The 72089-nt window shown below is 32.4% G+C and overlaps 5 protein-coding genes and 1 long non-coding RNA gene across 14 annotated transcripts; 3 read left to right on the forward strand and 3 right to left on the reverse strand.

The window, feature by feature from the left end:
• Window positions 1-359: 359 nt before the first annotated feature.
• LOC146913592 (uncharacterized) lies at window positions 360-3815 on the forward strand. Of its 2 annotated transcripts, XM_085716784.1 has the most exons (6): window positions 360-1420; window positions 1513-1731; window positions 1824-1916; window positions 1998-2102; window positions 3144-3461; window positions 3567-3815. In XM_085716784.1, the coding sequence occupies exons 1-6, from the start codon at window positions 1382-1384 to the stop codon at window positions 3645-3647; spliced, it is 855 nt and encodes a 284-aa protein (XP_085572910.1). In that variant the 5' UTR covers window positions 360-1381; the 3' UTR covers window positions 3648-3815. The 2 variants fall into 2 exon arrangements, with proteins under 2 accessions (XP_085572910.1, XP_085572911.1); XM_085716785.1 differs by lacking the exon at window positions 1998-2102.
• An 8630-nt stretch (window positions 3816-12445) lies between these two features.
• LOC146913593 (cationic amino acid transporter 2, vacuolar-like) lies at window positions 12446-21392 on the reverse strand. Of its 5 annotated transcripts, none has more exons than XM_085716789.1 (15): window positions 21116-21392; window positions 20541-20605; window positions 19133-19334; window positions 18721-18805; window positions 18496-18636; window positions 17209-17327; window positions 17015-17111; window positions 16343-16515; window positions 16095-16161; window positions 15705-15863; window positions 14269-14515; window positions 13893-13992; window positions 13668-13780; window positions 13456-13531; window positions 12446-12789 (listed from the first exon to the last, which is right to left on the reverse strand). In XM_085716789.1, the coding sequence occupies exons 3-15, from the start codon at window positions 19243-19245 to the stop codon at window positions 12645-12647; spliced, it is 1635 nt and encodes a 544-aa protein (XP_085572915.1). In that variant the 5' UTR covers window positions 19246-19334; window positions 20541-20605; window positions 21116-21392; the 3' UTR covers window positions 12446-12644. The 5 variants fall into 5 exon arrangements, with proteins under 5 accessions (XP_085572915.1, XP_085572914.1, XP_085572913.1 ...); XM_085716788.1 differs by having other exon boundaries at window positions 20338-20605; XM_085716787.1 differs by having other exon boundaries at window positions 20020-20605.
• Window positions 21393-24737: 3345 nt separating this feature from the next.
• LOC146913594 (cationic amino acid transporter 2, vacuolar-like) lies at window positions 24738-37094 on the reverse strand. Its single transcript, XM_085716794.1, has 14 exons — window positions 36818-37094; window positions 35928-36129; window positions 35549-35633; window positions 35324-35464; window positions 33580-33698; window positions 33386-33482; window positions 32657-32829; window positions 32510-32576; window positions 31598-31756; window positions 31133-31379; window positions 30546-30645; window positions 30006-30118; window positions 29774-29849; window positions 24738-25165 (listed from the first exon to the last, which is right to left on the reverse strand). Exons 1-14 carry the CDS (start codon window positions 36966-36968, stop codon window positions 25039-25041), a joined length of 1857 nt encoding a protein of 618 aa, XP_085572920.1. The 5' UTR covers window positions 36969-37094; the 3' UTR covers window positions 24738-25038.
• Window positions 37095-43978: 6884 nt separating this feature from the next.
• Window positions 43979-45979, forward strand: LOC146913595 (uncharacterized). 4 transcript variants are annotated; one of them, XR_015016375.1, is made up of 5 exons: window positions 43979-44585; window positions 44660-44703; window positions 44822-44859; window positions 44973-45044; window positions 45853-45979. It is a non-coding gene; the product is annotated as an uncharacterized LOC146913595 (long non-coding RNA). The 4 variants fall into 4 exon arrangements; XR_015016374.1 differs by having other exon boundaries at window positions 44665-44703; XR_015016372.1 differs by having other exon boundaries at window positions 43979-44703.
• Window positions 45980-46976: 997 nt separating this feature from the next.
• On the forward strand, window positions 46977-48660 carry LOC146913596 (uncharacterized). Its single transcript, XM_085720954.1, has 2 exons — window positions 46977-46980; window positions 47579-48660. The coding sequence occupies exons 1-2, from the start codon at window positions 46977-46979 to the stop codon at window positions 48658-48660; spliced, it is 1086 nt and encodes a 361-aa protein (XP_085577080.1).
• Window positions 48661-51313: 2653 nt separating this feature from the next.
• LOC146913597 (cationic amino acid transporter 2, vacuolar-like) lies at window positions 51314-56827 on the reverse strand. The gene is made up of 14 exons (XM_085716793.1): window positions 56457-56827; window positions 55867-56031; window positions 55641-55756; window positions 55188-55328; window positions 54965-55083; window positions 54783-54879; window positions 54104-54276; window positions 53894-53960; window positions 53631-53789; window positions 53311-53536; window positions 52891-52996; window positions 52666-52778; window positions 52431-52506; window positions 51314-51696 (listed from the first exon to the last, which is right to left on the reverse strand). Exons 1-14 carry the CDS (start codon window positions 56629-56631, stop codon window positions 51552-51554), a joined length of 1878 nt encoding a protein of 625 aa, XP_085572919.1. The 5' UTR covers window positions 56632-56827; the 3' UTR covers window positions 51314-51551.
• Window positions 56828-72089: the final 15262 nt, after the last annotated feature.

Raw genomic sequence — 72089 nt, forward strand, 5'->3', positions numbered from 1 at the left:
GATAGGTTGACACCCTTAAGTAACATAACATCCTTAAAGTGAGCATAAAAAATCTCTCTTACACTACAAGAAATTTGTCATATAGCAACGGTCACTTTTAACAACTGCAGAAAAAAGAGTTGATATAGATAAAATTTAGCAACTGATGTTTCAATACCCCGCTGCTATAGGTTAAGAATTAAGAATGAAAAAGCGCCAAAAAAAACAACTACCAAAAAAAACAACCCAAACAGAGAAGTATGAAAAACTGTTGAACAATTCACGGAAAGACGTGTTAACGAGTTACGGTTAGTTAAACTTATCAAAGCAAAGCAACATTGCACTGTTTTTAATTATCAGGGTCCTTGTTTTTGAAGACCACACCTTCATCTCGTGAGTCCCCCAATCCCCATAATTCAATTCACACCATTCTCTCTTTTTGCTCCCATCTTTCTACTCTTATCCTCTCTCACCCCAGCTTTCCCAACCTTAACATAACAAACTCAATTCAATTCAATTCTCCGTAACCGCTCTTCGATCCGTTTCACCGTTATTCAATAATCAATTCCAATTTTCCGCTGCTACATCGCTGGAAGAAGAAGAAGAAGATGACGAAGATGATGAAGATGCTCGCGATTCTCGTTTGAAGGCTCCATCGCTGCCTATCAGGAAGGTTCAATCCGAATCAGAACAACCGTTCACAGGCTCGTCGTTTAGGGTTTGATTACGGTTTAATTACCGAAGGAACAATCAAATCTTGTTGTTCTTCTGCTTCGGTTCGATTCAATCACAAACCCTAATTACTCTTGATATGACTTCTCCAAGTTTCTGATTTGGATTCGCCTGATTCTCACGCTAAACAGTTCTGAAGGAAGGTTTTTTGGTCGTTCGTGATTCAGAGTTTTGTAACGAAGAGGAAGCTTCAGTGAAGAATTACACAAGTGAATCTCATTGGTTCGATCGGTTCGATTTGTGTTCGATCCTAATCTTAGTATAATCTGCAAGTTTAGGGAAGAGAAAAAAGAAGAAAAAAAAATAGCTTGAATTTATTGTACTGTTTTTGATTTGTTCAGTTTCAATATCAGGGTTTTCTATTAGTTATTATTTTTATAATTTCAGAGGCCCTTTGTGTTTTGTTATTGCTTTGGTAAATCAATCATCTTTTATAGATTGAAAGAGATATATACCATGGCGGTGTATTATAAATTTAAAAGTGCAAGAGATTATGATTCAATTTCCATGGATGGTCCTTTCATCTCTGTTGGTACTTTGAAAGAAAAAATATTTGAATCAAAGCATTTAGGGAGAGGTACTGTTTTTGCATCACACGACAAAAAGGTATTTTATGTACATGATGAGAGAAGCAAGGACTGGTCTGTTGCTCTAGATGCAAAGGTGAGGGATGTCTATGAATAAGAATGACATGGTTTTGCAAATAGAGGTATTATATTAACAATATATTTAAATAATTATGTACCCAATTTTTTTTTATCACTAATGCTGTATTTACTTAACACATCTATATATGTGTAGAAATTCTTTGGGTTTGATCCTCCTATGAATGAGACTACAAGAGAATATCTGATACATGAGATGAATATGAAGTGGAAACAATGGAAGTGTTCTATAAAAGGAAAGACATTTGACGCAAGTAAAACGGAAGAAGAAGTTGCAAATGCTGTACTAGATTCTCGAGTTGACCGAAGTCAATATCGTGAATTGGTTCATCATTGGTTTTCTGAAGAGGCACAAGTAAGTCAAATTTAAAAGAGATATTATCATACTATAAAAATCTTCGAACTTGGTTCCTTCTTTCGACTAACATTATGTTGTATCAATTGTAGAAAGAAAGTAAAAAGAATAGTCAGAATCGTAAAAGATATGAAGATATTCATTGCATGGGTACAAAAAGTCTTCCAAAATTGATCAATGAGAAGGTTAGTTAATATTTGAACTTGTAATTGAATAAATTGTATTTATAAAACAAATTACTTATAATTTCATTTGGTTGGTATTAGAAAGAAAAAGCCAAAGGAGTGTCGCCCACACGCAAAGAGATTTACATTGATACACGTACTCGTAAAGATGGTTCAATTGTTAATGAACATGCTGCAAGATTTATAGTAAGACTTTCTTTCGTTCATACCTTTTTTGATTCTATAACTTATATTGAAACGATATGTTAAATCAATGAAATTGGATCCCCGGCTGTTGTATAAAATTGAATGTTTTATAAAATTGAATTATGACCGTAAGAATTGAAACTGGTTCAATTGTTCTGTTTTAATTGTTCCGAATTATGTTTTGATTGTGACATAAAATTGGACTTGCTTATTCAATTTTAATTGTTCTGTAACAATTGTTCTAGTTCAATTGCTCTGATTGAATTATGTTCTGAAGTTTGTTTTGCAAGTATAGTTCAGTTAGTTCCATTTGAATGAATTTTATGATGCCATTCAGGTGGGGAATTTTGTTATTTAGATTGGCCTCATTTCGGATTGTCTTGTCATGATGCTGTGTGTTTTTATTGTTGGTAAAATTGAACTAGTTGTTACAAATAACTGATATATTCGAATGAGCGGTCCCCTTTTCGAATGACCATCCACAACCATTACTTTGATCCTGCTTATTCTGTTTTAATTGTTCTGGTTCAGTTGTTCTAATTTAATTATGTTCTGAATTTTGTTTTAAATTAATGAACTCTGTTTTGAATTCTGTTCTGAATTATGTTCAATTGTTCTATTTTAATGAACATTTCTGTTTGATTATGACATAAAAGTGACCCTTTTCAATTGTTTTGATTGTCATATTAATGAATTCTATTTTAAAATGTATTCTTATAATCTATATACTACCTCCGTCCCAAATTATAGGACCCTTTTGAGAATTTTTTTTGTCTCTTTTTATAAGACCCTTTTGGTATTTCCAAGTACATTAATTAATTCTTTACCAACATACCCCTATTTATTTATATCTTTTTCTTCAATCAACATTAAATATTACGTGAAAACATAAACTATCTCTCTCTCTTTTAAAGGATAAAATTGTAAAAACAATACTAATTACTAACATATTTATTACACTTATCAATTTTCTTAATATGCGTTATTTTTTCAAAAGGGTCCTATAATTAGGGACGGAGGTAGTATCTTATAATTTTTCAGGAAGAACTAAACAAATATAATAATGAGGCAGAAACTTCTCAATCGACAGGGACACAAAGTCATATGCCCTGGAAGAATGACATTTATTCCCGAGTAAAAGGAGCTGAAAAGAGGGGACATGTGCGTTGTATAGGCAATATTCCCAAACCTAAGAAATCAAAAGCTTCTTTGTCTGAAAATCAAGAATTGAGGGATGAACTTAAGAAAATGCGAGAAAGTCAAGAGAGGACAAATGTGTTTATGGCAAATATGATGTCAGTGATACAAAATCGATTATCTCAAGAAGATTTGAATGATATTTTACAAGCTGCAAAACAGGTATATTATATAATTGATATTTTACTTTTCGAGTTCAGATTTTGAATATTATGATAACATGAATTAAGTAGAGTTTGTAACATATTTTATTTTTATTTTTAATAGGCCAGAGATGGTGCTAGTGCTCCAAACCATATAAATTCTTCAAGTCGATCCAGTGACGAAGACGGAAGAGAGGAAGATTAGAAATTGTTTTTATCTTGGATATGTTTAGGCTCATCTAGTGTTTTTTTGATGTAGTATCTATTTTTGTGTTGGTTATTATATAAAATTGACATTATTTTGTTATTTTGATATGTTTGTAAGACTTACTACTTTGATCATGTAATTAATTTTTTTTTATGTTACCTTAAATTTTGTTTAGTGCAATAAAAAAGTATTGCCGAATATATTATTTTTTTTGGTCAGGAATTATTGTGAAAATTTTATTATTATTAAAAAATATTTATCTTAGGGTGAATTTTATTAAAAAAAAGAGAGAGAACCTATAGCAACGGACAGTTTGGTCCTATACCAACGGATATGGTGGTTGACTAAAGCTCTTTAATAGGTGTAAAATGTCGTTGCTATAGCTCCGAAATCTATAGCATCAAGCTAATTTTCCGTTGGTATAAGCTATTGGGACGGCATTCTTGCCGTTGGTATAAGCATAGTATCCTAGACGGTAGCAGGTGGGCGTTGGTATAGGTTTTATGACCTATAGCAACGGCTTTTGAGACCTTTACCAACGGTTTCTGTCGTTGCTAAATGGCAAGTTTCTTGTAGTGTTAATTTCTTAGGAAACTATTTGTAAACCGAAAGGAGAAAGTGTACTAGGGTTTAGGAGTATAGAGTTTGAATGAAGCTTAAATGTGTAAGTTAGTTTGGCAAATGGTGGCCAATCCTGAGAAATTGTGGGTTCAAGCCATGAAAACCAAGGGTGTGTTTGGGAAGAGGGTTTAGGAGGGGAAGGGAGGGGAGGGCTTACATTCCTTTTTTAATTTAAAGACATTATAAAATGATTTTTAAAAAATTGAATTAACAACATGATAAATGATCATATAATACTTCAAAAACACTTAATTTATCCTAAAAAGACATTTTACATTGTTCGTAATTTAAAAAATAAAAGTGAGCCATCCCCTCCCTTCCCCTCCTAAACCCTCTTCCCAAACACACTCCAAGTATAAATGTGGGTGTGTTTTCTATGAGTGTGTTAATTCAACATCTTCTCCTATTTAGAGAGCTGTCGTAAAGGCTTGATTGAAAGTTAAACCAAATATATCTTGTATAATTAAAGACAAAACACCACAAAATTTTGAAAAGATATTTAGAGGGTGTTTGTTTCAAAGTTTACAAATATAATCATGGGAATAATTTTTCTGGGAGGATGAAATTTTTTTTTTTTTTTTTTGACAAAAGAGGATGAAAATTTTATTACTAGGTTTAATGAGAAAACTTGTTTGGTTAGTATTTAAAGTATTCCTGGAAATGACCGATAAAACGATATTTATGGATATTAATTAATGATTTTATTCCCACCTTCATGGAAACTTTATTCCTCCCAATTTCTTTAGGAACAAAGCATTCCCAACAACTTTTTATTTCCAAGAATAAAATTTTAAAAATTTGAAACAAACATACAAATATACTTTCCTATATCATATTCTGAGGACCAAATATGACTTGAAACAAACGCTCCATCCATGGGTATGTCAATCTTGAAGACCAAATTGGTCCTCTTGTCTCTCCTAATGAAATTAATTATCCTGTAGGTTTTATGGCTATACTATGGGATGAAATTGGGATAGAATTTTGAGACATATTCCTGTACGTATATGCATATAGTGTGTGTATTCAAGTTAACCATGTCCATATCATATGAGGGTGACAATAATCCAAATAAAACTAAAACATCTTATAGCACACAAATAATAATCTTCCAAGCTGGAAATGTGTTCCTTTACTCCAACTCTTAATTGTTGTGCATAGTGTGAATTCAACTAAATCATATCATAAGCTAAATTTATCTCACACATGCATATTTCTCTAAATCCATGTTTCAGAAAATAAAACTAAAATATCTTTTTTCCCAAAAAAAAAAACTAAAATATCTTAAATTACACAAACAATATCATATGCAATCCGATAGAACAAAGTCTTGTCATATCATATGAGGGCGCGACAGTCTAAAGTTAAATGAACATAATTTCAGTTCACAAATTTGCTCAAAAAATAATTCAGTTCACAATTAAAATGTAGAATCATAGATAATACTAAAAAAAAACTTTATAGGAACTAAAATTAAATGAATGGTCTTGTTTAGCTCTCGTCATCTAAGTTTATAGATTTGATTAGAGGGCTATCCTCCTTGCCCTTTTTTTCTAATAAAAAGACTATTTCCTAACCTAAATCCCTTTTTACTTGAGGATTCTACTCATTTGCTTTTTTATGATACTTACCATGAGTTTCTATTGACAAAACTTAGATGATAATATATTCCTTTTTTTTTCCCTTCTTCTTTCAAAGCTGATAGTATTGAGTAACCAACAAAAGAAGAAAAGGAAACATAACAACTTTATGTAAGGAAAATGAGACTTGAGCATTTAGATGCTAGCTAGGAAATAAGAGAAAATGACCAACCAAGCCTTAACCATAGGGGAAAAATGACCAACCAAACTCTCACAAGGAGCCTAATTACATGATAACCAAGACACTTCCTCTCTTTCTCTATAAATACTTCCACATTCCTCCCATTTTCCATGTTAGACACTTAGAAAAAATTTAGAAAGAAATTTGTGGTGAGTTTTTTTTCCTTTCTCCTTCTACCTTGGCCAAGTTGGTGTGTGTGTGGGGGTTAAGAACTTCAATTTCTTCTATCCATCTTATCTCTTTGTTAACTAATGCTATTTAATAGTAGTTGTTTTTCTCTTTTTGTTAAGTTTAAGTTCTATATTTATGTTCAAGCATTTATTTTGTTCAAGTTCTATATTTTGATTCATTAAAAAGTTCTATATTTCTTGACCAAAAAAAAAAAGTTCTATATTTGTGTTCAAAATTTTATTTAAGTTTGTTGTTCAAGTTCTATATGTTCAAGCATTTAGTTTTGGTCAAGTTTTATGTCGTTTAGTTTTTTTTTTTTTTGAAAAAAATAAAGTTTCTAGGCTTTATAATGTTTACATTAATGGTTATATTGTTTATGTTCAAGTTATGTAAAAGTTTCTAGCCTCTTGTTATGTATAAGAACTATACAGAGGATAAGGCCATATACCAAAGTTCCTAACTCATAAAGTCTCAATTTTACGCTTAAAAATTGAAGCTTTGTGTTTTAAGTTCAAAAGTTGGTTATAAATTTTACGAGATTGGGCCCCTTCTCAAAGATTTGATGGAAATTTTATGCTCAAGTTTTTAGGTATGGTAGTCCAAAATTTGTATATGCTTAAAGATTAATGTTGGGGCCAAATGCAATCTTTACTTTAAAAAATAGTAGATAGTAGATGTTTAAAATCTTTATTTGTATTCAAGCACTTTATTTATATCCAACCAATTTATTTATTTTCAAGTTATATATTTATATTCAAGCATTTTAATCGCGTTCAAAATTTATATTTATGTTCAAGTACATAATTTATGTTCAAGTTTTATATTTATTAATTAATTGCATTTTTTATGCTTCTATTTTCTTCATTTTGCATAATTGGTCTCTCTAATTTGAAATATCACAGTTTTGGTCCATTCATTATATTTTTTAACTAAAAAAATGATGAGGTGATATGTTTAAAATGACATGGTATATGGTTTATGAGTTTGCAAAAACTGAAATTAAGTCATGTTCATTTTCAAAGTTATGAAAGAATTAAGTTCACGTTCTATGATCAAAAGGTTAAGCCTTATGTTAAAGTTTCAATTTATATATTACATTCGTATTTAATACTATGCATGCTTTCGTTTTTGAATTTTTGTGTATTTTTGTAGTGGAAAAGAAAAAAGGGCACAAAGCAGAACATGTTTGAGTTGATTCTTCCAGTGCTTAGTTAGCATGTACAACATGTTTTTCTTATAGCATGCCTCAGGCACACAATGAAGATAAAGTTTTTGATTCAATAGTTCTGCATTAATATGGATTTTGTTTGTGAAAATTAATATGCATCTAATTATTTGAAATGTGACATATAACAATTATTTTTCTTAACGTGTGCTTATAATTAGAAATGAATTGAGTATACGAAAATGCATTTTTCAATCAATCTCTAATTAATAATTCATGTCTCACCACATTAAGTAATTAATGTAAGAATATGAAACAATAATATTAAACGTGAATATATATTTTTTAATTAAAGACGTTGAAAGAATATTCTAGAATTGAAAATTTATTTGACAAAAAAAAAAAATTGAAAAGTTATTGTGTGGGCATATCTGTCATCTGGCCCGTGAAGAGAAAAGTTATTTTACCAAATTTTCTTTGCTTCACATAATTATTCTTGTTGTCCTTTAACTTAATTTTAGATAATAATTTTGTATATTTTTTTTTCTTGTCATTTTTTTTATCAATTTGTATACGGATTTTCAAGATTTAAATCTATGAGTTTGTCATTATCTATGACTTTATTTCAAAATAAGCTCCTAATGTTTAAATCTATATCCTTAACTCATGTTTTTATACAAATTTTAAATTCAATGTTTGATAATTTATATGTAAACCGACTAAAAGAACAAACATGACGTAGAAAAATGTAAATGACAAAATCGTTATCTAAAATTAAATTAAAGGATGATTAATGTATTTTTGTCAAATTTACTTTTAGTGATCTACTTTTAGTTAAATAATACAAACCATAGTAAACTTTTGAGAGTTTCTAGCAGCAAAAATCCAACGGAGCACCTCGATTCAACGATACAATTTTGTTCAAACAGAAAATATATATCATTGATCCATTTTCAATCATTTCCAATATCTCACCGCCTTTCTATTTTTTCAAAGTTTTACCTTTTTCCTTAATTTGTTTACATCTAAAAAATTTATCTTGTTGATTGAAAATTATAATTACAACCACTTTTCAATCATTTTTAGTATTTAGGGTTTAGTGGTGTGTATGAATGCTAAGAATTGTTCATACATTTGCTGAATAAGTCGTAAATTCTTGTTCTTTTAAAGTGCTTGATTATATTGTTTGAATTTTATTTTGTTTGGATGATTTTTTTTATTACTTCATAAAACCCAATCGCCTATGGTATTCAATCGGGATAATACTTTAGGTGATTAGATTTTCCAAAGTATTAAAAAGAATTATGTAGATAAAATACAATTCAAATAAAAAAAATAAGTGTTGGAGAAGAATAAGAACATGAGACTCATTAGGTAATTATTGAACAAATTCATAGGTTTCAATACCACTAAAACCCAAAAGACAGAAAGGCTGTGTAACGTAGTTGTACCTATGATAGATTTTCAATCCATCATTGTTGTTAATGGTGCACCGCGATTTTGGCGAACTTTAAAGCACAAATGTGGTTTTACAACCTTAAACAATTGGAAAAATTCTAGTGCCGAAAAACCTTAATCAATTGAACAATTCTAGTTTTACATGACATTTCTTAATTGTTTTATTGAAAAAATTTTCAAATTCAACATTTTACTCTCTCAAATGTATAACATTTTCTTCTTATTATTTATATTATATAATAAATATTTTAGGGTAGAGGCTGTCATTCAAATATTTTTACAAAAATAAAATGTTTGTACAAGTAACTTGAAAAATTGGATTGGGGAGGTGTATGGTAAGCATGATAAGAAAGTGTAGTTCTTTAGATCAATTTGCATATGGATTTTCAAGATTCAAATCTTTGACTTTATTCTAAAATAAGCACTTATGTTTAAATCTATATCGTTCACTCATGTTTTCATTTTCTCCATACCAAAAAATAATATCATTGATGGGTCCATTTTCAACCATTTCTAATATCTCACAACCTTTCTATTTTTTTTTTCAAAGTTGATCTTTTTCCTTATTTTGCTTCCATCTCGAAATTTCATCTCATATCCCTACACAACTCTCTGAGCTTGTTGTTGAGATTAACAAATCACTCACCCAACAATGCATCATTGACAACTGCGATGGATTGAACATTCTCATGGCAATCACTTTTCAATACTTTTTAGTATTTAGGGTTTAGTAGATTATGAAAGCTAAAAATCGTTCATACATTTCCTGAATAATCGTGTGTTCTTGTTCTTCTCAAGTGCTCGATTATATTGTTTGAATTTTACTTTGTCTGCATGATTTTTTTTATTACTTTTTAAAATCCAATCGCCTACCGTATTAAAATGAGTTAATACTTCAGGAGATTAGATTTTCCAAAGGATTAAACAAAATTATGCACATAAAATACAATTTCAATCAAGCGTTGGAGAAGAATAAGAACACGACTTATTGTGTAATTTTTGAACAGTTCATAGCTTTCAATACCCACTAAAGCCCCAAAAACCGTTCTAAATTGGTTGTACTTTTGATAGATTTCAAATGAAAAGATAGTAAAATATTTTTCATTATATACTCTTTTCGACTTGGCCAAAATTTGGGACATGGACTATAATAACAGTTCATAGAACTCCTTATTGGTACAAATACAAACGCTCTATCAATGTCTGAATTTCCACATGCATAACTCTATCGATGACACTTTCAAAAGCCTCTTAATATCAAAGTAAAATCTTGACGGAAAATCAGAGCCAAACAAACACCGATTTCCCCTTTCAAAGCCGCTGCACAAAACAGGGAACCAAACAGAACACCTGCTGCCCTTAAAACGCCAGCCGGCACCACTCCAGTAGACCCCTAACCCTATACACCAAACAGCAGAAAAAGTAAACTACACTATCTCATGCTCTTCTAGAACTATAACCAAAGAACTTGACAAAATAAATCGCCGTGAAATCCATCTAACCAACCATAAACTACATTGAATCAACATGACATCAAAAGACACCAGACCGGTCAGACATTAATCCACAAAAATGTGACTTGCATCACCGGTCAGAACGCAAAACTAAACTGTCCCAGAATTTTGATGAACCCAAATAATAACAGGCAACAAAATGATGCAAAACAATATTAGGTTTCACAATACAAATTTCCTCAAAACATTGCAAATAGAAAAATATAAGGGTAGCTTCTATTTTCAACAGTAGCAAGCTAGACATAACAGACAAGGACATCAAAATAGAAATGTGCATAATGTGAATTCAAATTAATCATATCATACGAGGGTGACAAATCCCAAGTTGAATGAAGCTAAATTCAGCTCACACATGCATATTTATCAAAATTCATATTCTATCAAATAAAAGTACAACATCTTCTATCACACAAACAACAATCTTCCGAACTAGCATATTGACCTATTTCAAGATAGAAATGTGTTCCTTGACTCAAACTCTTAATTGTTGTGCATAGTGTGAATTCATCTAAATTTATCTCACGCGCTAAATTTATCTCACACATGCATATTTCTCTAAATCCATACTACAGAAAATAAAACCTAACTATCTTATATGACTAGCAATATCATATGCATTCCCATAGAACAAAGTCTTGTAATATCATATGAGGGCGACAATGATTCAAGTTAAATGAAGCTAAATTCAACCCACACATGCATATTTCTCACATTCCATCAAAGAATACCCAAGTTAATTCTTAAATCTCCTAGGTATTTATGTAAAAAATCAATCTTCCAAAAACTAAATGAGAATCTTGATGAATCTCCATTAACAAGGTAGCAGAATCACAATCACCCGTATCAAACCTCAAGATAAAACTGATAGTATTTTCCCGTGATACGCTCCCTAGCTTCGTCATATCTTGCATGTTCCCTTTCACCATCCGCCACCAGTTTCTCAAACTCCTCCGGCTTCTTAAACCAATTCAGCCCTTCTTCATTTCCTCCACCTCCTCCGGCTTCATCTGCAGCTTCATCATTTCCTGCATCCCCTCGAACCAATTTGGCATTTTACAGAGCCTATCAAGAAAATCTCGATGATATCAACGTTCATCAGCAATCTCTTGTCCAACCATTTCCAACCATTTCCAACCATTTCCCTGAAAACCCATAGACCTTGCAACCACCAATATGAGAAGCCACCCGTTCCAAAAGGGTGTCGACGATTTTCTCCATGGTGTAGGCGTGAAAGATGCTGAGCAGGTTATAGAGGTAACAGAAAGCCATATTACAATGAAATGGATAAAATGGTTATGAGAAAGTCGTACTGACTTGATGCTGAGCACCAAATTCTTTTCCCAGGGGCCCTACTGACTTGTCGCTTCTATTGTTGTTTGCTACATATGTCGCCTGCTAGCTTTGGAGGGACGTTGAAGTAAGTCTAATTGTTTGTTTTTAATGATTGAAATGTTTAATTGAATTATTATATTTTTAACGATTCAAATGTTATAGTAAAATGTTGATTTTATTTATTGAATTTTTAACAGTTCAAATGTTATATTGAAATGTGATAACCAGAGTGCCATCAACATGGATTCTAATCTTGTTTTCCATGAGAGAACCAAACATTTGGAGATAGATCGACACATTGTGAGGGAAAATCTTGAAGCAAAATTCCTCAAGTTGTTATCAGTTTCATCTAAAGATTAAGTTGAGATTTCTTCGCTAGAGCTTTACTTCCACAATCATTCAACAATTTGATATCCAAGTTGGAGATGATAGACATCTACCAACCTCCAACTTGTGAGGGGATATTACACCATGTGGAAACTAAGACAAAGGAGAAAGCTTAGTTGTATTACTTGCAGTACAAGTTATAGTCTTGTATATAAATACTAATTACACTCATCATTCACATTTAATAAGAATTACAATCATTTCTCTCATTTCATATCACTAATTCTCTCATTTAATAAGTTTTTTTTATTTCTTCTACCTTTCTCTCATTTCATATTCCAATCATTTCTCTCATTTCATAAATAAAAGATGCACTCTACAAAATATTTCATTCAAAAAATCAATATGGTGTAAGTTTTAAATCTTCAATGATTCGCATGATCAATTTCTTCTTCTATAAGAAACCAAAAAAGCTATGAGAATATAAACCATAAATATTGAAGTGGCAATATTTTCTTTGGCTCTTGGGATACAAATAAGTCCCACATGGTGTGATATTTTCCCTAATAAGATAGGTTTGTATAATTAAGCAAGAAGGCTTGTGGTATTATCAACTTGAGCATCCTTCACATGAACTGCATCTTTTAGAGAGCTATGGGTTCGACCATAGAATACATAAATAATAACTCCTAATGCTAGCCATACAGATACTCGCAACCAAGTGGCAGCCCTTCAAAAATATACAACGCATAAATGTTAGAATTAGATAATAAAGATGCACAATTTTATCCCCGTGAGTATAATTGATAGGGACACCGCATAATATATGTAGAGGTCGATGTTTGAACCCCGAATTTTCCACCTTAACAATAAATATCTAGTCTTATACTACTTGACAAAAGAAAAGATGCGAAATTTTTTTGTAAACATAAAGTTGCGCAAAACAAACAAATATATTTATCAAAGTAATACTAAAGCAAACAAAATATATGGAACAATCCTTCAAAAAAAAATATATGGAACAAATTATATGTTAACATATTTTTCCAGAAAAACTAAACCCTACTAAGTAATTGTAATACGAGAGAGAATTGTTTAAGTTTCATAAGTTGATCTATTTGATAAAACTGACATGTAATGTGAGAAATGTCCTCTTCAAAAAAATGTGAGAAATGTCTAGGGTTTGTTTAATTTATTTTTTTTTGAAAAATTTAGCGGCGAAATTCACACACTAAACTATTTAGGTGTTTAAATCAATGTCATTATTTTTAAAATCTAAACTAGTGAAAATTTCCTTAGAGGAGTAAGTTAATGATATATACTAGGCCTATGCCGGTTGATATTTGAGATTAATTAAAATAATGGGTTTCTTTTGTTATTGAACGAGAATACTTACCCACGACTGATAAGTAAATAGGAATTGATAAGAATGCAAGTTATAGGCAGCAGAGGCACAAGTGGACATTTGAAACCTGAAAACAAATTAATCAGAGTTATTTTTATTTCAATATCCATGGAATAATGATTTTTTATTTTGTGGCAATTCCAATCTTACAAATATCATGATAGCAATGTGTATATTATACCATAAAAAAATTTAAACCATACCTCCAGTGTTTCCAAAGTTGTGTCTTGCATCATCTTGATCTATACATGTTAGGAAGACAAAGCCAGACAAAAGAACAATGCCACCAACTCCACATAATGTAAATCTAACATAACTGATAATAACAAAACATAAAATGTGATTTTAGTGATTTTTTTTAGAAATATTTAAATAGCATGCAACATTATAATAAAGTGTATAATGTAGATGCTAGCCTCTAAACTAACCTGAGAAGATATGTAGAAGAAGCTGCAAATGTAAGGACAAATACACCTAAACATATGGATGCTATTACACAGCCAACAATTTTTTTCCTCTTACCATTATCTGCATCAATAAACAACAAATAGGAGTGATGAGAAAAATAACATGCATGTTTCAAATCGTAAAAGGAAAGGCCAAGAAGAAACTATATATTATAGTAGTAAATTGGTATAACTTAAGTGACATTGATACTATTTTAAAATTTGAGTTTGACCTAACTCAACCCTATAAAACCGGCATGAAGGTGACGAATGTCTCCACCACACTTTCAAACCATATCACATTCAATGCGAGACTCTTAAAAACACTGAATAAATCAAAATGACAATCATAACTTACATTTGTCTATTGCAAGATATTTAGCAATAAGGGGATAATCAGTTGACACATCTTCTTTAACAATTAATGGTTTCCGGTTTGCATCATTCTTATTTGTCTCCAAATGGCTCGAACCATACTCCATTGACTCAGAATCAATTGGTTCTTGTCGAGAATGGGGCAATGGAACTTCAATTGGTGGTATATATCTGACTATCAACACAGTTATTGCTGATATTGTGAATGCAATAAGAGTGCCTACACTAACCTGTAGAAGACAAGCAAAATAAACATTAGGGGTTTGTTTGATTTGCTAAACTGCGAGTACTAGATAGAACAACACAAGAATGAACAGCACGACACAAGACAAAATTTTACGCTTATTTTACGAGAGTAAAGTAAGCGTAGCGGAGATGAGGATGTTGCGTTGGATGAGTGGTAAGACTAGACATGATAGGATTAGGAATGACATCATTAGAGAGAGAGTGGGGGTAGCACCTATAGTAGAAAAGTTGGTAGAAAATAGGCTTAGATGGTTTGGACATGTAGAGAGAAGACCAGTAGACGCCGTGGTAAGAAGAGTAGATCAAATGGAGGAGAGTCAGGTTAAAAGAGGTAGAGGAAGACCTAAGAAAACCATTAGAGAAACCATTAGAAAAGATTTAGAGGTCAATGAGTTGGATCCAAATATGGTCTTTGATAGAACATTATGGCGGCATTTGATCCATGTAGCCGACCCCACTTAGTGGGATAAGGCTTGGTTGTTGTTGTTGAATAGAATAATTTTTGGCGTTCTATGATTATTTGTGGACAGAAGATTATTTTAGTATTTTATACAACTTATACGTGGAACAAAAAATTGTGTTGCGGTTTAGTGAGTAACAAAAACTTCAAATTTGTCATGTCCCTTGCCTCCCAGTTTATCCTGTCTCTGAAACAGTTTTACAAATCAAACATTGTACAACTGAAGTTTTCTTGTTATGTCCTTCATTTTTTAGCAGATCAAATGCGCCCTAGTACTATAAATTAACATTTTTAAAACCGGACCATACTGTCCGAAAAAACCAGTTGAAACGGGAATCGGCTAGTTCGCATGTGCATTTGATTTCAGTTATATACTATAGTCTGGTTGAACTGCAGCTAACTCAACTGATTTGTTTTATATGTTTTTTACATTTTTAATTACTTATTTGTTATTAGGTTTAGTTGTGGTTATCTCACTGGATCGATCTCCAGTCTGGTTTATAAAACATTGCAATGATTAGAGATTAGTAACATCCTTTTACATTTGCCAACCACAAATGTTACCAGATAAGTTATGGTAAACATTTTGAAACGTTTTGTTTCAAAATCATATGTTGTTTCTTGTTCTTGGGAACATTTTGAAGTTCATAATCTTGGCAAACAAAATAAAGAGATCCTAATAATTGAAAATATAGATTAATTATTAGACCTACCAAGCCAGCAAGTTGAGAGACATCCATCAAAAATGCCAAGGCTGCAGGAACAAGGCCAGTGACTATGGTACTCTTAACAGGAACATGGCTGTGCTTATTTATGTCAGAAAAAAATGGTGGCAATAGTCCATCCCTTGCCATAGCCATCAAAATTCTTGGCTGAGAAGCATTAAACAAAACATATCAATAAATTAAGTGAAAAATATAAGACATCAAAGAGAAAGGAGGATGTTATTTAACTGAAAATAGACTTTAGAATAAGCTTTAAACACAAATTGGTGCATGTAAGTTATTTACAACTTTGAAATGTATCAGAAGTATTATTTTCCTCATGGCATAAACATGAAATTTAAACTGCAAGTCAATTTAGAAGGGTTCGGATTAATCTACCTGGGGCAACATTGTTCCAAGCAATGATGAGCATAGTGCTGTAAGAGCCCCAGCATTTATAATGTATCTGTAATCACAATCATGAAAAATGACTTAGAAAATTGATGAATTATAACCCTATAGAAAATGGAATTTTAGGAGTATTTATACACAAAATGGACCAATTTAATACACTAAGAAGAAATTCAAATCAATGTGCCTAAGCTTTATGAACTGTCACAATAGAGTTGCAAATTTATGAAACTTACGCTGCCCATTGCATTCCATTGACGGCAAAAGCAGATGATATGGGGGTGTTAGGATTGATATCATAGTAAGGTACTAAACCAACAACAACAATTGATACTATCATATACAATCCACAACATAGAGACAATGAAGCTGCAATTCCAATTGGCAAATCTCTTTGAGGATTTTTCACCTGTTAGATCAAAGTAAAACACTATTAGAAAGTTTGGACACTCTCAAGGTAAAAAAAAAAAGAAGGTATGCAAGTGCATTGGCGACCACGCTGTCAAGGTTTTGATGTGTCTGAGGCCACATCATCTGTATCAGTGTTTTCAGAATCAGTCCGATTGATTGAACTGGAAACTAGTCATTATGTCGGTTGGTTCAACCAATTGGTTCTCAGTTTCTAAGAATCAAGTCGAACTGGGTTGAACCGTGTTTGGTTCAACTAGTTAGTTTTTTTTCTTCATTTTCAAAACAGCTTTTGTAATACTTATTTACTTATTAGTCATCCGATTCAACAGTGTTTCAACCGATTCAACCATGACTCGGAGTTTTCACCAATTGAACAACCCCAGTCTGGTTTTGAAAACATTGAAGCATGATGCGAGTGGTGATAACAAATTTTTGCATCAGTCGCATTTGACCTAAAAGGGTAAGTGGCATGAAGCATGATACATCATGATCTATACCTCTTCAGCAGTGCTGGCAATTGCTTCAAAACCTAAGTATGCAAAAAAGGCTGTTGCAGAACTAGCAACCATTCCATTTACCCCAAATGGAAAATACCTATAATTAAAACAAGATACAAATATTATTCGATAACTTGAAGAGACCAAAAATAGATGTAGTAAGGATGTGTTGAAGAAATATACATGTAGATTACCCTTTAGGGAGTTCATATCCAATCCATCCAGTTTTGAATCCCAAATAACCACCAGCTACTATGACAAACATCAAAGCACATATATTCATTGATGTCACTATACTTTGTATCACTGCACTCTGCATACAAGTTATCCATTTATAAAAAAGATACATTACACATTAATAATAAGGGTGACGACGACAACAACAATAATAATCCAGTACACCGAAAAGTACTGCATTGTTTGGAAATTGAGGATAAGAATAATTTATAACACACTCTTCTCAACTCATTGAGACGTATTTAACTAAGGACAGAACTGTGAGGGTTTACACAAAACTCAACGAACAATAAGGTCAGAACATTGACGAAGACTTGAGGTTGGTCCATTGACGCTAGAAGGAAAGGCCTAAATCTTGCACGAGATTATAGACCTTTAGCCCTTAAGCCTCGACTGGGAGTCAAGGCTAAAGTCTTGCATTGCTTGAAAATCAAGAATATAGGTAATTTATAAACACCCATTGTCCTCAACTAACCGAGACATCTTCTAACTAAGGACAGAACTGTGAAGGTTTATACAATACTCAAGACAGACAATGCTTCCAACAAGTTTAGAAACTCTAAATCGTACAGTTTAGAAAGCTAAGTTAGGTTGAAAATAGGTTTAACGAAGGACAAAACCGTGTCTCTTAGAAAAGACTCAAAACAAACAATACATTAGAAAAACGGTGCAACAGACACGAGCTTAGAATATTAACTCCTGGAAGGAGATTCTAAGTCAAACACGAGGCTTGAAAGGCCCTTTAGTTCCTTAGCTTCGGCTGAAGAACTACTGGTCTGATACAGAAAGAAGTTTCACACATTGCTTGAGAACCAAGGTTAAGAGTGGTTTATAAACAATACCTCAAAAAATGTGGTGCAACATACTTGAGGTCAGAACAATGAAGCTAGAAGGACGACCTAAGCCACACACGATGGCTTACCGAACCTTTAGTCCCTTAGCCTTGACTTGGGGCTATTGTTAGGTACACCAAAAAGTCTCGTATTGTTTGAGAATCAGAGTTAAGAGTGGTTTATAAACACCCACTCTCCTCAACCTACTGGGAACTTTTAACTAAAGACAAAGTTGTGAATGTTTACACAAGATACAAGACTGACAATACATTTGAAAAGTGGTGTAACGAACTATGAAGCACGGATACGAACACGAACATTGAAATTCCACCAACGAAAATTAAAATTAAACTCTAGCTCATAGAGTTTAGAAAGCTAAGCTAAGTTGAAAATCATACAGAAAAAAGTTACCTCTTTGATCCCGGTACATAGGATCCAAGTAATAATGAATACCACAATTGCTGCAAGTGGGTCTACAACAATATCAATCCCAGGAATATGTTGATATGATAAAAATCCTGGCAAGTTGTCCATACCTCCAATAAGTGCAGCCTAATCACAAAAATTAACCTTTTAATTATACATAATTCATTTTTAAAAACATTTTATAATGTCCTTAATTTAAAAGCACTATACCAAATTGGGGGTTATGCCACGAGCAACAACAGCTCCACCAATCACAACTTCCAGAGTTAAGGACCAGCCAATCAACCAAGCAACCCTGCAAACATAGTGCACAATTTATCAACTCTCAATTGACAATAAATATCAGTATATTTATGTAAAAGACCATGAAAATCGTGTAGACTTAGGATCTGTTTAAATAAACAACTTGTTAATTTGCAGCTTATAGCACAAGCGCATATCATGACAAACACTTGTGTATAAGTTTGCATTATGTAAAATGCCATGAAAATTGTATAGACTCAGACCTAAACTTCCACCAGATACAAATAAAAACATTAAGCTATAATAAGCTATGTAGTATACACAAGCACTTTTGATGCAAGAAACCATAAGAATCTAAAGAAGGTGAATCTATAAATACCCTTCACCAAGACATATGTAAGCATAATGATAAGCACTTCCAGCAGAAGGAAAACGACTGGCCAACTCAGCATAACAAAGAGCTGAAAGAGCTGCTGCTATTCCAGCTACCATAAATGAGAGTGGTAAAGATGGTCCAGCATGTTCCCTAGCTTCAGTTCCAACTAGAACATATACACCAGCACCAATTGTTGCACCAACACCTGAACCAATATTAAATAAATACAATCTTATCAACATAGTTATAACCAAATATAATATAATACAAAGCATAGAATTCAAATTTTCTAGTCAAAGGGTCACTTCAATTTTCTTGGGGGGTCTGGAAAACCAAAATTCAAATAAGAAAGCAACCCTCCCCTGGAGGGACCAATAGCTGAGATAAAACTGAGATAGAAAATATAAGTTATAAGCTACTTGAATTAGCTTATAAAAAAAATACTATAAGCTTGTAAAAACAAGCTATAAACTCGTGAGAAAATGATTGTTACCAAACGAGTATTTTTTAGACAAATGAGCTTATACGACATAAGCTACAAACTCAAATACGTGGTTTGTCAATCTCCCATTTAATTTCTCCCTCGACTCTACAAGCAGGACCACATCATTTCAAATAATCAATCTATCTTCGTTCTGCCTCATGTGTTTCATAAATACATCTAAAACTATGATAAAATGTTATGGGCTTAAGGTTGATCCTTGGGAAAATTGTCGGTGACTTCGTCATACGTCCTCACACTAGTTGAAGCCGCCTCATACATATCATTGATAGGCCGAATATAAGCAATCAAACTCTTTTACTCTATAAGACTTTCCACAAAATGTCTCTAAACACCCTATCACACGACTTCTCCAAATCAATAAAAAAACTAAGTGCAAGTTTTGTACCCGTCAGATATCACCTCATCATACGTCTACGTAATTAGATCGCTTTCACAGTCCACCTTCCAAACATAAATCCAAATTGGTTATGAGTAAATAAAACCGCTTCCACAGTCCACCTTCCAAACATAAATCCAAATTGGTTATGAGTAAATAAAATGAATTATTGTAAATTTGGCATGGCAAGTTGCAATTGCGAATTTGCAACACCTCGTGGATTCCGCAATCTAGTGACAAGTACTAATAACGTCAAATCACATCTCCAACTCAACTCCCATCAAAAACACAACACAGTAGGTAACACAAACAAAATCAGAACACAACCTCACTTCCAGCATCAACAACCCTCTCCTTCCCCCTCCACCGCTTCCCCACTCTCCGCGCCTCAACCTCCCACCTAACAATCCTCGACAACAGCGCCACACCACCACCACCACCACCCTCAGATCCAAACACAATCGAAGTTGACGCCGTCACTGAAACAGAGCTCAAAGAAAACGGTTTCCGCAGCACAAGAAGAAACATACTCGTCTGCACTATTGGTCCCTCCACATGCAGCTTCAAACAACGGCTCCATATTGATATTTTTACACTGACAATGTTGAACAATTGTTCGTTAGCTTTTACTGACTTTCCGATCACCATAGTTAGTGGTGGGCAAAAAAACCAAAAAAACCAAACTGAACTGAACAAATTTTTTTTTGAACCATTACTAACAATTCTGAAACTGAAATGAAAGCCTTCAGTTCAGTTCAAAACAATTCAATTCAATTTGAAACGGTTCAGTTCGTAACTAAAATTTGATTTCTTTTGTTTTTTTTTTTTTATATTTTTTTAAAAGATACCAATAGTAACCATAACATTTCGATTTAAAACAGTTCAGTTCGAAATACAAACAATTCGATTCGGTTCGGTTTTCATCCCGAACCGAACCATGCCAACCCCTGAGTCCATAGTCCCCTTCCCTTGGAAACCAAAGAGTTAACACTAGAAAAATTAACAAAACAAGGGTGTGAAAAGTGAAAATGAAAGTTGAAACTGAAATTGATCAGATCCATTCCACACCATGATTGAAATTTCAAGAGATAGGAAATTGAATTACCAATTGCCATGAGATCAGGAACTGTTAACTCCTTTGCAAGTTGCACTCCATGTGAATTCTTGTTATTCCCAACATTAGAATCAACCTTCTTCCTTCTTGTTAAAAAACTCCATGAACATGATGAACCTTCTTCTCCATAATTACTACCAACAAACTCCATATTTTCAATTTGATTTGTTTTTCCTGTCCAAAATAGTCACATTTCGTTATTTCATAGCGATTAAGAAAACATTATAATTTTTTCAAAAGAAAAAATTATAAAGGAAAGAATGAGAACAATAATAATATTTCCGAATTAGTTATTTTAACTATCATGCATTTTTGCTCCAAAAAAAAACAAAAAGTACTATTAAAATGCACTCACGTTGGCTCTTCTGCAGGCATGTGCCCCCCAGTAATTTTTTTAGTTTCTTGTATCAATCAATCCTATATAATACTACATCATAGATCTCCACCACCAACGCATGTACATGTAGGCTCTGTTTGGTAAAAATAGCGGATAGCTAATAAGCTAGCTGATGACTGATAAGTTAGTTGAAGTGTTTGGTAAAATTAGGAGTTTAACTAGCTGATAAATGTAAAATGACATAAAAGGGTATTATTAATTCAAAATATAAAGTTTATATAACTTGATATTTAAATATTCAGGAATTCTTAATTCAATTTTGTTTTTTAAAAAGTAATTGAAATTTATAAATTTAATATATCTTTTATATTGTAAATTAAATTTTATTCACTAAAAAATTTATTTAAGTATAACGAGGTATATATACTTTTTTGTCAACGGAGGTATATATATTTTTTGTCAACGACATAAGCCAAGAGAGATAAATGGAGGTATTTTGTAAAAAAAAAAAAAAGAAGAAGATAAACGGAGATATATATTGTCAGCAACATAAGGCAAAAGATAAATGGAGGTATATATATTGTCAGCAACATAAGGCAAGTGAGATAAATAATAACGAGGGATGTATTTGTCAAAAAAAAACGAGGGATGTATATTTATTAGGGAAAAAAACGAGGGATGTATATTAGGGAATTATAGGTTTAAATTAAATTATAATAAAAGGGTAAAAATGGATTTTAGATAAAACAATAGGGGTAAAAGTGGAAGAAAATATGAGAAGCTATAAGCTATAAGCTCAAACGCTACTTGGAATAGCTTCTGAAAAATAGCTTATAAGCTCGTGAAATAAGCTATAAGCTCATTGTCAAAAAGTGTTACCAAACAGAGCTTTTGCAAATGAGCTTATAGGCCAGAAGCTAAGAGCTAAAAGCTCTTTTTTGGTGTTTACCAAACAGACCCATAGTATTATAAATATGTTGATAGAATATGATAACTAGATGACGTATTATATATAATTCATGCATCTCCCCGTGTGTTTTCTTACTCTTTGTTTCTTTCAAGCTTAAGTCCATTTTTGACCTCTTAACTTTTAAAAAGTTGTGATTATAACCCTTTAATTAAAAAATAAAAAAACTTTCTTCCATCTGTAAAGAAATATGCTCTTTTGACTCTATAACTTAAGACAAATATGCTCTTTTGACCCTCTATCTTTAGGGAAATAAGCTCTTTTGACCCTTTATCTTTACAAAAAGTTGCGATTATGACCCCCTATTTTTGGACATGTGGCATCTTCTCAGCAGCTTTGTACGTTTTGTAAATTTAAGGGGTAAAATTGTTATTTTTTTGTTAGGGGACGAAAATCGCAACTTTTTAAAAGTTTAGGGGTCACAAATGCCAGCCTTTCTTTTATTTAGCTTCATGTTTCGAAAACAGTACTTCAATAATGTTATATACCTAGATTTGATTTATTTATTATTTGAAACTGTTCTGGACCAGCCAAAGCATTTAGGCCCAATTACTTAGGCCCGATACAAACAAAGACCAAACTCCGCATTTGACAACATTACTCGCAACACACCTCCCCGCGAAGGGGGTGCTCAGAGCAAAGAAGACTTGTTCAAACGAACAGTAACAATCACCATTATGGCTCCCGCGAATCTCTCTTCGACGGTTACACTTCCTACGAATTCTTAACTTTTAAAGGGGACTCTTCACAATCCCCAAGGTTAGAATCTACTCTCTTTCTCTCTAAACCCCCATTATGATCTCATGTTGACTTGAGCATCAGAGTGTCTACAGGTACACACACCCCGTTGTTCCAGTTATCAACTGACACATTTCACCACCGTACAAAACTGCACTGGTGGTCACCTTATGATCAAGTATGATCAATGGCGTCGTCTGTGGGAAATACAAATCATCCCCATTTTTTACATACAAAAAACCAAAGCTTTCCAAACTCTAAAACACCATGACTAATAACGGTGCTAGTTCACGTATTCAGAGCGAAGTCGACTACGTCTACCGCAACAGACATACCTCTACACCGTCTCCTGCAGGGAGCCCCATAAGGGAAAACTCTCAACAAATTCCCCAACAGGTGATCCCTCTGCAGGACCAGCACATCCTTGCTCCTCCTCAACCGGACGAAGTGACTGACAACTCCACTCCAGTAGATGCAATGCTAAACAACCTGCTCTGCGCGATTCAACGACAAACGTCTATAATCGAGAAGCAGAACCGCAGTCTCTCACACATAGAGAAATAACGCCCCAGGAAGCAACAATTATCTTTTATGTACGACTTCCCTCTCCACCCAGGCATTTTGCTAGCGTGAGATCTCCATCACGAACCCGAAGGTCTTCTCACATGAGATCCCCTCAACCATCTTCTTCAAGAAGGACCCCATCAAGATGCAGGCGCTCTTGGTCCTCATTTGATTCCGAAGTCGATCGTGTCGCTCATAACGATCGTACAACTTACGGTCCCTTCACTCGACGTATCTGGGATGCTCACATCCCTCGTGGGTTGGAGAAACCACCACAAATGGACTCCTATGATGGGACAACAAATCCAGGCGAGCACATAGAGAACATTGAGGCCGCCCTCACCTACAGAGAGGTACAGGGCACAGTCAAAAGCTTGAGAGAGAGGCACAAATGGAGGAAAAGAGAAGAGGGAGAATGAAAAATGATAGTTGTGGTCGGTGTACTGTGCCCCTTCATGATTGAACGGTTCCTATTCATTTTTTAGGTTGCTTATGGTGCAAGATATGATAAGCTTGCACACGCTAGCCTAACCCTATTTTAATATAGTTTGAAGAACCCACATATTATCTCAGTTACCGTAAAAAATAAACTCACATTTTATTACAGCTTTTCTGAACTCAAAATCAACGGGAAAATGTAACACAACATCTTAGTATGAATATTGTCTTGAAAAAGAAGAAGACAAATATGTATCTATTTATTGAATTTAATTATGGCTTTGCTCCTGATTGCAGCTGTGAATATAAACTTAAATAAAATTCACAATTTTTTTATGGGTCATGGTAACTTGTGCCCTTAAAGCACATGTAAAAAATTCCATTAATAGCAAATATTTACCATGTTATGAAAATTTAATTTCTAACTTCTTGAGAAATAAATAGACACAATTCTCAATGTATGATTTCTATTTTGGGTATCCTTAACATGTGCCCTAAGGGTATAAGTTAGCATTTCCTTTTTTTTTTTTTAATAATTGATTGACACCAATTAAATTAATTCTTCTATATGAATTTCTCATCCCTTTAAAATAAAAGATGCACTCTACGAAATATTCCATTCAAAAGTCACTATGGTGTAAGTTTTTAAATCTTCAATGATTCAAATGATCAATTTCTTCTTCTGTAAGAAAAAAAAAACTATGACAATGACCTATAAACCATAAATAATATTTTGCATTTCCTGTTTAATGGTTATATATACCACTATTGAAGTGGCAATATTTTCTTTGGCTTGGGGCACAAGTAAGACCCATATGGTGTGATATTTGCCTTAATGAGATAGACTTGTATAATTAAGCATCCTTCACATTATGGTTCGACTTGAGCATCCTTCACATGAACTGCGTCTTTTAGAGAGCTATGGGTTCGACCATAGAATACATAAATAATAACTCCTAATGCTAGCCATGCAGATACCCGCAACCAAGTAGCACCCCTTCAAAAATATATAACACAAATGTTAGAATTAGATAATAAATATGCACAATTTTATCTCCATGAGCATAACTCATTTTGTAGGGACACTGCATATTATCTGCAGAGGTCGGGGTTCGAATCCCCGATTTTTCACTTATTCACCGTTAGACTACTTGACAAAAAAAAAGATGAGCAATTTTTTGAAAACTAAAGTTGCGCAATTAATTAGGAACAACCAAGACATTTGTCAAAGTAATGTTGGATTAATTATTTAATTAATCAATTATGGATTGACAATAATCAATTATTATAATTCGGTGTCATAATATAAATTATGGTCTATTGTGTTAAGCACTAATTATAATGATGAATTAAAATTTGTAAGCCTCTTTGTTGTTTATCTGTTAACTATTATCAAAACAACTTATTAAGAATGGAGGCAATTTTTGAAATATGTATCATCCTTACATCTGAATTCTTATATAAATCATATTGATTTATAATTAGAGTCTCACATATGCTTATTTATAATTGCTTATTCTCTATTGATGAATATTTTTGAGATGACTATATTATAAGATATTCTCGTTAAGTCATCAAAATTCAGTGGCTCTAAGTATAAGGATGAATGTCACACTCTGCGAGGTAAGTTGTTATTTAATTATTTTATCCTCTTGTGACTTATTGCTTATTATTGCACATATGAAGAAATTTAGTTCTTCTTCTCTTTTGTTGTGCAATTATGATATCCTATATAGAAGTGAAATCCTTTTTCAGAATATTCTAAATAGAACTCTGTTGTTATATACTATTTTCTTACTATAATGCTCCATTTTGTATTTGTGTTTTTTTTTTCTAATTTATAGTGGGAGCATTGAAAAATTTTATTCTAAGAGTTCTTTTCTGGATAAATTAGAAAACTATTTGACACACTTCTATTCCAAATAACAATTTTTGTTATTATACTACTTCATATAAAAGAAAATTATAAAGTCATATTTATGATGTGCTAATTTAAAATTTTGTTAAGCACATTTTTCTATCGTTTGAATATGACCGAAGTTGAGTAAATTAAGTACAATTGTTTATGCATGATATTATTATATCATATTCTCTTAAGCATAAAAATTATTTATTTGTATAATTGTAATCTCACCTATCGTGGGTACAATTATGCGAATTTTGTTAAATAGATTAGCATTATATTGGTAACAGTCATACCCTATCGGTGTGTTGTTATTAATATAATTGTTATTATTCAATGTACCTAAAATGTTTATACTTATGTCAATTATAATTAGAATACTCTATCAATGTTTAAATTTTGTAAGACATAAGAATGGTACATTGTGATGATATAGTTCTTACTTATTATCGTTAAGATCCTTGAATGAGATTAATATAAGTAAGTTACTTTGTTAAAAGACATGTAGAAAATTGTATAAATTTTGCAATCCAATATTATTACATTTTGAATTAAATTTCTACCTAAATGTGTTTTTATATATATATATATATATATATATATATATATATATATATATATATATATCGGATTGCTACTATCCCTTTGTTATGTGAGTGACGGACATACCCTATCGGTGTGACGTTACTTAACATATCATTTTGTGATAGAGAAATAGTTGAATATTTTATTTAAAATACCTTTCAAAACTTTTTAATTCAACTATCATTGTCTATTCTCTATCAAGTGGGAGAATCATTGCTATGTATTGTGTAACGTGATGGACATACCCTATCGGCATGACATTACTTAACATAATCATCCTTTTGTGGGTAAGATAGTTTAACTATCATTCTCCACCAAGTGGAGAAAATATCATTCTTCAACAAGTGAGAAAAATTCTACATGTCAATTAACTATATCTCATAAACAAATATATTTATTTGTTTTCATATTTTTAGATATGAAATTTTTGTAGAGACTTATATTGAGGATATTAGTTATGCTATTGCTATTCTTTAATACTTATGGAAGCTTATGACTATTTTCTCTTATATCCTCAATAATAATAAAATATAAGTCTTGTGTATTTCCGCTGCTTGTAACCTAATTGTTTCTCAAATTTGTGTAAGTATAATTGTAGCATTTGAGTTTTGAGTGAGTTATTAAAATTGTGAACATAGTCTTATATCCTATTTTTAAAGACTCATCTCACTCATATGATGATAAATTTTTTATATAATCATCATACTCTGTCATATAACGGTTACTATGTTTATAAAATTCTGTGGAATTTTAATTGTGAAAAGGAGATCTTGTGTTATGAAATTCTTAAATGAAAATTTACGTTCTCCTTAATTCTAAATGCAGAATATGTGGTTAACTACGAAACTCAATTCTTGATAATATCTGCCATTGATAAAATATGTATTTATGGGGGTTTCATATTATTCTTGAGTTACCACTTGTGTTAATAATTCTGCTATGCTCATGTGCAAAATATGTGGTTGAGTTCATGAAACTCTATTGGCTAAAATTATATAACCACTTATGTTGATAATCTTGCACTAGTAATTGAGTATCCCACTGTTGAATATTACATTATTATAATATTTTGTATCAGTGATCACTAATGAGAATCCCACTTACTCTTGTTTATATATATGTGGGATCAGTGGGAGTGTGTACACAATATTATATATTATGAGCTCAAATGAGAAATCTCACTCTTGTTTATATATATATGTGAGATCAAGAGAGATGTGTACACAATATTATTGTCGTTATCGCCATATAGTCTTGTGCACACTATAAAATATGGCATAGCTTAAGAGACTTTAGACTTTAGTCTCATTCTATTATATTGAGATATATGTTAAAATTCTATCGATCTCAATGAGCATCATAATTGGATGCTTAAGTCAATTTTGTTGGAATATGCACGATAACTTCTTGGCATGCAAATATATATTGTGCTTCTGTTTTACCAACATTCCACATTTTATGAGGTCATAAATAGTAAGTACAATGTATAATATCAATACTCCTATCGAGTATGATATTGTGTTCTTGTGGTACTTATAATTTGAGATAATCATACATGTTCTTTTGTTATTGACATTCTAGTGGCCACATTAATCCACATTTTTTTCTTTAAACTAAGTGTCTATGTTAATCCAATTTGGGGATTATTGAATTTCCTATTTTGCTTTTATGGATTTTCATAGTCACGTTTTTTTATAAAACTTGGATTAATTGAATGTCGTAGAACATTTATTGATTTTGACTATATGTAATTACACTCTATTAATAGGTTATCCCTATAAGTAATTACTTTTTGTGTACCTATGTGGATATATGACTTCTGTAATATTGAAAACTCATTGGCAGAACCACTAACCACAGACTTATATATATATGAGTATTGTAACTCATAATGATTTGATTAAGTCTATGTTATTTTGGGTTAGTGGGAGTTTGTTACAGCATTTTTTTAAAATGCTTGGGCTATTCTTTAGTGACATATTCTTTTTTAATTCAAACGTGTCACTATAGATTCATCATTTGTTAGAAAAGTGCGTCTTTGATCTGTATGATTTGTTTTCCCTATCGGATTCAATTTCTGCAGCATTAAAGCTTACCTCTCTTTTGAATGATTAGTGCTTTGACCATACATGTAATTTTAAATTTTAAATTCTTTATGACAAGTGAATTTTTTATTCTTTCAGTAATTGAGTATTGTCATCCAAGTGGGAGATTGTTGGATTAATTATTTAATTAATCAATTATGGATTGACAATAATCAATTATTATAATTCGGTGTCATAATATAAATTATGGTCTATTGTGTTAAGCACTAATTATATGATGAATTTGAGTGATTGGGCTTTTGTAACTAAATGGACCGTGATGGGTTGGACCATTTAGATAAGCCCAATGAGAGGTCCCTGCCCTCAGCCGTTTAGCTATTTAAACGTCATCCCATTAGACGGTTAATTATTCTGAATATTGGTGAAAACCTAGAGCTAGACGGAATGAGGGTAGTTACCCCTCTCATCGTTGTCGGCGTTGTCTACAGTTATCCTTCATCAACCTAATTCAAAGGTACACAGTCTCTTGTTCCTTTTTTTTGTTATTGATGATATGCTATAATTTGTATCTAGTGATCTATGGCTAAAAATCTAAAACTTTCATCAAGTAATACTAAAGAAAAAAAATATATGGAACAAATGATATGTTAAGATATTTTTTCAGAAAACTAAACCATACAAAGTAATTGTACTATGAGGGAGAATTGTCCAAGTTTCATAAATTGGTCTATTAGGGCTATTTAATACATGTGAGAAATATCCAGTTTTTTTTTTTTTTTTTGGTTGAAAAATTTTGCGGCAAAATTCGCACACTAAACTATTGAGGTGTTTAAATTAATCTCATTATTTTTAAAATCTAAACTAGTGGAAATTTCTTTAGAGGAGTAAGTTAATGATACTAGGTCTATGCCACTTGATATTTCTAGAGATTAATTAGGGTTTCTTTTGGGATTGAGTATGCTCCTCCTCTGTGTCTCATGTTCTATTCTCTCCGATGCCAATTTAGGTGTGCTAGTTTAGCTTCTTAAAAAAAAAATTAGGGTTTCTTTTGTTATTGAACAAGGTTACTTACCCACGACTGATGAGTAAATAGGAATTGATAAGAATGCAAGTTATAGGCAGCAGAGGCACCAGTGGACATTTGAAACCTGAAAATAAATTAATTAGAGTTATTTTTATTTCAATACCAATGGATTAATGATTTTTTATTTTGTAGCAATTCAATTCCAATACTACAAATATCATGATGTAGAAATTCAAAACAATGTGTGTATTAATTATACCATAAAAAATGTAAACCATACCTCCAGAGTGTCCAAAGTTGTGTCTTGCATCATCTTGATCTATACATGTTAGGAAGACATAGCCAGACAAAAGAATAATGCCACCAACTCCACATAATGTAAATCTAACAGAACTGATAATAACATACATAAAATGGAAGGAAAAAAATTAGAACTTAAAAAATGTACTAAAATGGCATGCAACATTATTAAGTATAAAAATATGATGTAGTTGCTAGTTGCTACCCTCTAAAATCTAACCTCTCTCATAAATAGTGCATCTTAAATCAATTGATAAAGTAGTAACGTGAGTAGCTCGATAACAGGTGGTTCAACAAATCTTAGATAGACTTTGAAACTATATCAAAATTTGGATTGAGCTTAACTCAACCCTAAAAAAACCGACGTCTAAATCAAGTGATACCTCTCACAGTCCCACTTATAAACACATTTTTAGATCATATGTCATCTAATGCAGGACTCTCAACTGATCATTTATATTCATAAATTATGAATATAATGTTCATGGAACTATAAAAATGAAATAAACTAACAACTAACCTGAGTAGATTTGTAGATGAAACGGCAAATGTAAAAACAAATACCCCTAAGCATATGAATGCTATTACACAGCCAACAATTTTTTTCCTCTTACCATTATCTGCATCAATAAACAACAAATAGGAGTGATGAGAAAAATAACATGCATGTTTCAAACTATAAATTATAGTAGTAAATTGGTGTAACCTAATAATTGACATTGATTGCATATCTTGGTCAACACTCTTAAAAAATGAGTCGGCTTAAATTAACTTTACAAAACCAACTTGTAAAGTCTAAGATGTCTCCCACTTATATAAATACATATTCAAGCCATATCCATCTAATGTGGGATTCTTAACAATCCCCCTCACGTCCAGAACTAGGCATCTGAAGCAGGATTGAAGTGGCTCGATTGCGGGCGTTCAAACAAATATTGGACAGACACTGATACTATCTTAAAATTTGAGTTAGGCCTAGCTTAATCCTCTAAAACCGGCTTGAAGGTGAGGAATGTTCCCACTTATAAACACGCTTTCAAACCATATTACATTCAATGCGAGACTCTTAAAAACGCTGAATAGATAAAAATGAAAATCTTAACTCACATTTTTCTATTGCAAGATATTTAGCAATAAGGGGATAATCAATTGACACATCTTCTTTAACAATTAAGGGTTTCCGGTATGTATCATTCTCATTTGTTTCCAAATGGCTCCAACCACACTCCATTGACTCAGAATCAATTGGTTCTTGTCGAGAATGGGGCCATGGAACCTCAACTGGTGGTATATATCTGACTATCAACACAATTACTGCTGATATTGTGAATGCAATAAGAGTGCCTACACTAACCTGTAGAAGAAGCAAAATAAACATTAGTACTATAAATCAACATTTTTAAAACCGGACCATACTGTCCGAAAAAAACAGTTGAAACCGGAATCGGCCAGTTCGCCTAGAGTTGGATTGAGTTGTTTCTTGTTCTTGGCAACATTTTGAAATTCATAATCTTGGCAAACAAAACAAAGGGATCCTAATAATTGAAAATATAGATTAATTATTAGACCTACCAAGCCAGCAAGTTGAGAGACATCCATGAAAAATGCCAAGGTTGCAGGAACAAGGCCAGTGACTATGGTACTCTTAACAGGAACATGGCTGTGCTTATTTATGTCAGAAAAAAATGGTGGTAGAAGTCCATCCCTTGCCATAGCCATCAAAAGTCTTGGCTGAAAAGCATTATAAACAAAACAAATCAATAAGTTAATTGAAAAATATAAGACATCAAAGAGAAAGGAGGATGTTATTTCAGCTTTAATAGAAGACAATTATAATTAGGTTATAATTAGGCTGATTCTTATATTTTTTTTATAGAAGACATGTCTATGACGTGTCAGCTTAGTGGTAAAAGTTTGACCATATAATCTCAAATCACATAGTTCAAATCTCCTCGGGAAATGCTCTTTTTTACGAAAATGTGAGCGACGAAACGCAAGAATGAATGTGGCCATTGATTTAAACAATATGTGCGGCATGATTTCCACTAATGACAAATATAACCGTTTTCCCCTAAAAAAAATATAACCGTTTTGTTTTTTTACTTGGTGTAAGCTGAGAATGATATATGAACATTCACGAGCTTGAGGGAGAGTGCTGTAAATAATGTATATTCGTAGTAATGATTGAATCCGGCCTACTAATCAGACTCATTAGATTTATGTTGTGTTTGGTTTAACATCAACCAATCCGTTCTCGCGTCCCAAGACAGAATTCACCGTGAAACTGAGAAGCTACAAATTCACGTGACAGCTGAATGCACGTTTGTGCTGTGAATTTTGTTTTTCCAAAAATAGTAGGCTTTTTAAATAAATTAGTGCATGCAAGTTATTTACAACTTTAAAATGTATCAGAAGTATTATTTTCCTCATTGTATCAGAGTTAATGTATGAACTGAGGACATAGAAGGGTTGTGATTAATCTACCTGGGGCAACACTGTTCCAAGCATTGATGAGCATAGTGCTGTAAGAGCTCCAGCATTTATAATATATCTGCAATCACAATCAAGAAAAATCAATGTGCCTAAGCTTTATGAACAATCATAATAGAGTTGCAAGTTTATAAAACTTACGCAGCCCATTGCATTCCGTTGTCAGCAAATGCAGAGGATATAGGGGTGTTAGGATTGATATCATAGTAAGGTACTAAACCAACAACAACAATGGATACTATCATATACAATCCACAGCATAGAGACAGTGAAGCAGCAATTCCTAGTGGCAAATCTCTTTGAGGATTTTTCACCTGTTAAATCAAAGTAAAACACTATTAGAAAGTTTGAACTTACTCTCAAGGTTTCAAAAGAAGTGTCTACAACTACGATCGCCATTGCGATGTCAAGGTTTCTAATATGTCCACGATCACTTTGCGGGCACATCATTTGTATCAGTATTTTACAAAATTTGACCAGTTGATTCAATCGGTTGGTTTTTTTCCTTCAAATTGAATCTACTGGTTGGTTCTCATTCTTGTGGAATCAAATTGAATAAGATGATTCAATTTGTCTGTTTCTTTCTTCAAATAATATTTTTTTAATAGTTATTTATTTATTAGTCATTTGGTGCAACTGTAGTTCAAATCGAATCAATTGAACCAAGACGCAGAGGTCTCACTCATTCGATCTTCTGTCCGGTTTTAAAATAATGATTTGTATTTAACTGCACTATCAAGGATTGCAAAGCGACCACAAAGTGATGATAGAAATTTGAAATTATTTCAAATTTTTGCATCAATTGTATTCACCGAAATTTGCCCTAGAAGCTAAACTACATAAAGCAAGATTTATTATCATGGTCTATACCTCTTCAGCAGTGCTGGCAATTGCTTCAAAACCAATGTATGCAAAAAAGGCTGTTGCAGAACTAGCAACCATTCCATTTGCCCCAAATGGAAAATACCTATAATTAAAACAAGAGATAAATATTATTCAATAACTTGAAGAGACGAAAAATAGATGTAGTAGGGATGTGTTGAAGAAATATATATGTAGATTACCCTTTAGGGAGTTCATATCCAATCCATCCAGTTTTGAATCCCAAATAACCACCAGCTACTATGACAAACATCAAAGCACATATATTCATTGATGTCACTATACTTTGTATCATTGCACTCTGCATACAAGTTATAACAATTCACATTAAAATGAACTAAGAAAATATATTTGGATATTTGAATGGATTGGTCATATTGCATATAAAAAAAAAGGTGCATTGCATTACACAACAACAACAACTTGGTACACTGAAAAGTCTGCATTGTTTGAAAATTGAGGTTAAGGATAGTATATAAACACTAGCTCTTCTCAACTGATTGAGATGTCTTTTAACCAAGGACAAAAAACGACCAATACTTCAGAAAAGGGATGTTCCAGACTTAGGTTAGAACATTGATGCAGACTTGAGGTCGGAACATTGACGGTAGAAGGAAGGCCTAAATCACACATGAGAGATGGCAAACCCTTGAGGCCCTAAGCCTCGAAGGGAGCACTATTGTTCATGTACATCAAAAAGTCTAGCATTACTTGGGATCTAGGACTTGATAATTTATAAACACACTCTCTCATCAACTAACCAAGAATTCTTTTAACTAAGGAAAACTCTGAGAGTGTGTTTGGATGAGGTAATTTGGAAATTTTAAAGAATTTAAAATTCTAGGCAATTTACCTCAAAGTATTTGAATTCCCTCATAACATTACATTTCCTCAACATTACATTACATTCCCCCATCCAAACAATGGAATTCACCTCAAAGTATTTGAATTCCCTCATAACATTACATTTCCTCAACATTACATTACATTCCCCCATCCAAACAATGGAATTCACCTCAAAGTATTTGAATTCCCTCATAACATTACATTCCCTCAAAACATTCCCCCATCCAAACACACTCTGAGGGTTTACACAATACTCAAGATAGACAATACTTCCAAAAATTGGTGCAGCAGACTTGAGGTTCAAGAAAAAACTCACCAACCAAAAATAAGCAAAAAGCTCAAGCTCATTCAATTCGAAAAGCTTGGTTAGGTTGAAAATCATTTTAACTAAAGGCAAAACTGTGAGTATCTTACAAAAGACTCAACGAACAATACATCAAAAAATCGGTGCAGCAGACTTGAGGTCGGAATATTGACTCCTAGAAGGAGACTCTCTAAGTCATACCCATGGGTTGAAAGGACCTTTAGCCCCACAATGAAGTCTCACTTTGCTTGAAAATCGAGGTTAAGGGTAGTTTATAAACACTCACTCTCCTCATAAAACGGTGGTGCTTTTTAAATAAGCAAAAAACTGTAAGGATTTACACAAGACCTAAAACGGGCAATAACTCGGAAAAGTGGTGCAGCCGACTTGAGGTCAAAACAGTGATGCTAAAGGACGACTGCAACCATGCACGATTGATGACTGACCCTTTAGTCCCTTAGCCTTGACCGTGGGATACTGTTAGATACACCAAAAAGTCCTACATTGTTTGGAAATTAAGGTTAAGAGTAGTTTATAAACACTCATTCTCCTCAACCCACTGAGAGGTCTTTTAACTAAGGACAAAACAGTGAGGGTTTACACAAGACGCAAGACTAGCAATACCATCGAAAAGAGGTGCAGCGGACTAAGACCATAAGAAATAAATTGTACTAACCAGAAATAAAAAGAAACTCTAGCTCATACATTTTAGAAAGCTAAGCTAAGTTGAAAATCATATATCATATAGAAATAAGAAAACATTTAAAAAAGGTTACCTCTTTGATCCCTGTACACAGGATCCAAGTAACAATGAATACCATAATTGCTGCAAGTGGGTCTACAACAATATCAACCCCAGGAATGTGTTGATATGATAAAAATCCTGGCAAGTTGTCCACACCTCCAATAAGTGCAGCCTAATCACAAAAAATAACCTTTTAACTCTACTTAATTCATTTTTAAAAACATTTTATAATGTCCTTAATTTAAAAACACTATACCAAATTAGGGGTTATGCCACGAGCAACAACAGCTCCACCAATCACAGTTTCCAGAGTTAAGGACCAGCCAATCAACCAAGCAACCCTGCAAACATAGTGCGCAATTTATCAACTCTCAGGTGACAATAAATATCACTATTATTTATGTAAAAGGCCATGAAAATCATGTAGACTTAGGGTCTGTTTGGATAAACAACTTATTTGCAGTTTATAGCACAAGCCCTTATCCTGATAAACACTGGTGTATAAGTTTGCATTATGTAAAAGGCCATGAAAGTTGTATAGTCTTAGACTTAATAAGCTATGCAGTATACACAAGCACTTCAACCTTTTAATGCAAGAAACCCTAAGAATGTAAAGAAGGTGAATAAATAAATACCCTTCACCAAGACATATGTAAGCATAATGATAAGCGCTTCCGGCAGAAGGAAAACGACTGGCCAACTCAGAATAACAGAGAGCTGAAAGAGCTGCTGCTATTCCAGCTACCATGAATGAAAGTGGTAAAGCTGGTCCAGCATGTTCCCTAGCTACAGTTCCAACCAAAACATACAAACCAGCACCTATTGTTGCACCAACACCTGAATCAAAATTCAAATTAGCCATAAAATTTAATAATTAAATAAATAATTAACATCTTATCAAATAGTTTATAACAAAATATAAAACAAAACATCAAATTAAGTTCAAGTCAAAGAGTTTCTTCACACTTTTTTCATGGAGTCTGGAAAATCAATTTTCAAACAAGAAAATAAGCACGTGACCTTGGAGTGTGCACCTCTCAAGGTCTCAGGTTTGAATCCTTATTGTGCCAATTTTTGTGGATCAGTTCATACAATGTTTTCTTTTAGATTTTAAAGGTGAATCCGTGAAAAAAACTTGTCATATTTTTTATTTTGATTCTCGAAATTCAAAACAAATATTTAAACCTGACTTTAAGAGTCCCACAAAGACATTTAGATGTATTTTAATATTTAAACTAATGTTCCTTCAAAAGACCTTTAGTGTTCCTTAAAAAATATTTAAAAAAAAAAATGAAGTTTTAAGTGTTTTTTTGTTGAAGAAAAACTAAACCTAACTAAACCCTAGCAACTCTCTCTTTTTAAAACAAAAACAGTCTGAATTATGAAAAGTGAAAACAAAAGTTTGAACTGAAAATGATCAAATCCTGTAAACACTCTAACCCAGATGAAAACCATGATTGAAAATTATCAAAACAACACAATTTCAAGAGATAGGAAAAAGAAAGAAGAAGAAAATTTGAATTACCAATTGCCATGAGATGAGGAACAGTTAACTCCTTAGCAAGTTGCACTCCATGAGAGTTATTACCAACATTAGAATCAACCTTCTTCCTTCTTAAAAAACTCCATGAACATGAAGAACCTTGTTCTCCATAATTACTACCAACAAACTCCATAAGAAAATCTCCTTTTTCTCTCCTTTTCTTTTCTTATTGAACAAGCTATATATAAAACTGTTTAGGTGCAAGAAATAGTTACAGACTTCAGAGTGAGGTGAATAATAGGGAGACAGAGAAATCATGCAGATTTGAGTAAGAGAGCGAAGGGGGGGATAAATATTCCTTTTCAAATTTATTTGTTTTTTTTTTTTTTGAAGAAACAAATTTATTTGTTATTCCTGTCCATAATAATAGTCAAATTCGGTTATTTCATACAGATTAAGAAAACAATATAAAGGAAAGAGTTAGAAAAATAATTTAACAAATTTTGTCAAAAAATAAATAAAAATAAAAATAAAATTATCCAATTAGTTATTTTAAATATTGATGTATTTTTTCTTTGTCAACAAAAAAACTATATTGATTTATTTCTACTATATAAAATGAAGAATAATAAATTGAGATTGAAAGTAGAATTGGCAAAACATCATTGTTGCATTGAAAACTAAATCTTTTTGTTACAATTGTGACAATTATTATAGGATAGATGGAGTATTTTAGTCAAAATAGCAATTTTAACCTTGCAAAAGTTTAACCCTCTTAATTTTGACCGGATCAATGTTGATATGGACATTTTTTTAAACACGCTATGTGCCCAGCTTGAGTTTTAATTAACATTAAAATTTTAAAATAAAAAGACTTAATCATTATAGGTTACATTTAAACTTACCTAATTTTAATTTGGATTCCAACTTGAAATTGTTTGGGCTCTAATTTTAGTGAATATGAGAAAGAACCTAATACCCAAGTCTTTTATTTTTTAAAATTTAATCTTAATTAAAAACCAAGTTGGCACATAGTGTAAAAAAAAAAATGTCCACATCAGCGGGTTAAAATTAAGGGGGTGAAACCTTTGCAAAAAAAGGCTAATGTTAAGAGGATTAAATTGCTCTTTCCAAAACCAAAAAAAAATGGTTTAAATTGCTATTTTAAAAATATAAGAGCCAGATATCATCGGATTGTATAAAGTATAAAATTTAGGAGGTCTAAAGTGCAATTCAGTCTTATATTTATTAAATTTTTCAAATAAAAACTGTATCGAGTATTCAGTCAAACAATCAATTTCATTGAATCAACTTTTAGAGATTGAATTGTAAAAATATTAAAGACATAATTAATTATAAAATTAATTTAAGAGAAAAATAATGAATGTTATTTTTTATTTTGACAAAAGAATGAATGAATTTGAATTTGAATTTATCCTCATAAGACTTGCAATGAAAACATTTATTTATTTTTTATTAAAAAAACTATTTTCCATAATATAATTGATTTAGGCTATATTTAAGAATAAATTTAATTTTTCTTTCAAAAAAAAAAGAATAAATTTAATCTTCTATTTAAAAACAAGAAAATACCTTTTTTTAGGGGAGAAGAATGCCTTTTATTTTGACAAGAGCTATATTTAGGTATAATTAGGTTTTGTTTGACAAGGCCAAGAAACTAGCTTATAGGTTATAAGCCCGTACCTAGCTAAAAAAGACCTGTTTGACAATTGTCTTTTCATCACGAGCTTCTAGCTTATTTCATTAGCTTATACCCTATTTTTCAGACGTTGTCTTAAATAGCTAAATTATCCACTAAAAAATACAGTTGTGAAAAATATATTATTTTCCTCACGAGCTTCTAGGTTATTTCATTAGCTTATACTTTGTTTCTCAGACGCTGTCTTCAATGATATAATATGTTAGGATTAGCTTATTATGGATTTGAGATACATATAGGTAGAGATGTGATAGTTAATGAATCATGGATTTGAGATTAGCATATTTGTGATTACAAATTTGAATTCACACATCTTCAATGACTCTGATCAAGGTGAAGATTCAGATGACAACATTGAAGATACAAATGAAGTCAATGAGAATGCTAATGAATCTCGACCAGAGCTAAGACCGCAAAAAACTAGACAAGTTCCTAGCAGGCTTGAAAATTGTAAGATGCTTCCTAACAGTGCAATAAACGATAATGGAGAAATCTTTCATTTTGCATTACTAGTTGATGTTGAACCACTCAACTATAAAGAAGCACTGGAGACTAGTGTGAGGAAGAAATCTATGATAGATGATGTTAATGCAATAAAAAATAATCACATCTGGGTAATGGTTGAATTACTAGAGAAGAAGGAAATTATTGATGCGAAATAGATTTCCAAGGCCAAATTGAATCCAAATGGCACACTTTTAAATCAGAAAGCAATGTTAGTAGCTAAAGGACTCCTACAGAGATAAGTCATTGACTAAAATGTGGTGTGTTAGCACGAGTAGCTAGAATAGAAACTGTCAAACTAGTAGTTACATTAGTTAGTAGCAGGAAGTGGTCAATGTTCTATTTAGATGTAAAATGTGCATTTCTAAATGGACCATTAGAGGAAACTGTTTTTGTCACTCAACCTTCGGGGTTTGAGGTAAAAGGGAAGGAGCATATGGTGTACAAGTTGCATAAGGCAATATATGGTTTGAAGCAATCTCCTAGAGCATTGAACAAGATAATATATCAAATTTTGATTCATCTTGGCTTTGAAAGATGCAAAGTTGAATATGGCATGTTTGTCCTAAACCTACGCGACATTGATATAACTATAAAAGAGTCTCACATCAGATAAGATATGGCATGAACATGTGTTTATAAGTAGGGGTAATCCTCACCTCACAAGCTGATTTTATGGGGTTGTGTTAGTCCCAACCAAAATTTCTAAGAATAATAATGATAAGCTTGTAAATCGATGATCTTCTGATTACAAAAAGCAATACCAATGGGACTAGGAAATTCAAATACACCATGAATCTGAATTTGAGATTACTGACCTACGAATACTATCTTATTTTTATGGAATGGAGTTCACAACTAAATTAAGAAGGGATAGTTATGCACCAACCGCAATACATATGTTCTACTAGAAGGATTTGACATGAGTGGCTGAAACACAGTCACAAGTCCATTTGAGACAAATGCAAAGCTTGATGAGTGTAGCACATAAGAGAAGGTTGAGGCTACTATGTTCAAGAAAATTGTTGGAACCATGAATCATCATAGGAAGTGGCATCTTACTGCATCTAAGATAGGATTATCAAATACATAAAAGGAACCATGAATCTAGGCTTGCTATTTCCTACTGATAATAAAGAAGAAAAAGCTGAGCTTGTAGAGTATTCTGATTCATATTAGTGTGGAGATAGAAGTGTTAGAAGAAGTACTTCTCTATATGGTCTCAAATTTAATAATGTTGCAATCTTATGGTCCACCAAAAAGAAACATGTCACAACTGAATTGTGAAGTTGAAAAACCCCTTAAGTTGACAATTGATAATCGATCAACTATCAATCTTGCAAAGAACTATATTACTCATGGTATAATCAATCTAATAGAAACTATATTCCACATCAATCAGAGAGAAAGTGATGAAAGGCATGTTGGAAGTCATCTACTGTCCCACTGAATGTCAACTAACTGATGTGTTTACTAAGGCATTGAAGATAGAAAAATTTGTTTACTTAAGGGACAAATTAGGTCTCATAAGCTTGTTTGGTTATGTATTAAACGGGGTGTATTATAATAACTAATCTATAATCATAGGATAGTTAGTTAAATAACCGTTTTTGGAATTCGATGAATTAGTTGTAATGCTTCTTTTCCATCAATCAATGAATAACTGGATTACAACCAACTCCTTCTGCACTCTAACCTCTTATTCCTCCTTTCATTCATTCAATTCTTTCACTTTTCATTCATTCATATGCTTGCTTACAATGCAAGAAATCTATGTTCCGCTAATAGTTCCTTCATTGTAAGACCCTTAATCTTTTAGTCATTATGTGTTAGTATAATTGTTTGTTACATGTTTATTGTACTGTCATATACTTTGATTTTAAGATAATTACAATTATTTTCCATATATATTTGAAGACACGTGCCTTCTAGTATGACAAACATTTGGGGAAAAGGACAATTTGGTCCTTTACTCTTTCCTAACCTCTAAGGGCTAAGGCGAGTCCCAACAACAACAAAAATTAAGCAATAGGTGAATACTTGATAAGGTTTAGGTTGATAAACAAATATTATATTTTGTTAACTTCCAACAAAAAGATTTTGTTAACTGCCTACAAAAACTAATTTGTTCTCACTATATTGTTTCTTGCGGCTGTTTTGGTTATTAGTTTTCATTGATACTTGTTCCACACATTTAAGTTTATTGATATGAATTTTAAGCTCGAATTCACAATGTTATTGTTTGCGACTGTTTTTGTTATTGGTTGTCATCGATACTTACGTTCACACATTTATGTTTATTGTTGATATGAACTTTGAGTTCAAATTCACATGATATGATATGTCCAAAATTTATCTTGCTTGTTTGTTTTATGAATGGACAAGTGTGTTAATTCCCTATACAAAGTATTTGCATACTATTTTCTATTTCCTAAATTTAGAAAATTCAAATACAGTTAAAACTCTATAAATTAATAATGTCAGGACCGGAGAAATTTATTAATTTAGAGAGTTATTAATTTATCGATAAATTAATAATTATTAATTTAAAGAGTTTTTAAGTAATTATACTCTACATACCAAACAAAAAGGCAAATTAGTCTATGCCTCTTAGAATTACGTTGCAGCGAACCTTGGAACTCAACGTAAATTAGTAACTACTGTGTTCATATGCATTGAAAATCAATAATGACTTTTGAAGTGCAGTAAATGTAAACAAGAGGAACAAATATGTTCAATGTATTCTTAATATTTTTTTTTTTTCAGTTTCTATGAATTATTAATTTATGATTTTCTTGGGACCGAAAATTATAAAGGGATCTCCCGAAAAATTATTATCTTATTATTTTATCGAGTTTTTCAATTTTTTACATTGGCCCAAGTCGGGACCGGACAAATTTATTATTTTAGAGAGTTTATTAATTTACCGAGTATTAAATTAAAGAGTTTCTACTGTACTTAGTTTTCCGAAACATTTTTTTGAAAAATTTAAAATATTACTTTTTCGAATAAGTTTTATGTCTTGAGTTTCTTAGATCTTTTTTACTCAAAAACTGATAAGTCCTGAAAATTTCAATCTTTTACTTTTTCGAGAAAAATAATTATCTTGGCAAACTCAAAGTTTGAGTTAGTAAGAATCTCATGGAATTGGGAGAATTTTGTTTTTAAAAAATGTGAGAGTCATCACATTTAGTGGGGTTTAGTGTACTAGTTGGGGGTAAGAAATAAAATCTTCTAACATCTATAGAGTAAATATGTTTTTTCTAATGAGGCCTTTTGTTGTTTGTTTTTAAGTGAGGCCTAAAACTCTTGCTTTAGTGGCCTCATCCTTGTGTTGGGCCTACATTTTAGATAAATACTCGAACTTTAATATCTTCTTCATTTAGCTTGATTGAGAGAGAGAGAGAGAGAGAGAGAGAGAGAGAGAGAGAGAGAGAGAGAGAGAGAGAGAGAGAGAGAGAGAGAGAGAGAGAGAGAGAGAGAGAGAGAGAGAGAGAGAGAGAGAGAGAGAGAGAGAGAGAGAGAGAGAGAGAGAGAGAGAGAGAGAGAGAGAGAGAGAGAGAGAGAGAGAGAGAGAGAGAGAGAGAGAGAGAGAGAGAGAGAGAGAGAGAGAGAGAGAGAGAGAGAGAGAGAGAGAGAGAGAGAGAGAGAGAGAGAGAGAGAGAGAGTGTCACTTTGTGAAGCAGGGGCCATGAAGTGGAAACAAAAAGATGAAGACAACCATCATCTTTCTCGTGATCCTAGATCTAAAAAATCATCAAGTAAACGTCTAAACTTCTCTATTCCATATGAAATTCTCTCTAATTTCAAAACATTCGACATTTCGTCTTGACATTGATAGGATCTATGCAGTAATTTTTTAATTACATATATATATATATATATATATATATATATATATCCCCTTTTGCTAGGCTTTTCTACAACTAAATTAACATCGAGAATTAATTTTGCTTCTTGTGTTTAAGTTTTACGGAATCGATCATTTCTCTTAAATCTTGTTATACATTTTTTTGTCACCACATGCTTAGTGATTGTTGTTTAACTTGATTTACCCTAATTTATTTATTTGGAATTGATATCTTTATTTTAATTTTCTTGAATAATAAAATAAGAATAATTATTCATAACTTAATGTGATTGAATTCATTGTTAACAATAGTTAAATTGATGTTGTCAAATTGTTCCATGACAACAACAAGTGTCGAAAATTTGGCATCCCTATAATGATTCTGATATAAAATATTTACAATTGTAAGCCATGGTAGATACCATTCAACGGTGTATATGAGATATCCAGCATCCATGATAAAATTTTTTGCTTGAAACAATAAAAGAAAAGAAAGGGCAAATTATCATATGGTCGGACCCCAAAAACATAATCTTAAGGCAAAATCTCTAAAATGATATTGTAGTCTCTCATAAATCAAACCACACCAGAAACCATTTGCTAACTAAACATATATATACTTCATAATGTAAATGAGATTTGGATCCTCCCAAGAATAATTTATAATCTATCTCATTAGAACAATCTACCATTGTCTTAAAAAATTATCAATTGTAGGTATTTTATGCAATAACAATTAGCAAAAGAAAGAACTTTCCTTTGAAGAAGCATTCATTTCTCGATTCTTAACCATAACAAATATTGTTCATGAGAGAGGCAAGACTAATCAAGAGATTTGAAAAATAAAATAAAATGTAAATATTTTCAAACCAATATTGTTCCAACACCACAAGAAGTAGGATAACTCAGCAAGTAAGACATTTTTCGAAGCAAATATTCTTCCTATTTTATCTCCACACCAAAACCCTTAAATCCAACTTCAATGGATAAACCAAGTCATGTTTTTGTTCAAATATGAAAAATAAAATACAAAACGTTTAATTCAGTAGAACAAAACTAACAAAGCAACATGTAGTGCATCTTAATCTTAATAATATACAAACATGAAGCAACAAATAGCTACTTTTTTTACACCAATCCAATGTGGCACATCCTCAATCCAATGTGTCAACTTCTTAAGCACCCAATGCCAAATCATCACTTCTATAAAGCTCATTTTATCATCAAAAATAGTAAGTAGGAGCTGAAAATGATGTAATCCACATTTTTTCACATTTTTAAAATCATCAAATTCCATTTTATGGCATTAATATTTGAATTTGTTGATTTCCCTCCAAGAAAAAGGAAATTTGGGTCTATTTTTAAGTAAAAAACAAAACAAATATTCAAAAAAGCCCAAGCCCAACACTCTACCATCAGAAACAATAAATGCAAAAGCAAAAAAGAGGAACGCTTTCCCCCATTCTCACGCTGAGAAGAAAACTTTTCAACCCTCATATGTGAAACACGACATACACCATGACACCACCACTCTGCTTTGAAACCAGAAAATTGTCTCCTCTGTACAATCAGAATTCAAATTCAAATTACAATTTCAAAACTCTCTCCCGCCCACAATCGCTCAACCCTAAAAATTGAGATTGTAATCTCTATCTCACTCTCTCTCTGTCTCTCTTCTTTCACTGCCTTTCCCATCGCCTCCTTCATTTTCAGGCGTAATGCTCAATCACGATTTTGTAAGTTTTCTCCTTCAATCACTTTCCTTTCAACCCTAAAATTCACGCTATCGTAATTTTTTCTTCTCCTTTAGTTCAGGCAGACACGAATCTCCGTTTTCAACATGAATCATCTCATGTATGGTTTAATTTTTAATTCAAATCCTCTTTGTTAGAAATTTCGATTAATGTTTTCTGCTTTTGATTCTGTTTGGTTCAATGGAACGATAATCCTTTTTCTTCATTTCATTTTGCAGATTTATTGTCACTTTTTGTAACGATAATCTCTTCAAAGGTTATTTGTTAATTTTGTTTGTTTTTTCCTCTTTTTGGGTACATTTTCTATTTCTTATTCAACCACTTGCAATAATGATAAATGATTTTCTGTTTTGATTTTTTTTTGTGCAGCAATAGGTGAAGAAAAATTAGAGGAATTTGAACAACTGCAACATGTTGTGATCCATATCTTTCTTTTCCTTGGTTAGTGGTTTTCGGACCAGTTTATAGTTTTAACAAAAAAAATCTTTTTATATTTCCTTTAGATTAAGGTTTTGTTGAATGTGTAATTTTATAATTTTTAGATTAGTCCTTCAATTAAACTATTGTGCAGCAAAAAATCCAAGTCATATGCCATCTAAAATGGGAATTTAAATATACTGTTTACATGTTGTGATTTATGTTGTGGAGGTTTTTTCACTTTTAACAAGTGCTGCCATGTTGTGATTTGAGCGCAATGATACAATGTTTGGACTGTTTTATTATATTCAAGCATTGAAAGATACTTATCAATGACATATTATCAATTAGAACCAATGAACTCAATTAGTACTTATTTTTAAATTGTTCACTCAAATGTAATTTTGAGGTTTAAAGTCATATCGACTGAAACAATTGAATGATCTTTGGAGTTTAAATTGAATCAACTTCATAATTAATTCAAGATAGTTGTTCATTTTTATTTTATTTTTGAGAGAGATAGTTGTTCATTTGTTGCACAAGCTAATTAGTTTACACATTGATACACAGATTCATTTTGATGCTATTATTTGTGTTAGTTCTTATTTCATAATTAGTTCACACAAATTCAAATTACAAGATCATCTTTTGATGCTATTATTTGTGTTAGTTCTTATTTCATGATTTTAATAGTGGATTTCATTCTATCTTTTTGGTTATTCAAATGTTTGTAAACACACTAGATACATGTTTGAGACATGACTTATTAGTGACTTTCTGTTGACATTTTGAATTGACACCAACTTCATTTTCCTTTTCCTTTCAATTGCAGGTTTGAAGAATACATGGTGTGAAGACTAGGTATTTGATTATTTGTTCAACTGAAATGGCACAACAACAACAACAACAACCAAGTCTTATCCCACTAAGTGGGGTCGGCTAAAATAGAAAAGCACGCCCAGTGGGACTAGCATGTGACTACAAATAATCACATACCTAGTCTTAGTGGGAGACTAGCATGTGACTAATTTTACATGGATAGGAAAGTGTTGCTATAAGCTTCTGCAACAAGTATAAGAGTGAATACAACTGTCTATCAAGTTCTTCAATAGTGTGTTACATACAATAACAATAGACAATTATTTAAAAAAAATATAGAGATTGATTGAAAGGCAAAAAATATTAGACAATTGTGTATTAAGTTCTTTATCAAATTTGTAACTCAAACTGATTAAATTGATATAAATGATGTATGATTTATGGGAAGCATAACAGATGCTTACTTATTTGTGAAGTAGATGTTGAAGCTATTATTGACAATGACTTTTTACTAAGTTTCCTTTTGAATTTTGTAACATTTTTTTTTCTTTTTATATATTTCTTTTAGTGTTTTGTTTATTAAGTTTGAATTAAATTAAATTATTTCAAAATTCAATTAAATTACATGACAAACTTCACCTACAATTCAAACTCAAAATTCACACTTTCAATCTCTCACTCCTTCTTTCTTCTTCTTCCTCTCTCTCTGTGTATGACATAAATCATATTGAATATTCTCTAAACATATATTTCAATGCTACCCTCAAGCAAATCAATATTTCCTATACATGGGGGGGCTATAAGTATTTGATGGTAGTTTGAAATTTTATATTTCTCTTTATATGGGAGGCTATAAGTATTTGATTTAAGTCCAAAATTTCATATTCTTCAAACATGGGGGGCTAGAGTTATTTAGTTTATGTTACTATTATATTGTAGGTATAAATATTGTTGTGATTAACAATTGTATTAATGTTAAACTCACAAACTCCACTCAATTAAATTACTAGACAAACTCCACTCAGGGTTGAAAATGTTGATTTTGGATGAAGATGGCAAATCCATGCACCTCAACTATCAATGTTGTTTATCGGATGTGTTTGATAATTTGTAGAAAATAGCTTATCAAGTATGAATATGGGTATATTTAAGCTTCATGGTCAATTTGAATTATCCAATATATATTAATCACACGCATAAACCTTTGTTTAATTTTGTAGATAACTTTGGAGCTATGAAGCGATGATGCATCTATCTTAAAGAAGGATTTTTTTTTTTTGGATTAATTTCTCTTTCAAGTGTCGATTACTTTTTTGTGACACTTATAACCTATGTTGTCATTAATCATTATTGGTCAGGGTTATGTATAATTACTTTAAATTAAATTGAACTATATGTCAAATGATGACATCTTTATTTTGATGATGACAACATAATCTGATTTGTCTAACAAGTCCATAATATGTTTTTATTTTGGTGGTACATTCAAAGTAATAATTTGGCTAAGCCGCAAAAAATCTTTGTTCGCCCGTGCGTTGCACGGGTGGAAACGCTAGTATGTACTATTCCCAATGATACAATATTATGTCCACAAGTAAAACTACTTATGAAACGGTCCATGTGATATATGAAATACACACACACACACACACATACATATATACATACATACATACATACATTTCCATATGTGACTTACTATGTGAATGCATATAATCATTGTTCTTCTACTTCTACAGGTGCAAAACAAAAGCGCTCGAAAAACACTAAAAGTGATAATCAAGTAGCATTACCAAAATTTACTGATGATTTGCTTGAGTTTATTGCTAAATGCCTAGATGTTGTAAGCTTTTGTGCATTTGGCGCTACATGCAAAAGGTCAAACAAGATTTATCATAGAATTAAAGAAGACTTCTTACAATCTATAGCACCATTAGCTGTCTTTACATCCACACACAACATGGTGAAAACAAGCTATATGTTTGACATGATAAATAGAAAGAATATGAAGATTAGATTGAACAACATTGATGAAAAATTCTTACTGGGGTCTACTGGAGGATACATGGTCTTTGATAAAAAGAGGGGTCGTGTTTTCCTTGTAAACCCATTAACTGGACATCAACTTAGTTATCATATATCATCATTTATCTCAAGAAGCACCCCTCGTCATGACCATATTTTAATGGCAACTACTTTAGGTAAACATAGTGTCATTTTAGCTGTTACCAACGATGTTGCCGGGTGGTGTGAATATCATGTTTTTCATTCTGGAATTGATGGATGGATAATGCATTCACATGAAGAACAAGCTTGGGTGGATGTAGTAGTTTTTAAGAATCGGTTTTTTCTTCTAACAAGTGAAGCTCAACTTGGAGAGTTCAAGATGGAAGAACTTTACCTTAAATTTGATTGGCTAGTAGTGAAAAATAATCCTAAAGTGGATTCTCAAGACCTTAAGCTTGTTGTTTCAGATGATAAACTTTTCATGATTGACTTTGTTGCTGATGAGTATTTGAATATTTACAAGATTGACTTTGATGCAATGGAATGGATTAAGGTGGATGACTTAGGAGAACAAGCTCTCTTCTTAGGGGGGAAGTTAGGTTCTGCAATGAAGAAACCAAGTAAATGGGGGTATCCAAGCAATTGTGTATATTTTCTACAAGATTCACCACCTAGGGTTTGTTTATACTCCATGAAAGGTGAAGTAATTGATAATTTTTCAATTGAGGGAAATCCAACTAGTTCTGAGTTGTGCTCACTTGGTTGGTATTTTCCAGATCAATGTATGAAGGTTAATTATGTAGTGGACGAGTGAACATGAGGAGAATATAGAATACATATTTGGAAAGATCGATATATGTATGGTGTTTATTTCTTTATTTTGTAAGAAATATTACTCAGACTTTCATTATAAACCGAGTTTGATTAGTATTTGTTGTTGATGTAATATATTTTTTTTACATTTACGTTTAAGGGTTAATTAAGTAAATAGTCTTTTTAAATATTCATAATTTTGTTTTTAATCACTACAGAAAAAAATGGACTTTTTAGTCTTCGTAAAAAATTTCGTCAACATTTTTAGGCATCGTAAAATTTCCATCATGAATGTAAGTAAATAAGGATGTGTTTAATTACGATCTTCTTCTTACAACTTTGGAGTGCCTTGAGATACTCTTATGTTATTTTGATCGAGATACAATCCCCTTTAGCGCAAGGCAAGGCCAACTGACTCAAATGGACCTCACATTGAGAGGACAAGGCTTGAGCGACAAGGCAAGGCCAACTGACTCAAATGGACCTCACATTGAGAGGACAAGGCTTGAGCGAACGTTCATTATTGAATTGGTAGCGGAAAAATACCTATCGTCAATCTATTGATCCCCTGTTGAATCAACACCATCGTATTGGTTTTGTTCATCGAGGGTTTATTGTTAATGTTTTGTTTTCTCCATAGTGTTTTTTTTCCTTCTGTAAGTGTAATGGGCATATGCACTCCCACTATCGGTAAAACTCACATTCACTAAGTGCAAAGTAGTAAGAATTTCAAGTTGAAACTTGTGCCCGAACAATACCAAATGCACCTATAGTTTTATACTAGAGTTGTACTTACAAGGTCTCTTCTTTCAAATATTAATGGGATAACTGTTAAAATTGACACCGGAATATATGCGAAGCCTGAGAAATCACCCTGTAAAAATAAAAGCACATATTCTAGAAAAGTGACTTAGATGTTTAATTTTTTCATGATTTTTTGCATGCATGTTTAGGACTTTGAACTACGGTTGTCGTGAGTATATGTTTAAATAAAAGCACCCTGTAAAAATAAAACTTAACCCGTGAGTATATGTTTACTCGAAACAAAATTGTATTTTTGCAAGTTTTCGTTAAAACCTCAAATAAATTGAGGCTTATTCCAAATGCTATAAAAATTTGATCATCCTTACAAAGTATTTTTATAGATGTCTCTGCAAATAGTCAGCTAAAAAAAAATCAATTTATAGGTCGAGATTTATGTTGTTTTCATTTTTGAATTTTTTGCGCTTTAAAAATTTATAATTAATTGATCTCTTGTCCGTACACCATATTTTTCTATGGAGCGTCATATTTTAACATCATAAACATGCCTGCAAAAAATCATAAAATATTAATAAGAAGAATCTCAAATTACAAGGTTACAATATGTGTTTTTATTTTTACAGGGTCATTTTTCAGACTTATTTTAACAATTAACCCAATATTAATTAATGGCTATCCACCTTAAAACTAAAAATTATCTTAAAAAAACTATAAGAATCTTATTTCACACATTTACTTAATAATAATCACAATAAACATATTAATCTATCAAGATAATTATTGGGGCAGTGGTTTAATCAAGCATGAAGTCAAAAATAAATTGGAAACATCAATTTATAGGCCAGGCTATTGTTATTTGAACTAGCATCAGGAAGAAAAGATTAGTTTAAATAAAGTGAAACTAAAAAAAAAAAAAAAAGTAAAAATTGCCAACTTTTGTGTGTATGAGTGTGAGCCATTTCATAAAAGAAATGTATTTATACAAAGAGAGACACACCGTATATTTATATGGTGGTTTTTGAGTTTTATAATTGAATCAACAAATCACATAAGAGCATCTCAAACATTATGTAGACCTACTCAAACTTATAATACTCACTCAGCTATAGTTTTATGAAATATTTTATCTTGCTTAACTTGCAAATATTACTTTATCTTCGATATCTCATATTCTATTTCTTAATTTGCCACCTTCAATTGCATATAAATATTATTTCAATACCATAAAACTTACTTCTAGAGTATGTTTGATTTTGAAAAGAAAGTAAGAGATACACAAATAAGAAAGAGTGAGAAAAAAGATAAATAAGTGAGAAATATAGTTAATTACACATGTTCATCTGCTAAGGAATACTCATCATACTTTATACTAACTCATCTTGATATTTTGTAACTTATTTTCACTATTGAGTGAATTAAATTTATGATATATATAACTTTCAAAAAATTGTACTTCTTGGTTAGATAAAGATTAGCTCCAAATATCAATATAATATGAGAAATGATATTTGTACAACCATTATGTGACAACTTTTAAACAACACTCTCTCTCATACTCACGGTGTGTTCTTATTCTCTCTCTTTCTTTATCTCTCCCTGTTGTTTTTGACCAATAGAAAGAGAAAAAGAGGATTATCCTAAAAATTGTCATTAAATGGTTGTACAAATATCATTACTCTATAATATTCACTCCAATACTTGCCAAATTTTTCTATCATTTTTTACCCACACTTGGAACCATTTTCTATCATTTTTTACCCACACTTGGAACCACATATCTTCACTTTGTAAGTGAGTCGCAAAATACAAATTTAAAGTAGGATAAGAAGATCTAGAGGTCAAGTATAATGGCTTTAAAAATTCATTATTTCAGCTCTTCTATGTACTCAAAATCAACAATCAAAATTTCATATATTTTTCTTATAAAATACACCTTTCACATGATTAATTTCTTCTTCTCTAAGTAAAAAAAAAAAAAAAAAAACTATGACTATTTCGACCTAATACATCTTTCACATGATTAATTTCTTATAAAATACGTCTTTCACATTTTGCATTTTCTGTACAATGATTATTACAAATAAGATCAACATGGTGGGATATTTGCCCTAATGAGATAGGTTTGTATAATTAAGCAAGAAGGCTTGTGGTATTATCAACTTGAGCAGCCTTCACATGAACTGAATCTTTTAGAGAGCTATGGGTTCGACCATAGAATACATAAATAATTACTCCTATTGCTAGCCATATAGAAACTCGCAACCAAGTAGCACCCCTTCAAAAAAATAAAACACAAATGATAAGTTAGATATTTTGTATATATGTTTAATTAAACTTCACAAAATCTTGGAATGTAGTTTTATACTCCCTCCGTCTCGTAATATTAGTTGTTTAAGGTTTGTGCGCGGTTATTAAGGAAATGATTAATTGCGTTGATTCCAATGGTAAAATTAGTAGCATTTACTAAAACACCCTTATTAATTGCAGTTAGTGGAGTAGTTAGTTGGATGTAATTCAATAAATAAGGGTATAATAGTGGGAAAAAATAATAAATGCTGCATTGGTATTGTAAAGTGACAATTATTTTGAGAAAAAAATAAAATGGTAAAGAGACAATAATTGTGAGACGGAGGGAGTAAAACATAGTCTTGGTAATGCAATAATTGTCTAAGTTTTCTAACCTCTATTTAGACCTATAAAGCACGGATACCAAATACGATTCTGACACTTACATTGTGATATGGATAAATTTTTTGAGAAAATGACAAAATTTAGGTTATCACAAGTGTCGGAGTGGACACCACAACATGCCTTCAGTCAAAAGTGTATGTGCAACATTGCTTTAGACCATATCTCATTTTTACTATTTGTTTTTATCAATAATATTTCAAATCTACTTTATTTTTTCAATAATGTCACTTGATATTTTAAAGTAAAATATTAGATTTCTTTAAAAAAAAATTGAAAAGAAAGTCATATACACTTTCAAAATTGAATATGGATACTTACCCAAGACTAATAAGTAAGTATGAATTGATAAGAATGCAAATTATAGGCAGCAGAGGCACCAATGGACATGTGAAACCTGAACAACAAATAAATAAGAGTCAATTTTAATTCAATACCCATGGACTAATGATTTTTTATTTTGTAGCAATTCAATTCCAATACTGCAAATATCATGATGTAGAAATTCAAAGCAATGTGTATATTAACTATACCATAAAAAAAATGTAAACCATACCTCCAGAGTGACCAAAGTTGTGTCTTTCATCATCTTGATCTATACATGTTAGGAAGACAAAGCCAGACAAAAGAAGAATGCCACCAACTCCACATAATGTAAATCTAACAGAACTGATAATAAGAAACATAAAATGTGATTTTAGTTAATTTTTTAGAAATACTTAAATGACATATGCAACATTAATAAAGTATATAGAATGTAACTGCTAGCCTCTAAACTAACCTGATAAGATATGTAGAAGAAGCTGCAAATGTAAGGACAAATACACCTAAACATATGGATGCTATTACACAGCCAACAACTGTTCTCCTATTACCATTATGTACATCTGCATCCATAAAAAAATAGGAGTGAGGATGAAGGTAACATATGTCAAATAATAGAATGAAAGACCTAAAATGAAATTGCATATAATTTGCATATCTGGAGCAATAATTGTTACATTTTGCATTGACACGGACACTGGACACGAAACTGACACATCGGCATAATTAAAATTTCAGAAACTTGTATAATTAGATGTACCAACAAGTGTTGGTTCCGTGTCGGTGTCAGACATGTACACGTGTTGAACACCAAACACGTCTTCAATCTGAAGTGTCGATGAAAACAACTATATAGAAAATGAAAATCATAACTCACAGTTGTCTATTGCAAGATGTTTGGCAAGAACGGGATAATCAGCTGATAAGTCCTCTTTGACAAGTAAAGGTTTCTTGTTTTCATCTTTTACATTTGTCACCAAATGGCTCCATCCACACTCCATTGATTCTGAATCAATTGGTCCTTGTAGAGAAGGGGGAATATATCTGACTATCAACACAGATATTGATGCTATGGTGAATGCAAGAAGAGTGCCTACACTAACCTGTAGAACACAAGCAAAATAGACATTAGTACTATAAATATATATTAGCTAGTAACATTCTTTTACATTTTGCGATACAAATGATTCGACTTACCATGCCAGCAAGTTGAGAGACATCCATGAAAAAAGCCAAGGCTGCAGAAACAAGGCCAGTAACTATGGTACTCTTTACAGGAACTTGGCTGTGCTTATTTATGTCAGAAAAAAATGGTGGCAGTAGTCCATCCCTTGCCATAGCCATTAAAATTCTTGGCTGAGAGGCATTAAACAAGCCACATCAATAATCTTTCCTAGGAAATAGAAACATTTTATGGACTATTATATTTTTATAGTGAACAAATTGTGAGCATAGAGTACCTGGGGCATCATTCCACCGAGCAATGATGAGCATAGAGCTGTAATAGCCCCGGCATTTATAATGTATCTGTAATCACAATCATGAAAAATCACTTAGAAAACTAATGCATTCTTAGAAAATGGTATTTTATGAATATTTATACACAAAATGGACACATTGAATACGCTACAGAGAAATTCGTAATAGAGTTGCAAACTTGTAAAACTTACGCTGCCCATTGCATGCCATTTGCAGCAAACGCAGAAGATATGGGGGTGTTGGGATTGATATCATAGTAAGGTACTAAACCAACAACAACAATTGATACTATCATATACAATCCACAACATAGAGACAGTGAAGCTGCAATTCCTATTGGCAAATCTCTTTGAGGATTTTTCACCTGTTAGATCAAAGCAAAACACTTAGAAAATTTGAACGGCAATGGAAATCGTGTCGTCGAGGTTTTTGAAGTGTCTGTGACCAATACGCAGCCGCATCATATGTATCAATGTTTTCAGAATCGGACCAGACGATTGAACTAGTTAATCTGTTGCTTGGTTCAACCACTGTCAGGTCTCAGTCTTCTAGAATAAAGTCAAAATGGGCTGAACTGAGGCTGATTTAACTAGTTTGTTTTTCTTTTCAAAAAAATATATTTTAATACTGATTTATTTATTTGTCAAAATGCGTTGAACCGTGGTTGATTGAACCATGACTCGGAGTTTTCACCGGTTCAATCTCCAGTCCGGTTTTGAAAACATTGATCTGTATTTAACTTCAATTTTCTACGATATCAAGTCTGACGTGAATGTGAAGTGGTGATGACGATTTTAAATAATCGCAAATTTTTTGCATCGGTCATATTTGATCTAAAAGGGTAAGCTGCATGAAGCATTATATCTATACCTCTTCAGCAGCGCTGGCAACTGCATCAAAACCTATGTATGCAAAAAAGGCTGTTGCAGAACCAGCAACCATTCCATCAACTCCAAATGCAAAATACCTATTATTAAAACAAGAGAGAAATATTTTTCAATAACTTGAAGAGACCAAACTCCAAATGTATAAGAAAGATATATGTAAATTACCCTGTAGGGAGTTTATATCCAATCCATCCAGTTTTGAATCCCAAGTAACCCCCGGCAACTATGATAAACATCAAAGCACATATATTCACTGATGTGACTATACTTTGTATCCTTGTACTCTGCATACAAAGTAGTAACAATTCAAATCAATAAAGAACATATCCAGCAATACCATCGAAAAGCGGTGCAGCAGACTTGAGGTAAAAACATCGATAAAATTTACCTCTTTGATGCCGGTACACAGGATCCAAGTAACAATCAATACCATAAAGGCTGAAAGTGGGTCTACATCAATATCAATCCCAGGAATATGTTGATATGATAAAAATCCTGGCAAGTTGTCCACACCTCCAATAAGTGCAGCCTAATCAAAGAAATATCAATCTCATATCAGCACTCGCATCAGATAATTTTTACTTGCATTTCAAACAAACTAATCTGCTAGAGTTTTATTCCCGGTGTTGTCTGATGCAGACTATGGAAAATAGTGATTTGTTCAAATTCTGTTGCGCGACACTGCTATAGTAACGTTATAGCCGCTATTTTGTTCAAATTCTGCTATGCAATAGTGTCGCTATTTAACAATATTGTTTAAACTAATGAAAAGAAAGCATCCAACAGAATTCTGATTTTAAGAAAAGAACATTGAAAACACAATAGTAGATTAACAGTATACCAAATTAGGGGTTATGCCACGAGCAACAGCAGCTCCACCGATCCCATATTCCAGTATTAAGGACCAGCCAATCAACCAAGAAACCCTGCAAACATTATACACAAAATATATCAACTCTCAATTGATATGTAATAAGCTATGCAGTCTACACAAGCACTTCAATCTTTTAATGCAAGAAAGCATAAGAATGTTAAGAAGGTGAATAGATAAATACCCTTCACCAAGCTTCCAGCAGAAGGAAAACGACTGGCCAACTCAGCATAACAGAGAGCTGAAAGAGCTGCTGCTATTCCAGCTACCATGAATGAAAGTGGTAAAGCTGGTCCAGCATGTTCCCTTGCTACTGTTCCAACCAAAACATATACACCAGCACCAATTGTTGCACCAACACCTAAATCCAAATTAAATAAATAATATCTTATCAACATAGTTCTACCCAAATATAATATAATACAAAGCACCAAATTAAAATATTCAAGTCAAAGGGTCACTTCAGTTTTCTTGGGAGGTCTGGAAAACCAAAATTCAAACAAGAAAAGAACCTTAAACCAGTTAAATAACAACACTAAAAAATCAGTGTAATTTTTTTTACCCTGTCAGTTAAAAATATTTAACATTTATCATTACATCTAAAGACACATGTAATTGATTCTGATTTGTTGACAGTATTAAAAAATTTACACCTTTCCACTAGAAACCGGAGAGTTAACACTAAAAATATTAACAAAACAACAGTCAGAAAAGTGAAAAGGAAAGTTGAAACTGAAATTGATCTGACCCAGATGAAAAACATGATTGAAAGTTATCTTAAATTACCAATTGCCATGAGATGAGGAACAGTTAACTCCTTAGCAAGCTGCACTCCATGAGAGTTGTTGCTGTTCTCAACTTGAGAATTATCAACCATTTTCCTTCTAGTTAAAAACCTCCATGAACATGATGAACCTTGTCCTCCATAATCACTACCCTCTTGTGAATCAACAAACCCCATCACAAAAATCTTCTCGTTTTTTGTTTTCTTACAGAACAAGCAATATATCAAACAATTTAGGTGCAAGAAAAATGGTTTGTGAAATGAATGATTATAATTTTAGTGGCAATGTGTATGGATTGAAGTTGTAACAAGAGTGAAACAAAGAAACTGAACGCTCCAACTTGTATGTGTCACTTTGTTTACTTCACTTGTTAAAAGTGTTTGTGTCTTTATGTGTATTTATAGTGTCTTATTAATGGTTTCTTGCACGTTTTCCAAAAAAAAGGTTTCATGATTAATAATGGATTGACCAATGAATTTGGACATGATATGGCGGCTATGTCTCCAAATAAAGAGGTGGCGGCGATGGATTGCTATTTGTTTGTAAAACAATAAGGAAAATGATTGTTACATCTCTTAATAATATAGATATGAGTTCTCGTGAGCATAGTTCAGTTGAAATGAACAATATATTTGTAACATGTGAGGTTAGAGTTTGAACTCCAATTCTCACTTATTCACTTTATAAATTGAATTACAAGCATTAGATTACTCGATCGACAATAAAAAATATAGATGTGATAAATTGAGGATGCGGCAGAAAGAGGGATATAAAAGAAAATTAGATGGCACATATCTTTGTCTTGGGTTCGAATTCAAGTTTTGACATGTTGTAACGTTAAAATTCTTATTGAAAGTTTTTCACTCATTTCGATCTCACAAAACTAGAGTGAGTAGCGTACATTAATCAGTAAAAGACTAAAAAGACTTTAATATTGAATTTCAGATTTATATGCACCGTTGACTACTTGTTTTATATGCACCGTGTTAGAATGAAATGATTGTACCATCTTTTCATTAAAAAGAAAAATTTAACAAGCAAAAATAAATATTAACACTGCTATAGTACTCTCCTCAGCACAAGATATGCCGAAAAACTACTAAAAATATGCATGCAGTTGCTGAATTTAAAAGAGATTTAAGATCACCGTAATTTCAAAGTTAAAATTGAATTTCAGATTTTTGATTAAATTGACAATTTGACAATTTTAATAGAATTAAATAGACTTTGTAAAAAGATTGAGTCTCATCTTTTTACCGCGAAATTAGATTTTAAATAGGTTAGACGATAAGCTTGTGCCTGGCAACGTAGTATGTTTTCGTTTGTCAAAAAAAAAAAAAAAACCTCATATGTTCCCGTCCCTACTCAAAAAGCATCTTTCATCAACAAGTTTGAAAATAAAAAATCGGAAGAATACAAAGATTGGTGATTCATGGTCTGATTGAATTCTTTGGTCAAAATTGACGTTATCAATTCAAAGTTGGGGAATTCAAGTGAGTGAGCTCAACTACTGCATGTGCTACGTCACGTGTGTGTCTTTGTTCAGTATTCTCTTGTAAAAATTTATGTGATCAATTATTTGGTCAAAATTCTACTCAAAAATAAAAAAAAATTGGTCAAAATTGACGTTATTAAGTTGCAAAAACTTTCTTTACCGAAGATTCCAAAAGAAAGATTACTCCTTCCATCAATATCAAGTAAATGTTTTTCTTTTGACATATTGACCCAAGAATAATGTTAATTGAATAAGTGAATAAGTCATTTTACTTCCAGAGTTCTATAATAAGTGAATCTTTTATAAAAAAAATATTATATTAAAATAACTGACTCATTTTACTTTTCAATGTAATATTAATTACTTTTTTTTCAATTTTAACTCTAATTAATACTACTTTCATCATTCTCAATTCAATATATTTTACTTTGCATTTATGATAATAGTAAATACACAAATACTTGAAAAGAGCACTTAAAACTATTTTTTTCTCTCCTTCATTTATATATTTTTCTTAATAAGTGTGAAATGTTTAAATAACTCACTTAATTTGGGACGGAGGGAGTACAAGCAAAAAGCAAAAGATAAGACTAATGAGGGCTCTAGTTAGCATTTTTTTAATAGAAATGTTAACTAGTGTCCCGATGCATTGGTTGTGAAAGCATATACTCTCCGGTCTTGAATGTAAGAATTAAAAAAAGGTACACCTATTAAAAAAAGTGGATTGACTGCATATAAATCATTATAAAAATAAAAACATTTTCCCAATTTTACCCTTGTCTTAGAGTAATACACATGCAGACATTAATGATAGAAACATTTTCCAAAGAAACATGACTTTTGAACTCCACCAATGAAAAATCTTTGGAAAGTGTTAAACATGGGAATGTGAAATAAATTAGATAAAGTTAATGAAGATAAAATTGGAATAGTGACGTTTAATAGGATGATTTTTGCATATTTTTGCTTACATTTGAGACCATCAATTTTTTTTGTTTTGTTTCTTACATTTGAGACCGAATGGAGTATGTATTTCATTGAAACTTGTGTAATCAATTCCTTAAAAGTGTAAAAAAAAATGTTATCTTACTTACTAAAGCTTGTCAGGTCAAACTTACCCTAACCCTAAAATTAACCTAGCATTTTCCTTCCCATTTCTAACGCATTAATTCCAGGTTTGACCTTCTCACCCTTAATACACGCCATAAATACATTTAAATTTAGGTTGTTTGACAATTCATTTCATTTAAACCCTTAATACATGCCATAAATTCATTTAAATTCAGGTTGTTTGGCAATTCATTTCATGTAAGGACACAGTTGTTTGGAAAATAAAATAATATGGTTGCAACATTTCAATAATAGTCAGGGTGACCCCTTGTCGCCTTTTTTATTTTTGTTAGCGGCTGAGGGTCTTAATGTGCTCATGAATACAGTTGAAAGGGCGCAGTTGTTTACAGGGTACGATATCGGTGCCAATAACGAGGTTCGGTTGACGCATTTACAGTTTGCGGATGATACGTTAATTATGGCCGAGAAGAGTTGGTTAAATGTCCGCACTATGAGATCGGTGTTGCTTTTATTCGAGGAGATATCGGGTCTCAAAGTGAATTTTCACAAAAGTATGCTAACTGGTGTTAACATTCCTGATTCTTGGTTGTCAGAGGCTGCTACGATGTTGCAGTGTCGCAAAGGTACCATTCCTTTTGTTTATTTGGGGTTGCCTATCGGCGGTGATTCTAGAAAAATCTCTTTTTGGAAACCTGTGGTTGATCGTCTTGTCTTGCGCTTGTCGTCGTGGAATCATAACTCTCTTTCTTTTGGTGGTCGTTTGGTCCTTATCAAAGTTGTCCTGTCCTCATTGCCGATTTACTTTCTTTCCTTTTTCAAAGCCCCTGCAGGTATAATCTCTTCTATTGAAACTATTTTTAATAATTTTTTTTGGGGGGGGAGGTGAGGATTTTAGGAAAATTGCTTGGATAAAGTGGGAGTCCATTTGTACTCCAAAGGAGGACGGAGGGTTGAGGGTCAAGAGGGTAGGTGCTTTTAATTTGGCGTTAATGGGTAAATGGTGTTGGAGGATGTTGGTTGAGAAGGACGGTTTGTGGTATCGAGTTCTAAAAGCTCGGTATGGTGAGGAGGGAGGTCGGTTGAAAGAGGTAGATAGCCATAGTTCGGCTTGGTGGAGGTCTGTGTGTCAGATTCGTGAAGGGGTTGGTGAGGGAGTTGGTAGGTGGTTTGATAGTAATATTCGGAGGGTGGTTGGAGATGGGAGGGGTACTTATTTCTGGCATGATATTTGGGTGGGGGAAATTCCTTTGAAAACGAAATTTCCCCGCCTCTTTGATTTGTCTGTTGACAAGGAGTGTTCGGTGGAGAAGATGTGGAGGGATTTGGGAGCGGCTGAAGGGAGGGGTTGTTTGTGGCGTCGCCGCTTGTTTGCTTGGGAGGAGGAGAGCGTGAGGGAGTGTATTATGCTGTTCCATAACTTTGTTTTTCAGGAAAATGTGAAGGACACTTGGAGATGGCTGTTAGATCCTATGCATGGATATTCGGTTAGGGGGGCATACCGCTTCCTTACTACCACGTCCGAGAGGGGGGACAGTCACCAGGGTCTAGACATTTGGCATCAGCAGATTCCCTCTAAGGTGTCGGTGTTTGTGTGGAGACTACTCCGCAATAGACTTCCAACGAAGGATAATTTGGTTCGACGGAGGGTTATTACTCAAGAAGCAGCGGCTTGTGTGACTGGTTGTGGCAGTCCAGAGACAGCAAATCATTTATTTTTGGGATGTGACATTTTCGGTTCATTATGGTCTCAGGTTTGGCTTTGGCTTGGTATTTCTTACGTTGCACATGGCGACATAGTTCAACATTTTATTCAATTTATCAAAATGCCTGGTTTGCATAGATCTTCTCATATGTTTTTTAGAATAATTTGGTTTGCCACCGTATGGGTTCTTTGGAAAGAGAGGAATGACCGTGTGTTTAATAACACGGCTTTGACACCTTTTCAACTTGTCGACAAGGTTAAGTTGACATCTTTTTTATGGTTAAAATCCAAACAAGCAACTTTTATGTATAGCTATCATGACTGGTGGAAGTCACCGCTCCTTTGTATGGGCATCCACCAGTAACTCCAGTTTGCTTGTACATTCTGCTTTTGTTTAGTTTTGGTTAGCATTATTCTCTTGTAATTACTATTAACTGGTTATCCTTTTTAGCACACCTTGTGTGGGGATAATTGCAGTTGTTATTATATATATCGATACCATTTTTGTTTGTTAAAAAAAAAAACATTTCAATAATAGAACACGGATGGAAAATAAGATAATATGGTTGCAAATTTTCAATAATATGGTTTCAAAAAAATAAACACGGTTCAAATAAAAGAAATGCATTAAATCATTTTTTAAAAAAAAATAAACGATATTGCAAATTAAAATAGGGTTAATATGTCTTTACCCCCCTGTAATATAGGCGAGTTCCGGTTTTCCCCTGTAAAAAAGATTCTTTCGATTCCAACCCTGAAATATGAAGATTTCGTCGAAAACTCCCTGGTCGAATATTGGACCCCCCCAGCTGATGACGTGGCGTGACATGGCGCGCTGAGTCACCCTTTTATGCTGACGTGGCGTGCTGACTGTATAATTAATTTTATTTTTATTTTTTTATAGGGTACATGTGGCATTTGTCATTTTTTTATGTCTTTATCCCCCTGTAATTTAGGCGAGTTCCAGTTTTCCCCCTGTAAAAATTTTAAAAATAAAATCTGGAAAATTTAAAAAAATAATTATTTTTTAAAAAAAAATCTGGAAAATTAATAAAAATTGAAAATAATGAAAAAATTCCGAAAAAATTTAAAAAATTAATAAAAATGAAAAAAATAGATTTTATTCTAAATTTTAAAAATTATAAAAAAGTTCGGATTTTTTTTGATATTTAGAAGATATTTAAAAATACTGGAATTTAATTAGCATTTTAATTTTTAGGTAAATGCAACTTATTATATTTCCTAACTAGTTTAACTATAAATTCATAGTGAAATCCCAATAGCAGACGCGTTGAGGCAACAAATTGAAGTTCAAAAGACATTGGAAGAGCAACTTGAGGTACTCACTTTTTAAATTTTAATGTCTCTTAAATAAGACACTTTTTAAAATTTTACACGCATTAATAATTCTTTTTACAAAAATATTCCTATGTAATTCAAGCTTCTCAGATTTTTTTTCCTAAATTTTTAATTAAACTAAAATCGATTTATTTTCTTCAGATTATATGATTTTTAAAATTTAATTTTCATATTGTAATTGGATTTTAAAAAATATCCAGATTTTAAAATTTTTAAATATTTTCCAGTTTTTTTATTACGCAAAAAAATCTAAACTTTTTTTATTTTGAAAATTAAATTCCAGTATTTTTAAATATCTTCTAAATTTCAAAAAAAATCCGAACTTTTTTCCAATTTTTTAAATTTCGAAAAAAATCTAAATGTCTTTTCTGCTTTTTTATTTTATTTTTCGAAAAAAATAATCTGATTTTTTGTTATTTTTAAAATTTAAAAAAAATCAATCTTTAATTTTTAAAAAAAATAATCTGATTTTTTTTATTTTTTAAAGATTTTCAGTTTTTAATTTTTATTATTAAAATGATGTGGTATGTATATACACACATGTCATGCGATTTTTTTTTTTCTAGATTTTTAATTATTTTAAATTTTTTCAGTATTTTTTCATTATTTTCAATTTTTATTAATTTTCCAGCATTTTTTTAAAAAAATAATTATTTTTTTAAATTTTCCAGATTTTATTTTTTATTTTTAAAATTTTTACAAGGGAAAAACTGGAACTCGCCTAAATTACAGTGGGGTAAAGACATAAAAAAATGACAAATGTCACGTGTACCCTATAAAAAAATAAAAAATAAAATTAAACATACAGTCAGCACGTCACGTCAGCAGAAAAGGGTGACTCAGCGCGCCACGTCACGCCACGTCATCAACTGGGGGGTCCAATATTCGACCAGGGGGTTTTCGACGGAATCTTCATATTTCAGGGTTGGAATCGAAAGAATCTTTTTTACAAGGGGGTAAATACATATTATCCCATTAAAATAATATGATTCAAGTCAAATTATCTTTGTTTCTAAAGTTTATCTGGTCAAGCAATCCCTAACCCTAATTTTTACCTAGCTTTTTCACTCCCATTTCAACGCAATAATTGTCATGCAATAAATGTCATTCATTTCAAATTCAATTGTTTGAATTTCTCATTTAAATGTCCTTAAAGCATTTCGAATTCTCACATTTGACATTCTCACTCCTTTGCCGTTCATTAAATGCACTTTTACCATTCATATCAAATCTGAAAATTCTCTCCTCATTTAAATGCAATTGTTTGACATTCTTCTTTAAGATCAATCTTTTAAATGCTCCTTATCCACACAATAAATTCTAACATTTGACATTCTCACCCCTTTGTCATGCAATGAATTTCATTCAAATCAAATTCAAAAAATTTCTCCTCATTTAAATGCAATTGTTTGACCTTCTTCTTTAAGATCAATCTTTTAAATACTCTTTTACCACAAAGTAAATTCTAACATTTGACCTTCTAACCCTTTGTCACGCAATAAATGTCATTCATATGCTCACGTTTATCTCTTATTATTAAAGCTTAACCCCCTCAGCAGAAATCATCTTCACCCTCTCACGGGTCAGCATAGTCAAGGAAATGTGTGTTTTTTTTTTTTTGAGGTATTTTAGATACACCATATTTTCTTTGAGTCAATCCATGTTTTAGAAATTTCTAATTGGGGTTTTTCAAGTTGTAGATAAAATCAAATTTTAATTGTATTACACGAGATTCAGATGTGGTTAGTTCTATGTATTTTTCTTATATGTTTTTAAGTTGTTTCTGTTTTTAATCTCAGACTTACCAATGATGATTTAGAGATGTATTTTTGTTTTATGTTTTCAGTAACGTGTAAGATGTTTCCTTATCCTCAGAAAATCTAATGAATATGTCTTTTTTGCGTTAAGTTATATGTCCACCTTTATTTTGATTCAGTATAATATAGTGTATTTGCAAATTATTCCATCTGATATAGTGTTAGAAGAAAATATAAAAGACAAAAATTTATGTGCTGACATAGCGTAAACAAAATTTAAATAAGTTAAACAAAGTTTGGATACATCGTTAATACTCAAATTTAAATAAGTTCAACTTATTTTATGATTTTAAGAGATAGAAGCAAAGTTATAAGACATCAAACAGGTTGAGATAGAAGCAAAGCTACAAGTTAACAATTATCGGACATCACATAATATATAGTTTAAGAAGGTCACCTACATATAAATTTAGAGGATCTAAAATACTCAAATTTGAACAAGTTCAACTCAGTTTGGATACATTAATAGTACGATCAAGTTTTAAATAGTTCAACTTATTTTATGATTTTAACATGCATCCATATGGAATTTCAATCCGAAAATGGCCAAGATACTTTTCTATCATTAGTTATCCTTTTTTAATGTAAGTTAGTTGCTCATATGGTAAAACATACCTGACTATGATTGAATATATATGTTTGAAACCATTTATTTTAAGTAACATAGTATTGAATGAACGTGTAACCTCTCTTAAGCCTTAGAGATTAGCATGTCTCAAACATCTGACCTCCACTGTCTCAAAGATAGTTATATATACTAATGTAGTAAAAATTTGCTTTGTAAATTGTCCATGTAAATCCAAGAACGTGTTTTGCATAAATTGTTCATGTCTCTTATTTGTACTTTAATGATGTCATACTCTAACGATGTCAACTTAATACTAATTATGTAATACATCATATTCCTTATGGAACTATTAAATTACAACCCAATTAGACGATATAACTTATTCATCGCTTTTCTTCGTTGGTTGGACCCGTGTGTCGCACGGGTCGATGTTCTAGTTTTCAACTTAAAACTTGTTTTTGTGGATTACCTTAACTAGTGCCCTAAGACACTATCCTAATATAATAATGTCGCGTCATTTTTCGGAGGTCAAGCTATTTTTATTAGCATAGACTCACGATTTTAATTTCACGACTGAACATTTTATTTTTTTAAGGAAAGGGGAAAAAGTTCAAACACCTTATGTTGAAAAGATTTAGGGTTCGGGGGTTAGTTACATAAAGGGAAGGTATTAGCACCCTTTATGTTCGTAGTACTCTATGGGAACCTCTTAGTTTCATTTAATTAATGTGCTATAACTTGCTTGTTTTGAAAAAAATGGAGTTTGAAAAGATAAAAGAAAGGAGACCTAATTTATCTACATTTTATTGATTTGAGAGGACGGGTGTCATTTGCCTACGTACCCGTGAAGGATCAAAATCACGTAGTTCGGGGTTGAAATTGACGTTTGATTTGTTGTATGTTTTTTATTAATTTTTGAAAAGGTTTTAAAATGAAAAGCCAAGTGGAAAATGAGAATTGGTTTGTATTTTTTATATTGAAAGAAAATAGACTCAAAGTATGATTAAAATTGATTTGATATTTGATTAAGAAAGAAAATAAAAAAGAACGATCACTTGATTGAAAATCAAGGTTTATTATGAAAATATTTTTTGTGATTTTTGGTTATTTGCATGTTTTTGTTTTTTAGAATATTAATTAAAGAATAAAATAAACTAACGTGACAATAAAAATAAAAGCGCTTGGATTTTTGTAGTGACGTTGGATCACCAAAAAATCCCTAATCTAATTTTTTTTGTATTTTTTGATATATATAAAGCGGTAAAGAAATAAAAGATACACACACACACACACTTTTTTCTCATTTATATTTACATTGGACCTAAATACATTCTAATCGCTGGAAAATAAATGACAATAATTAAAATGCTAAAAAATAAAAAAATGCTAAATAAGAAATAAAATGCAAGAAAATAAAAGAAAATAAAAGGAAGGGACAAACGAAGGGACAAAATTACGTACCGAAGGGACAAAATTCCGAAGCGACAAAAAAAAAGAGGGAGAAGAAAAGAATAGCTCGTCAACACAAGCTAAATGAGGGAGAAGAGAGAAAAGTTCTTTGACAAATCAGGAGAACTTTTGGTGTCTGAAATTGTGCAGGATGAGAGCTCCATTTATAGGTTCTAAGGTTGATGAAAAATGGAAAATTGGTTTAATGCACTTTGATGGGGATTTCAATGAGATTGATGGTTTTGGAATGTGATTTGAATGATTTTTCAAATGGGAGAGTTGACATGTAAAAATGGCATGATTGGTGGCACACTTGAGAAAGAAAAAAAAATTGGACCTTGACACTATATTTTTTGACAATTTTTGGACTCATTAAAAAAAGTAAAAACCTAAAGAAGTAATTGAACGAAAAAAATAAAAATAAAATGGTAAAATGGAAAATAAAAAAATATAAAAATCAAGACCGAATAAAAATGAAAGATAAAAATAAAAACTAAAAGTTTAAAAAAAAGACTAATAAATAAAAAAAAGTGAGAAGAGGTATGATGAAACGCGTTCCTTATGAAAAATGGGAAAGAACTTTCTGACTTTGTGATTGAGGCTGTGATAGTGGCATGGTTGGAATAGAATTTTCTTTGGTCCCCAGAGACAATTATTTCGGACTCATTAAAATGGTTAAAATAAAAACTAAAAGAAATAATTAGACTAAAAAAAATAAAAAAAGGTAAATTGGAAAATAAAGACTAAATAAAAATAAAGTATTAAAAGATGGAAACTAAAAAAAAAAGACTAATAAATAATAATAAAAAATAAAAAAATTGAGAGGAGGTCTGAAAAAAAAACAAGGAATATTCCTAGTCAAAAGACATGTGTCAGTGGGACCTTAGGTCAAAAATTGGGGTATGACAGATGCCCCTATTTAAGTTTCTTCATCCGGAGATTTGAAGATGGAATCTTTGATTTGACGGGCCGAAGAGACTTAAATACAAAATACACCAATTTTGGACCTAAGATGCTATGAATGCTCATGATGCAAAGATGATTTGACTGAGACGAGAAACAACAACAGGAAACCCAAATTCGTTGAAGAAAGGGATTCGACACCGCTGGGGAATGTAATTTCACTGGGGAAAAGATTGTCTACTACCGTATTGGTTTGAGACGATAGCTTAATGAAGACAAGACTTTTAGCGACATCTCTAGAACAGCTAACGCTGGGGATGACACTTTTGAAATTGAAATTGATTCGCGACTTCTCTAGAACAGATAAACTGGGGACGACACCATTGAAATTGAAATTGAAATTGATTAGTGACATCACTGGAACAGCTAACGCTGGGGATGACACTTTTGAAATTGAAATTGATTAGTGACATCACTAGAACAGCTACGCTGGGGATGACACCATTGAAATTGACTTGATTTGTGACATCACTAGAACAGCTACGCTGGGGATGACACTTTTGAAATTGAAATTGATTGAAGGTAGACTCAAGCTGTCCCTTGTTTAGGACTAGCGGCTTAGAACATGATAAACATTTGCGAGAATCGACTCGGCTTGGTAAACATTTGCGAGAATCCACTCGGCTTTTGATAAAAGTTGGCCAGAATCCACTGGGCTTCATAAGAGTTTTGTGAGAATCTACTCGGCTTGGTAAACATTTGCGAGAATCCACTCGGCTTGGTAAACATTTGCGAGAATCCACTGGGCTTTTGATAAAAGTTTGCCAGAATCCACTGGGCTTCATAAGAGTTTTGCGAGAATCCACTCGGCTTTTGATAAAAGTTTTGCGAGAATCCACTCGGTTTTTGATAAAAGTTGGCCAGAATCCACTGGGCTTTTGATAAAAGGTTTGCGAGAATCCACTCGGCTTGGTAAACATATGCGAGAATCCACTCGGATTTTGATAAAGTTTGCGAGAATCCACTAGGCTTGGTAAACATATGCGAGAATCCACCCGACTTGGTAAACATATGCGAGAATCCACTCGGATTTTTGCGAGAATCCACTCGGCTTTTGATAAGGTTTGCGAGAATCCACTCGGCTTTTGATAAGGTTTGCGAGAATCCACTCGGCTTTTGATAAAAGGTTTGCAAGAATCCACTCGGCTTTTGATAAAAGGTTTGCGAGAATCCACTCGACTTTTGATGAAATGTTTGCGAGAATCCACTCGGCTTTTGATGAACGGTTTGCAAGAATCCACTCGGCTTTGTTAACATTTGCGAGAATCCACTCGGCTTTTGATAAAAGTTGGCCAGAATCCATTGGGCTTCATAAGAGTTTTGCGAGAATCCACTCGGCTTTTGCAAGGGCGTGCCGGAATCCACCGGGCTTTGTGAACATTTGCAAGAATCCACTCGGCTTTTGATGAAAGTTGGCCAGAATCCACTGGGCTTTGTAAAGGTTTGCCGGAATCCATCCGGCTTACATCGAGCGACATCTCTGGACCAGATACACTAGGGATGACACTTTTGATAATAAGAAGGTAAATGTAAGATGTTCACGTGTAGAAACTTGTGGTTTGGCGCAATGATAAGTAAAGACCGAACTGAAGAGACACGACCGAAACAAGATTTTTGTGACTAATGCAATCATGTGTGAATGATGTCGTGTGTATGTTGTGTATGCATGAGTGTATGATTGTGTGAAAGTATTAACGTATGAATGTATGATTGTATGAATGCATGAATGTATGATTGTATGGACTGGATTGTGACAGGTGACTTGACAAAACAAGACAAAACAGGTAAGATGGGAGGCAGACTGACATCGTAGTACAAACACTCGGCAGACTTCCTTGGGGATGATAGTATTGCGAACAAATCGAGCCGCTGATGGGGTAAAACCTGGCTCAAGGTAGCAGCTGATGCTCCTGGGGATAAAGCACATTGTTGACCAAGAGTCTGGAAGAAGTCGCCATTTGTAAATCGACGCAGAGTGTTCTTCCACTGGTATGCTTCAACAGTCATTTTTTCATTTTTTTTTTTTTTGAAAATCCCTAACTTTTGCCTGGACCGCCCTTTCGGGTTTTCAGTCCACCGGGAATATATTCCTTTTTATGCCCCTAATTTTGCCTGGACCGTCCTTTCGGGTTTTCAGTCATCGGGACACTCTCTATTGCTTAAGCCGCCTTTTGAGGTTTTCAACTTAGCGAGCTTTGATTTTTTTGTATATTTTTTGTATTCTTGGACTGTGACAGCATCTTGCTCAAGGCAGGAGTCCTCCCCATAGTTCTTAGCCATGTTTCTCTTTCGGAGTGTAACCGTTCTCGAGGCGGACGTTGATGTACGCTTCACCTACTTACGAGTTCAAAGAGAGTGTGTTTGTTGTTCACACTTTTCAAAAGATGTAAAAAAAGGTTTTGCATTTTGAAAAAATTTTGCTTCAAGTATTGTCATCAAAAATAGAAGAAATTTTGCAAATAGAATGAATGAGAATTCCAAATAACTGGGCACAGGCTCAAATTTGATGAATTGAGTGGTGGCCTGCCAATGGTGGACCCCACAGATCTTTGAAAAATTTGGAAAATGGTAAATATAATGGAAGGTACATTGAACACAATAACCGTTATACTCTCTAACAACTTTGAATGGCCCTGTTTCGAGTCTTTGAATGCCCCTGTTTCGAGTCTTTAATTTGTGGGTGCTTCGAATTGGAGGTTCTTTTGACCACTGGATTCCCAAAGTGGACTGTGCTGACTGATGCAGTTACTTGTCATGATCCTTAACTTTTGCATAGATCGCCCTTTCGAGTTTTCAATCTATTAGGATAATCATTTTTGCCCATGTCTCTAATTTTTGCCTGGACCGCCTGTTATACCCTAATTTTGGACCTAAAAATACCTATTCAATTCTTCTTTTCTTGCATTATAAATCATTTGAACTGTCTCTGATCAATTACATCTTTTCTCTGCATTTTATTTCAATGTTATTTGCAAAATTCATGAAAAAGGGTATTTTAGTCATTTCCTGTGTCAAAATTTCTTTCAATCTTTGAAAAATTGTTTGAGTCTTTTCAAATAGTTTGAATAAGTCCTCATTTCAATTCTGTGTCAAAATCCATTTCAGAAATTGCATTTGAGGTCATTTTGGGTCAGTTTAGCCCTAAGGGCATTTTAGTCTTTTCATGTGTTAAAGCTCTGCCTAATCTCTCAAAATTGTCTCTGAGTCTTTTAACCTTGTTTGAATAAACTCTTGCTTTAATTTCCTGTTAAAAACCCATTTTAAAATTTGCATCTGAGTCATTTTAGCCCCAGGGGCATTTTGGTCATTTCACACGAAATTTCGGCAGAGAGAGGTTACTTTGAAGTACCTCATTTAGGCCATTGGTTCATTTTAGTCCGTTTTGTCATTTTTATCGTCTCACTTTACGTTATTTTCAATTTACGTTTTTTAAACCAATTTTAATTTTTTTTTATTATTATTAAGTCCTCAAAATCTTCAAATTTACATTTTAGTCCTTAAGTCAAACTTTTTGTTTTTTAGTTTTTTTTAGTCAATTGCAGAATGGTCCTTTTTTTGTCCAATCTTTCTTTTTAGTCTTTCTTATTTTGCAGGTTAGTCCCCAAGGTTTCAAATATTGCAAAAAGGCCCCAAAGTTCAGAGTTTGTCCAAGGCCGAGCCATTTCAAGTCCAAATCCAGGTGTCCAATTCCTATTGGTCCAGTAATACACTTGGCATCCTATAAAAGGCCCCAATCATTGCCATGCCACTCAGAATCACACAACTCAGCAAAAATCATCACAAACAAAAAACAGATTCTCTCTCTTATCAAAAGGGATCAAAATCATAACCGTTTTCCAAAATTCTCCAAGAACACGAAGAACACAATGAAGAACCCTAGTTTTCCAGAACAAAGAGTTGAATCAAATTGAGGTTAATTCACTGCAATTCTCAGAGATTCACAGTCGAATCTTCATCACTGAATTGAGAAAACTGCAATTCAAGCACAATTTCAAAGAAATTGTGCGATCACAGTTTGAAGAGAGTGAGAAGAAGAGGAATTGAAGTACGATCAAAACAGTTCAAGGAAGAAGAAGATCAAAACACCGATTTATTTTCGGTTTCGAAGCTTACCAGAGGCATCTAAAGCTGCGTGGATCTTTTTTGTTCGAATCTCCGAATCAAACTCAGGTAATCATCCAAACTTCTTCGTTTTTCATCGCAAAAAGCTCAACGAAGGCTCACAATCACAAATAAACCGTGAATCGAAGAAAGATTTTGAAAAAGATTCGAAGAAGTTCGAACGAAACCCTAAAAGTGTAATTCGTCCAGGATTCACCGTTTATTTCATAAATTTAGGTTCAGAATCATAATCAGTGAAGAAAGTAGTTCGAATTAGGGTTTCGTTTCAAGAAATTTAGAAAAGAGAAGTCGAAACCCTAAAAAACCGTAAGGATCCAAAATCAAACCTGTGCCAAACACGTAGATCGAAACGTTTTGAACATTCTTCTTCAAAGAACATATAGATCGAAACGTTTCGAACTCTCTTTTCTTCAAAAATGTCAAGATCGAACGGTTCGAACAATTTTCTTCAGAACATAGCAAGATCGAAGTGTTTCATGTTCTTTCTATGTTTGATTCGTGGTTTGATTCATGGTTTATAGTTCAAAAATCATGATTGTTGTAAGAAGAACGATGAGAGAAGACAAGAGAGAACGAGAGAGTCTGAAGAGAAGAAAGAGAAACCTAGGTTTAGAATGAAAGTGGACCAGTCTCCACGTTTTTATAAGAGCATGAACCAGACCGGTTCACCTGAACCAGTCTGGTTCACCTTCAGACCAGTCTCCCTTTCATTTTTCAACGTTAGATGCTAGCAGTGATGACGTGGACGGTGTGGATGTATTGTTATTGTGGTCTTGATGTGCCTTATTGTGTACCTTGCGTCCCTGGCCTTTAGATCTAGGGTTTCTTAGGAGTTGGATCAATCCAACGCCTCTGAGGCTGTTGGAGGATCCAGGATCCACCAAGAACCTTGGGCCTGGGCCCCTTTTTACTGGATTCTTCGTTTTTGCTTATTTCTTGCTATGTGCACCACTGAATCTTGTTTTTTTACACCCTTTGTTCATTCATAATTTCTAAAAAAATTTCAAATGAATTTCCATGAGTTCCTGATAATTTTCTTGATGGTTTTATAATATTTTTGCATAATAAAATTTGATAAAAAAAATATG

This window comes from Medicago sativa, chromosome 6 (assembly GCF_051527215.1).
Source record: "Medicago sativa cultivar Bolivia chromosome 6, Bolivia_mono, whole genome shotgun sequence".
NCBI lineage: Eukaryota > Viridiplantae > Streptophyta > Magnoliopsida > Fabales > Fabaceae > Medicago > Medicago sativa.

What these genes read in the sequence shown, in the direction of transcription:
- LOC146913597 (XM_085716793.1), bottom strand. Translation starts at nt 56,631, where the DNA reads ATGGGGTTTGTTGATTCACAAGAGGGTAGTGATTATGGAGGACAAGGT. An exon ending in TCTCTCAACTTGCTGGCATG is followed by an intron (nt 53,537 to 53,630) that starts GTAAGTCGAATC and finishes TGTGTTCTACAG; the next exon opens with GTTAGTGTAGGCACTCTTCT. An exon ending in TCTTCTACATATCTTATCAG is followed by an intron (nt 52,779 to 52,890) that starts GTTAGTTTAGAG and finishes TCTTATTATCAG; the next exon opens with TTCTGTTAGATTTACATTAT.
- LOC146913594 (XM_085716794.1), bottom strand. Translation starts at nt 36,968, where the DNA reads ATGGAGTTTGTTGGTAGTAATTATGGAGAACAAGGTTCTTCATGTTCA. An exon ending in TCCTCATCTCATGGCAATTG is followed by an intron (nt 36,130 to 36,817) that starts GTAATTCAAATT and finishes ATTTTGATTCAG; the next exon opens with GTGTTGGTGCAACAATAGGT. An exon ending in TATTTACTCATCAGTCGTGG is followed by an intron (nt 25,166 to 29,773) that starts GTAAGTAACCTT and finishes ATATTTTTGAAG; the next exon opens with GGGTGCTACTTGGTTGCGGG.
- LOC146913593 (XM_085716786.1), bottom strand. Translation starts at nt 21,275, where the DNA reads ATGGAGTTTGTTGGTAGTAATTATGGAGAAGAAGGTTCATCATGTTCA. An exon ending in TCCTGATCTCATGGCAATTG is followed by an intron (nt 19,335 to 21,115) that starts GTAATTCAATTT and finishes ATATTGGTTCAG; the next exon opens with GTGTTGGTGCAACAATTGGT. An exon ending in TATTTACTTATCAGTCGTGG is followed by an intron (nt 12,790 to 13,455) that starts GTAAGTATTCTC and finishes ATATTTTTGAAG; the next exon opens with GGCTGCCACTTGGTTGCGAG.
- LOC146913592 (XM_085716784.1), top strand. Translation starts at nt 1,382, where the DNA reads ATGTCTATGAATAAGAATGACATGGTTTTGCAAATAGAG. An exon ending in GGTTTTCTGAAGAGGCACAA is followed by an intron (nt 1,732 to 1,823) that starts GTAAGTCAAATT and finishes TATCAATTGTAG; the next exon opens with AAAGAAAGTAAAAAGAATAG. An exon ending in AACATGCTGCAAGATTTATA is followed by an intron (nt 2,103 to 3,143) that starts GTAAGACTTTCT and finishes ATAATTTTTCAG; the next exon opens with GAAGAACTAAACAAATATAA.